The sequence below is a fragment of the Mytilus californianus genome, unplaced genomic scaffold (assembly GCF_021869535.1).
Source record: "Mytilus californianus isolate M0D057914Y unplaced genomic scaffold, xbMytCali1.0.p SCAF_6, whole genome shotgun sequence".
Classification (NCBI taxonomy): Eukaryota; Metazoa; Mollusca; class Bivalvia; order Mytilida; family Mytilidae; genus Mytilus; species Mytilus californianus.
In genome coordinates, this window is record NW_026262712.1 from 74,349,480 (window position 1) to 74,421,568 (window position 72,089).

Below are 72,089 nucleotides of genomic sequence, written 5' to 3' on the forward strand. Positions count from 1 at the left end.
ATATATAAATCTATTGATATTATCTTAACAATACATCTTTTTATTAGGAAGCAATTTTTTTTTTAAATATACAAATATAAGATAAAGAGTAAAGCAGTCTGAACACCAGAGAGAGAGAGAAAGAGAGTGAGAGAAAATAGTGTGGTGAGTTTTCAATACAATTCATCTAGACATTGAATTCTATTTTAGTATAGTAAATACAGCATTTTCATTTATAACATGTATAATATTAAATTTAAAGTGTATACATTTTTGTACTTAACTAAGTAATCTATCAAAAATGTTCCATTCTCTATGAAACTGATGTTCACATTTGTTTTTCATAGCAATATTTTTGTCAATTGCATACACATATTTCATCTTCTCTTTTACTGAGTTTATTGACAGTTTTTTTTTAAAACATCTGGTATTATAAACATATTGCTTTATGGTAAGAAAAAGAGTATTTTCTGCATTGCCTTTTGATATTTTTGCAATGTTACCAAACAAAAAAACTTCTTTTGTAAAAAATACACTAACTCCATTGGTCAGAAACCAATTTTCAATCTGTTCTAATAATATCTGTGTATGTTCACAATCCCAAAATAAATGTTCTAATGTTTCAATTTCTCTATTACAAAATGTACAATTTGGATTATCATAAATCCTAATTTAATGAAGAAATTTGTTTGTAGCTAAGATTCGATGATTGAATCTATACTGCAGCCACTGTAACTTAGTATTATTTGTGACTACAAATGGCATTTTATAAATTTTTTTCCAATGATTTTGATCAAAGCCAAAAATTTCAGTCAATCTTAACTGACTAGTGGGAACACTTTTATTTTTATTTAAAACAATATACATATCTTTAGATCCTTTTGAACTTTTAACAAGTCTTTTAATAGCAGATGGAATTAAAGGTAGTTCTAATTTGTGATTTTTTCCCACAAATGATTTTGATGCTTGATGTATAGCAGATATAATACTATTATATCTCATGAAATTCACATTTATCTGATACATTTCTTCTAATTCTTGATGAGAGAAAAAAGTCCCATCTTCATTTACAATATCATTTATAAATCTTATACCATTTTCAAACCAATCTTTATAAAAATAGGTTTATTTGCTACCTTTATATTATTGTTAAGCCAGATTGGACTAGCAAGAAAGCATTCCCAACTGTCATATTCATCTTTTTCTCTGAGAAGTTGCCATGCTTTCAGAACATCTTGCCAAAATTTATTTTTTATATTTTGTTGTAATTTTTGTATATAAACACTTCCACAACCATAGAATTTTTCAAGTTCTACATGAACATTTGACAAAAAAACATTCTGCCATTTGTTGTCTGTTTTAAATAATCTCCTTATCCATGTACACTTCAGTGCTAAAATAAATGCACTAAGATTTATCATTTTGAGTCCACCATCTTCAATATCATTTTGTAAAACATCTCTCTTTATTCTATCAATTGGTGAACTCCATATAAAATTGTACATAAGTTCAATAACATTTTTTAAAATATCATCACTTGGATTTGGTAAGGATATAAACAAATGATTTAAAATAGGCAATATCAATGTCTTTACAACAGTAATTCTACCAATAACAGTAAGATTTCGTTTTGACCATTGTTTAATTACACATTTTATTTGTACAATTTTTTCATCATAATTAATTTTTGTCGAGCCTGCGACTTTTGTCGCAGAAAGCTCGACATAGGGATAGCGATCCGGCGGCGGCAGCGGCGGCGGCGGCGGCGGCGTTAGCTAACTTCTTAAAAGCTTTATATTTTAGAAGGTGGAAGGTCTGGATGCTTCATACTTTGTATATGGATGCCTCATGTTACGAAGTTTCCGTCAGTCACATGTCCAATGTCCTTGACCTCATTTTCATGGTTCAGTGACTACTTGAAAAAAAAGTTCAGATTTTTTGTAATGTTAGATTCTCTCTTATTATAAGTAATAAGATAACTATATTTGGTATGTGCGTACCTTGCAAGGTCCTCATGCCCGTCAGACAGTTTTCACTTGACCTCGACCTCATTTCATGGATCAGTGAACAAGGTTAAGTTTTGGTGGTCAAGTCCATATCTCAGATACTATAAGCAATAGGTCTAGTATATTCGGTGTATGGAAGGACTGTAAGGTGTACATGTCCAACTGGCAGGTGTCATCTGACCTTGGCCTCATTTTCATGGTTCAGTGGTTATAGTTAAGTTTTTGTGTTTTGGTCTGTATTTCTTATACTGTATGCCATAGGTCTACTATATTTGGTGTATGGAATGATTGTAAGGTGTACATGTCTAGCGGGCAGGTGTCATCTGACCTTGACCTCATTTTCATGGTTCAGTGGTCAAAGTTAAGTTTTTGAGTTTTGGTCTTTTTTTCTAATACTATGTGCAATAGTTCAACTATATTTGGTATGTGCGTACCTTGCAAGGTCCTCATGCCCGTCAGACAGTTTTCACTTGACCTCGACCTCATTTCATGGATCAATGAACAAGGTTAAGTTTTGGTGGCCAAGTCCATATCTCAGATACTATAAGCAATAGGTCTAGTATATTCGGTGTATGGAAGGACTGTAAGGTGTACATGTCCAACTGGCAGGTGTCATCTGACCTTGACCTCATTTTCATGGTTCAGTGGTTATAGTTAAGTTTTTGTGTTTTGGTCTGTTTTTCTTATACTGTATGCCATAGGTCTACTATATTTGGTGTATGGAATGATTGTAAGGTGTACATGTCTAGCGGGCAGGTGTCATCTGACCTTGACCTTATTTTCATGGTTCAGTGGTCAAAGTTAAGTTTTTGAGTTTTGGTCTTTTTTTCTAATACTATGTGCAATAGTTCAACTATATTTGGTATGTGCGTACCTTGCAAGGTCCTCATGCCCTTCAGACAGTTTTCACTTGACCTCGACCTCATTTCATGGATCAATGAACAAGGTTAAGTTTTGGTGGTCAAGTCCATATCTCAGATACTATAAGCAATAGGTCTAGTATATTTGGTGTATGGAAGGACTGTAAGGTGTACATGTCCAACTGGCAGGTGTCATCTGACCTTGACCTCATTTTCATGGTTCAGTGGTTATAGTTAAGTTTTTGTGTTTTGGTCTGTTTTTCTTATACTATATGCAATAGTTCAACTATATTTGGTGTATGGAAATATTTTATGATCTATTTGGCAGTCACGCAGGTTTTATTTGACCTTGACCTCATTTTCAAGGTTCATTGCTCAGTGTTAAGTTTTTGTGTTTTGGTCTGTTTTTCTTAAACTATAAGCAATAGGTCAACTCTATTTGTTGTTTGGAAGAATTGTTAGCTGTACATGCCTGCCTAGCATGGTTCATCTGACCTTGACCTCATTTTCATGGTTCATTGGTCAATGTTTAGTTTACTTGGTTAATGTTAAGTTTATGTGACAGTTGTAATAAAGCTTTATATTTAGGACTATCAACATAATATCAATGATTAGTAAAGAAGGCGAGACATTTCAGCGTGTGCACTCTTGTTACAATTCTATCAAGATTAACATCAAAGCTTATACCTAATAACTTAAAACATGTTTCTCCCCATGTAAGGTTTCTATTTTGGCATAATACCTCATTACTATACTTTTTATTTCCTATCCAAATAACTTGTGTTTTAGAAAAATTAATATTTAAACCAGATATATTTCCAAACCAATCTAATTCATTTAATGCTTCATTCAAAGATTCTTCTTTACCATCTAAAATAAGAGATGTGTCATCAGCAAATTGTGAAAGTTTGTGCTCAGCTTGAGCAACTGTAATGCCATTTATTTTATCATTATTTCGTATTTTTAGTGCTAATATTTCAGCACAGAGAATAAAAATATAAGGCGACAAGGGATCACCTTGTCTACAGCCTCGTTCTATAGAAAAAAATTCTGATAGATGTCCTCCCTGATTAACAGCTGATTTAATATTGTTATAAAAAACTTTAACCCAATTAATTATTGATTCTCCAAAATTGAACAACTTCAAGACACTGGTTAAAAATTCCCAAGAAATTGAATCAAATGCCTTTTCGAAATCTATGAGCAATAAAAGTCCTGGAATGTCTTTTTCCTCAGTAAATTGCATAATATCATAAATTAAACGAAGATTTTCTCCAATATATCTCCCACTAATAAATCCAATTTGATCGAAATCTATCAGTTTATCTAAAACTGTTTTAAAGCGTTTTGCTATAACTCCAGAGCCAATTTTATAAACTGTATTTAATAAAGATATAGGTCGCCAATTTTTTAAGAAATGTCTAGGTTTTATTTTCTTTTGGCAGGCATGTAATGATTCCTTGTTTTTGCGTAACAGATAGTTCACCAATCTCAGTACTGTAGTTCAAGGAGTCTACAACAAAAATTTTTAAATCTTTCCAAAAAAATTTAAAGAACTCTGTGGAGAAACCATCAGATCCTGGTGTTTTATTATTTTTCATATTTTTCAATATCAAACCAGCTTCTTCAATTGTTATTTTACCTTCAAGATTATTTTTCTCATCATCAGTTAATTTTTTAAACTTTATATCTTTCAATCCTTCTTCGAGTTTACTGAATTTATCTCCCTTTGACTGATCTTTATTCTTATATAAATTTTCATAAAAAGATTTCACTTCTTTCAAAATATCTTTTTGTTTTGAAATTACATCTCCATTTTCTTTTTCTACTTTTGGTATTATCATTTGTAAAATTTTTTGATTCTAGCCCACAAAAATAGCTAGTAGGTTTTTCACCCTCTTCTACCCATTGTATTCTTGATCGAATTATTTTCCCTTTAATTTTTTCTTTTCTTATATTTTCTAATTCATATTTTTTATTTTCCAAAATCTTTATTGAACCTTCATCTACCTTTTCTTCCAAAATTAGGATTTCATTTCTAATATCTTTCTCTTGTTTTTCTTTTACTTTTTTCTTGTAACTTGAATAAGATATAGTTTTGCCTCTAATTTCCATCAACATTGTCTCAAGAAATAAGTGACTGTTAATATTAAAATGGAGATCTTCATTATTTATGTCTTCAATTCTATCTATATCATAAACAGGTGTTACATATTGTTTTTTAACTTCTACTATTTTTTCCTTAACAATCTTTATATATTCTGGATCATACAACAATGAATTATTAAATTTCCACAATCCTCTACCTCGATCAAATGGATTAAATTCTAGATTTAATATAACCATAGAATGATCAGAGCGATAGCTAGGCTCAATATTACAATTATTCAAACAGTATAGTAAATTTTCAGACAAAAGAAAAAAATCTAGCCTTGCTTGTTTAAAGGGGGTTCTTTTTCTCCATGTGAAACGTTTCAAATCTGGGTAAAATTTTTGGAAAGGGTCAATGAGACACCTTTCCTCAATGATTTCTAAAACTTTTCCCCGAGCATTTGGGTTATTTACATGTAAATAGTTAAAATAATCTATATCAGGGTTGAGAACAAGATTAAAATCACCACATATCATATAGCTATCATTACCAAAATCATCTAAAATTGACATAATTTGATCATAAAAAATTGGATTATCTATATTTGGTCCATAAATAGTTACAAGTGTAAAATGTAAAGTATCAACAACTAAGTCTAATACTAAATAATTGCCACCAACATCTTTTTTTTCTTATAGGACCTTAAACTCAAAGTTGTTATTAAACATAACTGCTACACCTCTTGAATTTGAACTATATGATGAAAAAAAACTATCATATCCCCACATAGCTCTTATATTATTTTCATTTTCACATAAGAAATGAGTATCTTGTAAACAGTAAATATTATAATTCTTTGTTCTTAAATAGTTAAAAACATCTCTTCTTTTAACTTTATCTCCCAAACCTTGGCAATTAACAGTTAATACCTTCAGGGCACACATGATATGATGTCGATAAATACACTAGCACATAACATGACCGTAAAAAATTGTAATAGTAATATCTGATTATTCTCCATATGTATAAAAAATACTAAAGAAAAACATTTCACCAACATATAGAAGCATAAAAAATGATAAGTAGGAAACTCACCATAAACTAAACCAAAACAAAATGTAATGGAATGATATTGCAGAAATGCAATAATTAATAAAAAGAATAAAGGACTGGAAAGAAAAAGATAGAGATAAAAACAAAAATTAAGCATCAAGATGGCAGACATTTTTTATTAAATTAATGTCAAAACAATAGTTTTTATCAGTATAATTGTTCTTTCAATTTTATATATCCTGTATATGATTTATCAGTTATGACATAGTCAACTATTTTACAAAGTGGAGACAACTTTTATAGTATTAAGATTTGTCCCATGAAAATAAGAAAAACACTTTAAAAAAAAAAATTAAAATTCATCAAGACATAATGTACATGTAACAATGAAAGTCATGTACTAAGTTAACTACTTATTTCCTTTGTGTCAATCTAAGAAAAATGTCATCAAAAATATTGAACTTCAGCTGTAGACCATCAGATATCCTTCCATATACACCACAGTTGAATCAATGTTTCTTTTGGAAATGTCATCATAAAATCTTACATGGTCTTGTAAATTCTTCTTTTCTCGCATCACTCTTCGTTTAACATCGCTACTAAATAATCTCACAATTAGAGGCTTTGGTCCTAATTTGTCAGATGGAATTCTATGGATGGCGACAACATCTCTTTCCTCAAGTTATACATTCATGTCCCTTTTCACTTTACTTATAAAGTCCGCATGCAGATCTTGTCGCTCTCGCCATGGAAAGTTTATAACTCTTATGTTGTTTTTGCGAGAATATTGTTCATTATAGTTGCTGCTGGTAATCGCTTCTCTTGTCAGTCTTTCATTTTGGTGTAATTCTTTCTTTGTTGCAGATAGGCTTTTCATAGCTACCTCAGCTTTCTCCCTCAAGTTCTCATTTTCAATTGATAATGCATCTATTTTCTCTTGCATTTCCCCTATAACTTCTGATACTTTTTCATCAATTTTTGTCTCTAATGATGAAGTAAATTCTTTAAATAAATTCTTCACAATAAATGTTACAATGACTTCCAGATCACTTGACTTAACAAGATCTTTTGTTGCATTTTCAAGGTCTATCTTTTTTAATCCACCCTCAAGGTTTTGTTTAATTTCTTCTAAGTCCCTTTGTATACTAATTATACCAGTCAGATCAACACTTGTATTTGATTCATTTGACACTTCAGTAATAGTTATATACCAAGGGATAGGTGTGTCTGGATAAGAAACCCCGTCGGCCGGAGGGCGGAGGGGTTTCTTATCCAGACACGCCGTATCCCGAGGCGTATAACTAACTTACACCCCATTCTAAACCCTATATTTGTTAACATTGATTATTAAATGAAAAAAAAAAAAGATAGCATATTTATTGACAATATCAAACCATGATTTATAAGAACATTTTTTTATTACATGAAACCCCACTAGTAACCTTTCTTTGGTTATCTTCTTTCAAACTTTGACAAGTGAGTATATTTTACAAATGTAAAGTTGTTTTGCATATTACCGTTAAATCCATGTGCTAATATGGATCAGCAGGTCAAGGTTGAGTGTTACGTGTATTCTTATTACAAACAAAAAATACATCATGCTCCTGGTATACAGTTGTCAATATGGACGGGTATAAGACGGACGACATTTTGTGGCAAGCGTTGGATTTGGTAGAAGAGACTAAAGATAAAGGCAATATTATAACCCAAAGTACTTACCTGTATCAGTTTAATAAAGGTAATCATAACTGTATTTTATATCTTACGATTTTATCAAAAACAACCCCCCACCCACCTCTTCTCGAGAATAAACAAACATTCATATTCGAACATACCAAGGGATGTGTGTGTCTGCATTAGAAACCCGACTACCAGACACGCTCAACATACAATATTTAATATTGAGGAACTCCCTTTTGGAGGGGGGGGGAGCAATCAGGGGCTGATCAAGCCAGGGGTTCCCAACTCAAGAGAAAAAGGGGGGTCCAACCATTCAAATGCATTGATCTTTTAAATAAAAGTCGGGTCCAACCCTGGATCGGCCACTGGGTAACTGGGGGGGGGGGGGGGGGGGGGGGGGGTACGGGAGTTAGAATCCCCATTTTTTTAAAGATCAATGCTTTAGAATAGAGACATATGGCTGGGATAAAAAAAATTACCTTCAAGCAAAATTAAGAGTATTTAAAGGATTATTTTTTGAATTCCATATATAGATGCTTATTGGAATTTCCTAAAATGTGTTTTTTTTAATATCATGAAACAATTTGTAGTGAACACTATTAGTTATTTCTTATGTTCATGCTATTTAAAAAATAATCAATTTCTGTTGTTACGAATAACAATGGACTTTGTTTGCGGGATGTAGAAGCAGGGGTTTCCAGAAACCCAGCTCGTCACACCCTGTGGTAAAAATCCATTGTTATTCGTAACAATAGATCTATTCAATTTACACTTGTTTCAGAAATAGAAACTATGAAGTATAACAATAGAACTGGGGTGTAAGAGTGAGTTCTTTTTGGTTGTTTATTAGGTTTTTCTGTTTTTTCTTTGTCAACTTTATCTACTTTGGCAGCTAGTAAAGTCTGAACAGTGTTTCCACATTTTCCACTTTTATTCACAGATCTGTTACTTGTAAGGCTATTGCCTCCAGGCATGTTGTATTAAATCCTTTGTGATCAAGTAAATATAATCAATAAATAGGTGAACACTTAAATCCCAAAAATGATTTTCTGTAAATATCACAAAAGTTCCACCAAATTTTTAAATAATAAAAATTAAAAAAATTAAAAGAAAAAAAACGGTATTTTAGGTACGGCTGTAATTTTACGGCCCCCACATGATTTTTGAAATATTTTTCTTTTAAAGTTAAATATGCTATCCTAAATGATAAATGTGACTGCATTTTCTTTAAAACTAATATACAGTCGAACCTCGTTGTGTCGAACTCGGTTGTGTCAAAAACTCGGACGAGTCGAAGTAATTTCTCGGTCCCGGTAAAATTCCCGTTTGATCAATGCATAGTTACCTCTGATGAGTCGAACTCGGTTGATTTGAATACTCGGTTAAGTCGAGTAAATTTTATAGTCCCGTCGATGTAAAATTCATGTAAATTGACCCCGATGACTCGAAGTTTGAAAGTAAGAATTTTCAAGACAAAAGATGCAGACCTAATGATAAAAATTCAAATCGGATGTATTTCTTATGTAACCTAATCATTTTCCAAAGAGATTAAAGCTGAGTAAACATACTTGTTTGTATAACAGTTAAAATGACATGTTTATGGTGACCGGTAATTAACACCTTTGGTTGATCGTTCAAGCGGAATGTTAGTGTGTTGAACATTTTTCACATCAGATAAAAACAAAACGAACTTAAATGACCCTAGCCGAGATTAAATGAATCGTTAGATTTAAAACTCATTAATTACAATAAATAAAAGGATTAGGACAATTATGATAAATTCATGATAATTTAATGTAAAGCAGACGACCTCTGGCTCATCAGAGACCGTTCATAACTTAATTCGTTCTGCGAGTGATTTCATAATTTATAGTGACTGTCCTTTGTAAATATTTGTGTAGACTATTGATTTTATTTGTGCATGATTTGTATCTGTACTTGTGCGTTTAATTATTATGAAGGACAAAAAATGGAGATTGAATACACAATCATAAAGTGTCATATCGAAAAAAAGGCACACTGTTCATTGTATCTAGTTTACACAAATCATATCGTATGTCATGCATTCCAATTTATGACGACACACTCGACCTCGGATGAGTCGAACCTCGGATGTGTCGAATACTTTGGTCCAGTCCCTTCGACTTCGACAAAACGAGGTTCGACTGTAGAAGAAAGCATTGTATGAAAACATGATGATTTGATTGACATGTATTCGAGTCTAGATACAAATATTGAAGTAAACCTTGAAAGAAAACGGGGATCCAATTCAAAGTTATATTTAAAGTCAATATTCAATAAAGTTAAACTACTTAAACACAAGCTCTAGTGAGTACAAATGGACTGAATAACAAAATATATACACACATACATATATATAAGACACGAAAACAACACAATTTTAATGAGACAGATTATATATACTTTTATGCACTGTTAATATGTACTGTAAACATGGTAAATGTAATAATCAGTTTTTCGATTGATGGATAGTTGCAAAAAAAAAAATTATATTGTGTCTAAATTGTAATGTCATTTCCTATTTTTTGAGACCCTTTATGAATGTGGAAAAATTATACTTTAAGACAACAGTATTTATAGTTGGATAAAATTGAAGCTGATTTCCAGAGCTAGTTTGAATTAGAATCTTTCAGCCAAGGATTTAACAAAGAGTAAGAATTAACCACAAGATAAGTTACAGAAAATAAACGCATGTAAAATTTTAAACCATTGTTACAATTCTATATTTACCCCATGGTTTTAGTTTAACTGTAAGATCATGAAGATGGAGAACCAGTAGGTTCTTTGCAAAAGTTGTCCTTGACATTTGGTTTAAACAGTTTCTCTATTTTATTGCCATTAAATATGTTTGCCTTTCTGTCATTAGCATGTCTAATTTAAATAGTTTTTGGAAATCTAAAAGTTAAGTTCTTTCAGTGATGGTTGTTTGTTGCCGTATATCATATTTGTTTTTCATTAATTATTTTGTAATAATTGGGTAGTTAGTTATCTCATTTGAATTATTTTCCATTTTGTCATATGTCATTTTCTCAAAGCTTTTTGATCCTTTTTGTTTTGCTCCTTGTTAGATGCTTTATGGTGACTTATAGTTGCTTTTAAGTGTCATTAATATTGACCCTTGTAACTATGTACGTGTTGGATAAAATTTACAGACAGATATCATTTGTGTTTTACCATAGATAAATTCATGTTTTTGTACAGGGCCAACGAGTATGTCTTAGTGGGGAAATAGCAACATGGCTTAAGAGTTTCATTGGTAAAGTTATAAAGTCTAAACCAAACATCGGAGTTAAAGGTCAGCCAGGAGAGACAGGAAGATTTGGAATACCTAGAATTTTGGAAAGTACCAGGGATGCAGGTGAAGGAAGAAATACAGTTCTGTCAGGATTACATGGACAAATGGTAAGAATAAGGTCGGAAAGTAAAATGCAGTCAGGAGCCTGTAAATCAGTGGTTGTCTTTGGTTAATGTCTGTCATAATTGTTTTTTGTAATTTGTTTTATCATAAATTAGGCCGTTAGTTTTCTCAATTGGATTGTTTCATAATTTTCATGTCAGGGCCTTCATAGCCGACCATACAGTAAGGGTTTTTCTAATTGTTGATGGCTGTACAGTTGTGGATGGAATTACAGAAATGGTTTATTTATGGACAGATATCATTTGTGTTTTACAATAGATAAATTCATGTTTTTGTACAGGGCCAACTAGTATGTCTTAGTGGGAAAATAGCAACATGGCTTAAGAGTTTCATTGGTAAAGTTATAAAGTCTAAACCAAACATCGGAATTAAAGGTCAGCCAGGAGAGACAGGAAGATTTGGAATACCTAGAATGTACAGAAGTCCAGATGACACTAGTGAAAGAGAAGATATTGGTCTGTCAGAATTACCTGGACAAGAGGTATATATAAAACATAGGCTTTCAAATGTTTTCAGAATAAGAAGGTAAAAATAAGATCAAGAAATAAATAGGTCTTCTTCCATGATTCTATAAAAAAAGGGTCAAAGAGGTTATACCACATCTTTTGAAAATGTAAGAATGGAGAAAGAGACGGTAGAGCCTATCATAATTTCTGGGACATTATGTAAAAAATTGGATCATAGAAGCTAATGGGTTATAAAAAGGAAACTAACATCTACCAGAATTGACCTCATCATCTTTAAAAGTTCAGAAAGGAAAAAAAAACAGGTCCCAATGGTTAAGAACAAACAGCAGAAATGATCCAGAGTGGATGCATCTGTTTCTTTATGCATGAATTCCATAAAATATATATATTTAAGACTATAAAAATATTTTTCCATTTTCAAAGGCCAATTAATGGCTCTTGTTATCCATACCTCTTTAAAAATTTGTAAACCTATGTTGATACTTTTTTTTAACTCTTGATATCAGTAAATTTACTAAACAGAATTTCTGAATTGTATAGGATGAAGTAGGAGTTTCACTCCCAAGAGAAAATGGATTCCCAGGGCCTAAACGATTACCAGGATCTGATTACACAGCTGGTTTGAAAGGACAAAAAGGTACATTCTGGTTGTGGCTAAGAGTAAAAACATATGAATGCTATATAAATTTCAATGCTGTTTTTCCTTCCACTTTCCTAAATCTTTTTTTCTGGCAGTGTTCTCCCCAGAAATTTTTTAAGGCGCAAAATTTTAAGGGTGCGTAACTCTATTTTAGAGTGAACTATTATGACCTGAAGCAATGGGTCATAAATCATTACATGCAATAATGCACAGTATTAATATACATGATAAAGAATAAGAATATATACATGAAATAAATTCATTTTAAACACAAAAAGCAATTATATCACAGTCAATTAAATTAAGTCAAAATGTATATATAGTTCAAGAAAAATTCTCATGTTTTTCTGGGCCTTCCAATGCTGAACAGCTTCAGAAATATTTGTTTCTTTACTCTCTGTTCCTTCTAGATATAGTAACAAGACAGTTTGTTATTTTGTTGGACAGCCTGTTCCTCAATCTTTATCCTCTTTAGGGTTGAAAACATCATCTGCCTTTTGCTTAACCCATTTCTTCTTTGCAAAGAACATGTTGATTCAGCTTTAAAATTGATCATGTGTAAGATGTTTGGATACAACGTTTTAAAACAAAAAAATTGTAATGAACCAGCTGACCAGTGTCCGTAGTTTGACATTACACTTCTGTATGTATAATTGTCAAAACGTTTCTTTGGAAGGTAGATATAAATGAAACTTGACAAATTCGTCAAAGTTAAAACCAGTGAAATTCTTTACTAGTGACATTACACCAATGCTGCAGCGATTCCGTACATATATTTCCTGATGGACGAATTAACGATCGATGTTAAAAAATTATTTCATTTCTAATACGTGACAGTTGACAGACGAATTTTACTTGCAAGCAACAATTTTTCATTTTCTAATAAAATAAATCACTCTTCGTTATCTTTTATAAAAGTTTATTTTACTTTTTTGACGTACAAATACTCTCATTCATAAATTTCATCGTAAATTTCTTTAGTAATGTGTATTCAAATTTATCACGTGTATTCATCATGTTCATTGGTCGTGTTTAAATAGATTCTTCTTCTCGACCAATGAAAAAATTTGTTACTTAAATGGCCAAGTATGGCACACAGACGATGCATAAATACAATGTATTTGCGATCTATTTCTTCAATTTTTGCACTGAAGTTTTTAAAAACTTTTATTTTCTACTAAAAATATATATCTTCTTGATGATCGTTTACATTATAACCTGATTACATGGTCTGATAAGGATGGAACAGGTAAATCAGAGACTTTTGCTAGTTATCAGTTATTGCGCAACATTGACCGACCTCTCAGGATCTCTCAGCGGTAATCAGCAACTTGACAATTTTAACCAACATTTAAAATTAAAATGTGAAAATTAACACACTGCGGGATCAAGTATTAAGGGACAGCGGCCAATTAAGGCGCTGCGGGATCAACGAAAATATTTTCATGGCGCTGCGGGACTGCAGCGTCATATCGGCCTGGGGAGAACACTGTCTGGTTATAATTATTTGTTAATGATTCTGAAAATAAACAAATAATTTGGAGGAACTTTTCATTAGCTGAATTTTACACATTGAGGATAAAGATGGAAAGGCTTTTAAAACACATCTCATTTCCATGGAGATTAATTTGCTCCCCCCTCAGTCATGGTCTATTTGCTGAATATTTTGCATAGTTTATATGTTAAAAATTGTGATTATATCAGTTTAAGACAAAACACTAATATTAAGTCAATGATAGTTGGTATGCAGTTATATAAGCATTTACAATTCTCAATTCCATTGAGATTATATGACTGGCCCTTTCATCAGGGTTCAATGAATTTAAAACTTTTGCATATTCCAATGTTGTTTGTAAAATTGAGAATGGAAATGGGGAATATGTCAAAGAGACAATAACCCGACCAAAGAGTAGATAACAGCCGAAGGGTCACTCATGGGTCTTCAACGCAGCGAGAAAATCCCACACCTGGAGGCGGGCCTCAGCCCTCCCCCCCCCCCAAAATGTGCACTAGTTTAGTGAAAATGGATGTCATACTAGACTCCAAAACATATAACAACCAAAATTAAAAAGCATTCAAGACTAACAAAGGCCAGAGGCTCCTGACTTTGGACAGGCACAAAAATGCAGCGGGGTTAAACATGTTTTGTGAGATCTCAACCCTCCCCCTATACCTCTAGCCAATGTAGAATAAAGAAACAGCAATACGCACAGTAAAACTCAGTTAAAAAGAAGTCTGAGTCCGATGTCAGAATGGGTAACAAAAGAAACTAAGCAAAATGACAATGATACATAAATTATCAAAGGACTACTAGCAGTTACTGACATGCCAGCTCCAGACCTCAATTAAACTGAGTATAGATTAGTTTTAAGGGACAGTCCACTAATGAGAAGTCAACGGTGTTTGGAATGCAGTTTTATTAGAATTAGCATTTCTTAATCCATGGAGGTTATTGGCCTTGCAACTTCAGTCATGCATGGTTCATTGACTTTGAATGTTTTACCTAGTTTACATATTTAAGTATTGACATTTATTTTCAACATTTGCATTTCGCTATCAAAATTACTGAAAGTGAGACATATCTTTGTGTCAAAAGTTTACTATCAGTTATATATCTGGTTTCTGTTTTTTTTCTGCTTGAAATAGATATAAGAAGATGTGGTATGAGTGCCAATGAGACAACTCTCCATCCAAGTAAAAATTTATAAAAGTAAACCATTGTAGGTCACAGTACGGTCTTCAACGCATGGAAAGAGCTGTTAGATAATGAAAAGGGGGTATAGAATAGGTTTTAAATAAATCTTCATGGTTTTCAGTTATTTTTATATAATTTCAATGCAAGAACATCCCTGTTTACACCAAGTAATTTTTGAAAATGCAAAAACAGCCTTAAACTTTTTTTATTGCTCTCAACTGACTTTTGACTTCTTTCATTACTTCCATACTTTTTTTTCACAAGATTCATTAAATTTTCTGTGCAAATTCCTCACAAGATTTCATTAATTTGACATATTAAATCAGATGGTAGATAAAAAGTTTCTCTTTTCATCTCCCTATCGAAAGAAGTTATCTTTGAGCCTTTTTAATTGTTCATAATATCAATATAACCTTCAATTGAGTCTATTCCTAATTAAGAAAAAAACATGATGCAACATAACATGGGCTAGCTGATTGACTTTTTAATACGAAGATACCTCCAAATTAATTAATAAATGCCAACTTACTAATAGAATTTTCTATTGAAATATTCTTTGATGAAAGAATGGAATCTGTTCTAACCAAACACAATTCTAATTTTCTGCAGGTATACAAGGAGAGCCATCCAAGCCTTTGAATACCCTTCCTATAGACGTACATAAAGAAAGAAGGGAACAAGGAATAGTAGTTGGTCTCACAAGAATCCCTGGTCTAAAAGGTAACATTTTGTTTATTAAAAAAAATCTGAATTATATCCTGCATTTAGCCATATAAGTCATGTAAGTTGCCTTTTATAGAGCTAGCTATATAGGCTGATGGGGAAAGACCGGATGTTTGCATTGATATTTGGTCCATCTATCAGTTTGTGAGTCATGCAATCACATTTAAGTATATCCTATTTTATTAGCTCACCTGGCCTTGGTATTCGATACTCAATACTACCAAGAGATAATTGAGTATTCAAGTACTCGTTGACATCCTTATAAGATTTAGGTGCTTGGTGAGCACAATAAAAACTCCTTGGATCCTCTAGTTTTGGTTTCCCATAGCAAATCATGTACTTTACCTTCTCAATACAAATGGGAGTCTGCATTTGTTAGTTTTGCTGAGTTTTTTTTTTTTGTTTCTTAGCCAGACATTAGACAACTGCATTTCCACTTTTGTGCTTTATTTAAAGTTGGATATTTTGTAACATTCAATCTTGCTTAAATTCATAGTGTTTTAACTGTTAAGAAAGAAAATGAATTGGGGTCAGTATGTTGTCTGAATTGGCAAAATTCAAGTTAACACAAGGGAAGGTTTCCTCTGATTACTGTGTTAAATAAGTAACAAAAAAGCATGAGCGCAAAATTGTTTTAGAAGATTTTCATGTTTTTAACATACAACTATGAAAGAACTTTTATATTTTGATTCATCTTTTAAGAGTTTACTTTTTAAGAAATTAAGACATACAGATAGCAGGCTGATCACACATTTTATTAATAAGCATTTTATGAGTAACATTAAATTGTTTTTCTGATTACAGGTCTTTTAGTTCTGGTAACCCTAAGTTGTGTATTTATCACATCTTCAGCAAAGTGTATTTGTAAGTAAATATTAAAGTTTTATGAGGTTTGTTACGGAGTTACAATTAGCATTAGCATCATATCTATGTCTTTCTTGCTCAAAATTAGCCTAACCTCAAAGTGCTTAACTAATGGTCTTACAATTTTAATATGTTGTTACTGATGACAAAATAGCAGTCAGTTATGGTGTTTGATAGATTGGAAATATGCACACAATGTGACCAGTCAACTAAGCCTGATATAGCCTAAAAATGCAGAAAACCTGGTTTTGCCAATTTGATAGGTCATATGTTCATTGATCTGGTTAACCGGATTTTCGAAGTAAAAATCAGTTATTGATTTGGTGATATACGGCGGGCGGGCGGCTGCCAAACAGTGTCCGTTCATTTACATGAAAACGCTTTGAAGAAATTTTTTCAAATTTAGATATGTTGTTTCCTGTGACTAAATGAAAGGCAAGTTCAATTTTCACAATTTTAGCTTTTCTCGTTGTTCAGTTATAGCCCTTTCCCAAGAATTCAATTTTTGATGAATTAATCCATTTCTGTACAAAGGGAAATAACTCATTTTTTAAAAGATTTTTGAAAGAAAATTGTATTAATGATAAATGATATTTTGGATTTTTTTCTTTTCTTTGGTAAATTGTTTGAAGAATTTTGTGGTAGGTTTGTTTGTTATCCTGTTTGGGGTTCCAGATTTGCAAATTCATTAGATAATAATCTTTTTTTATTAAAGGATATATTTCATTACATTACATTACATTGTGTAGATAAATGATAGATAAGTTGCAGATCTATATTAGTTTGTTACAAATGAAAGAAAAAATATTGGAAACTATTAACTATATATATAAAGTTTGATTACACTAAGTGTTTTTAAACAATTTTCACCTTTTATCAAGATAACACACCATCTGGTTATTGTCAATCACCCAATTATAATATTTGATTATAATTTGAAAATAAATATAACATCATATCTAATTACATTGTATCTAATTTTAGAGAACTATGGTTAAATCATATTTAATTTTAGATTTACATTATTGGTTCATGGAAATAAAGTCTGGGTTATTTCCCTTTGAACAGAAATAGTTAAACTAAGCAGTATTTCATCAAAAATTGAATTCTTGGGGTTCTTTGATATGCTGATTCTAGCAATGTACTTAGATTTTGGATATTGGGCCATAATAGGTAAATGTCCAATTTCAATTTTTTCAGTTCTTTGACCACATTTCTTTTTGTGTCACAAACCTATGCTGTATCAAATATTCAATCACAATCCAAATTCAGAGCTGTTTTAAGCTTAAATGTTGTTTCCATACTTGCTCAACTGTTCAGTGTTGACCTCTGCAGGAAAATCCCGTTTGCTGTCTCTCTGACAGCCTCTTCTTTTTTACCTGACATCATTTTTGAATATGTGTTTCATAAAATTGACTGAAGAGAGTTCTCTGGTGATATAATAAAAAGAAAAATATAAAATACGTTCAGAAAATAGTAATTTACATTTTTTGGTTAAAAAAATAACAAAATCTTATGAAAATACATCATGCAAAATAATGGGCTTTGATGTCTAAAAGATTGTTCATATTTTATCTCAAATAACTGAGTTTTAGTAATGTTGTCATAGGTCTAGTCGATATATATTTCTTCAATTTAAATATGAAATTCAATGTAGCACCATCTACACAATAAAACAGTCCAAGCTGCCTGTACGGTCACCTCATTTCAGCAGTCACCTACTTCACTGTATCATTGACATTTCTCCTTGGATATTAAATATTTTGATTGTTTTCTTCGAATTTAGAGCGCCGAAATCCGCCAATTTTTATTTGTCTGCTTGCACGAAAGAATAACTCTACAGCTTGAAAACATTAAGACAATTTACCCTGATCCTAGGTCAGAATCAGATTTTTTTCGATGTATATAGATATAAGAAGATGTGGTATGAGTGCCAATGAGACAACTCTCCATCCAAGTCAAAATTTATAAAAGTAAACCATTATAGGTCACAGTACGGTCTTCAACACGGAGCCTTGGCTCACACCGAACAGTAAACTATAAAGGGCCCCAAAAAATTACCGTGTAAAACCATTCAAAGGGGAAAACCAACGGTCTAATCTATATAAAAAACGAGAAACAAGAAACACTTATGAACCACATCAACAAACGACTACTACTGAACATCAGATTCCTGACTTAGGACAGGTGCAAACAAATGCAGCGGGTTTAAACGTTTTAATGGTACCAAACCTTCACCCTTTTTCTGAAACAATAGTGTAACATCACAACATAGAAAGACACACTATAAAATATCAACTGAAATAGCTTAACTCAATCAAAGGACATATTAACACCATTGAACATACACTGAACAAATAAATTTGACCTATGACCACTGTAAATACAAAATAAATAAACTAAGGGAAGAATAATAAAAGTAACATGTTATATCGGTAAGAAATGTTAAACAATTAAAGAAAAACAATATGCTCGAACAAAAATACCATCCATTTGCAATAACTTTAAACACAGGTAAATGAAAATAATTTTGTTGTTAGGTATACGTGTACAGTACCAATAGAGAAAGGAAATATTTTTACAAAATAAATAATTTTGATGTTCATAGTACGAAGTGAAAATTTATAGTTATACCAAAGACTTATCAAAGCTGGTATAGAGACCAGATATAACCCTGAATAACATTAAATAACAAAAAAGCAATACAATTAGTATCAACAGGTCAAATAAACAAGAAAGTACGATTTGAGAGTACTCGCAGTTACTGACAGGTAGTTAAAAGCCAAAACAATTAATAATAAAAAATCATGCATCAGAGACTAAAATCAACTAAAACACATGTATACATGTTACTAGGTGATGATGTGTTTCCATCAAATACAATAAATGCATGGTCATTTCTAAGTTTTATGTAATCTACATACTGTTGACAGATCCCTTCAAAAGTCGTTCCTTGTTTTGAATGGATATGTTGAATCAATGAACCTCCATCAGTGACATAATGTAGTTCAGAGTCCAGTTTTTTGTTAACAGCACAGTCACCAATGTTCCATAAGTTATCAGCTAGTGTTGCCTTTTGTGCTTTGTGTGGTTAGTCATGATGGTTCAAATAATGCAGCTAGAGTACTCGAAAGTTCAGACTTAAAAATTTCTGAAATACCTGGGAAAATGTTGTTTGCCGCAGCACCTGAGGTTAAACAGCCCATTCTTCTCTAACAATCTTTTATAATTGTTTTACAGGCTAAAGTTACCACCTGTTTGCTCTTCTTGAAAACAAAACCATTTTGATATTCCATAGATTTTTGATGTCTTTTCTTATTTTAGCTGATTTGTCCAAGTTTAATTTTTGATCTCCAATGGTTCCAGCTTCAATATTCCTATGTTCTCAACTGAAGTGAAAGGATTCCTTTCCCCCAAAAAACGACTTAAAATTTGAACATCATATTTGTCTTGTTCTATCCTACATTTCCGAAGTTGTTCACTTGTATTAAAATTCACACCAGAAAGCTTCTGCATTGCTTCATTCATTTTTAACTGGATTTTCGAAGTAAAAATAGGTTATTGATTTGAGGATGTACGGCAGATGGGCGGACGGGCGGCTGCCAAACAGTGTCTCTTCAATAACATGGGAACCCTTTGACAAAATTTTTCAAATTTAGATATGTTGTTTCCTGCGACTAAATGAAGGTCAAGTTCAATTTTCACGATTCTAGCTTTTCTTGTTTGTGAGTTATCACCCTTTTTGATATCCATAAGTGGTATTTTTTTGTGATTGAGTTATTTTCCTTTGAACAGAAATTGTTAATTATATACATAAAGTTTGATTACACTAAGCCTCTATAGATAATTTTCACCTGTTTATATGTCCTGTTACCAGTTTACTAAACATATGCATGGTTAATATGTCTTATCTTGAGTGACAGATTTATTTGAAAATTTTCTGTTTTGTAAGTGTAGATGATTAAAAGCTATATAGGAGTAAATATAGTTAGAAATTTACTGTTTATTATTAGACATTTTGAAGATAATTACAGATAAGTTTTATAGATTTTTAATTTTTTCTTTTCTTTGGTAAATTGTTTGTTATTCTGTAAAAACTAATTTTCTGAATGCTATATATATTTTTTTGATTAGGTGAACCTCTTTTAAAACTTAGCTTATATTGTCTATTAATAAACATATATTTAGATTTCTGATTTTGGGCCCAGTTTTCAAGTTGGTCCAAATCGGGGTCCAAAATTAAACTGTGTTTGATTTCAACATAAATTGAATATATATTGGGGTCTTAAATGCTGAATCTAAACCTGTATTTATTTTCATTATTAGTTAGATAATACCACATCGAGGTACAAAGGGTCCTAAATTAAACTTTTGTTTAATCAACAATTGAATTCTTGGGTTCTTTGATATGCTGATTTTAACAATTTTTGCGTGTTAAATCATATTTAATTTTAGAGAACTTAGTCATTACTGGTTGTTGTTATTATATTATTAATTATAATTTGAAAAATTACATCATAGCTAATTTTATAGAACTTAGTCATCACTTCACTGGTTTATTGATTATAATCATATCTGTTTATCCAGTTTGAGTTATTTCCCTTTGCACAGAAAATATATGGATAAAATTAAATTGTGTTTCATTTCAACTTAAATTAAATATATATAGGGTTCTTTTAAATGCTGAATCTAAACCTGTATTTAAATATTAGATTTTTGGGCCCAGTTTTCAAGTTGGTCCAAATCAGGGTCCAAAATTAAACTGTTTGATTCACAAAAAATTGAATTTATGTGGTTCCTTGAAATGCTGAATCTTACCATGTATTGAGAGATTCTGGATTGTGAACTCCTTTATCAAATTGGTCCACATTGTGGTCCAAAGGGTCCTAAATTAAACTTTTGTTTGATTTCATCAAAAATTGAATTTTTTGAGTTCTTTGATATGCTGATTCTGACAATGTACTTAGATTTTGGATATTGGACCATAATAGGTAAATGTCCAATTTCAAATATTTCAGTTCTTTGACCACATTCATTTTGTGTCACAAACCTATGCTGTGTCAAATATTCAACCACAATCCAAATTCAGAGCAGTTTTAAGCTTAAATGTAGTGTCCATACTTGCTCAACTGTTCAGGGTTCGACCTCTGCAGGAAAATCCGGTTTGCTGTCACTCTGACAGCCTCTTGTTGAACATAATGTGGCATTGATAACAAGGATTGTCAGTATCAGTTTCCGATGTATTTTGTGGGAATCATAGATGTAATGAGTAGAGTCAAAAAGTAAGCTTGTTTTATAGTAAAACTTAATCATTCAAGTATATAAAACATATGCAACTTTTTTAAGATTTGAAGTTTCGTATGACTTAAAAGTCTCTAGTTCTATGATAAATTTCAAAGTTTTAATCAAATGTTTTACTCATTGATTTACTTTATAAGTATGATTAAAGCAATATTCTTATACCAAATAATTTTGTTTTATTGAAAGTTCCTAATCTGAAAAAAATTTGGTCTTTAAAATATTATTATATCAAGACCATGAAAACAGCTCACTTTGCATTTCATTTTACCATAATTTATTTAACATTCCAACTGCACACTGGAAAAATTCATGTTATTTTTATCAATAGACAAGGAATGAAAGGTTTATTTTCCAGTTTTTATTATTTCACAAAATTTTTGTAATACAGAGAATATTTACAATATTGAAATAGCGTATTCTTCAGAAATTTTAAAGTCTTTGCAGTCCTTCAAACAAGTTATTAATTGAAGAAAAATATTGAAATATATCTTACAAATGTCTACATGTAAGGTAAATATTTTGGTTGTTTTATCAAAACATAGCATTGTTCATACTTTCAACATGTTCATTGTTTAATATTATATTGTTATCATTCCAATTTGACCTAAACAAAAGCAGTGAGTAAATCAAGTCAAAATATGAACAATCAGATTTTTTATCATAAAAAGTCAATTTTTATTGATCATTTTAAGGATGGATTTGTCTGCCTAACAAAATCCTGTCAGGCATTATAATATCCAGTTATAAAAACCTTTCACTGAAAACGACCACATAGCTGATGGGGCATTAGATTTTACCCTTGTCTGTCTGTTATTCCGTACGTCCCAAAGTTGGTTTCCATTCTCTAATTTTAGTTTGCCTCAATCAAATGTTATAAAACTTATTACACAACGCTTATTACCACAAAACACAGATCAAGTTTGAATTTTGGTGGCGTCACTTTAACTCTTATAGAGTTATGCCCCTTTACAAATAGAAAAATTGCTGAATTTTTCGTTTCCATTCTCTAACATTAGTTTGCCTCAACTAAATGTTATGAAACTCACACACAATGCTAATTACCACAAAATACAGATTAAGTTTGAATTTTGGTGGTGCCACTTTTACTATTCGAGTTATGCCCCTTTACAAATGGAAAAATTGCTGAATTTTTCCTTTCTATCTCTTAAGTTTGCCTCAACCAAATGTTATGAAACTTATACACAATACTTATTACCACAATACTCAGATCTAGTACAAATTTGAGTAGTGTCACTTTTACCGTTCTTCAGTTATGTCCCTTTATAACTTTATATGATATGCAAGTGGGGGCATCATCTGTGTCCCATGGACACATTCCCCATTTATTTTCGTCTAAGTTATATTAATAAAGAACAGAGTTCCAATGTCCCCTGCGTTGCACTTAGTAAATATTTCCAAGGGGCATAACTCTTTAAAAAAAGTTGATCGTCCACCATTTTAGAACTTGTCCGAGATATTGCTGATATTAAACTATAGTATAAGTTTTATAAAAATCTGGCAAGAATTGTAGCCGTAAGAGCGCTAACGAGGCCATTTTCCATGAATTTAATATTTCCAAGGGTCAAAACTCTTTAAAAAAAGTCGATCATCCACCATTTTAGAACTTGTCAGAGATATTGCTGATGTCAACCTATAGTATAAGTTTTTTAAAAACCTGGCAAGAATTGTACACGTGAGAGCGCTAACGAGGCCATTTTCCATAGATTTAATATTTCTAAGGGACAGAACTCTTTAAAAAAAAAGAGGATTGTCCACCATTTTATAACTTGTCCGAGATATTGCTAATATTAACCTAAAGTATAAGTTTTATAAATATCTGGCAAGAATTGTACCTGTGAGAGCGCTAACAAGGCCATTTTTCATAGATTTAATATTTCTAAGGGACAGAACTCTTTAAAAAAAGTGGATTGTCCGACATATTGCTAATATTAACCTTAAGTATAAGTTTTATAAATATCTGGCAAGAATTGTACCTGTGAGAGCGCTAACAAAAGGCCATTTTCCATAAATTTAATATTTCCAAGGGACAAAACTCTTTTAAAATAAGTCGATCGTCCACCATTTTAGAACTTGTCAGAGATATTGCTGATGTCAATCTTTAGTTTAAGTTTTTCAAAACCTGGCAAGAATTGTACCTGGAGGCCATTTTCCATAGATTTAATATTTCTAAGGGACAGAACTCTTTAAAAAAAAGTGGATTGTCCACCATTTTATAACTTGTCCAAGATATTGCTAATATTTACCTAAAGTATAAGCTTTATAAATATCTGGCAAGAATTGTACCCGTGAGAGCGCTAACAAGGCCATTTTCCATAAATTTAATATTTCCAAGGGGCATAACTCTTTAAAAAAAAGTTGATTGTCCACCATTTGAGAACTTGTTCAAGATATACGGACTGACACACGGAAAGACGAACGGACAGTTTTTCCATGCATAGGCAAGGGAAAAATTAACTTTATTTACTATATATATAATAAAATATTAATTTTCGCGAACCATTTAGGTCACAGAAATTCCAAAAAATGGCATCAGTAAGGAGAGTTGTACAAATGATGTGAATACACAGAACCCGGATCCAATTTATCTTTTACTAAAAGTATTCATCATTTTCTGTTTTGTATGTACTAACAACATTTCATTTTTCTACAATTTCGATTAAAATATTATAAAACCTGCAGTTCAATAGGTCACATGCCCCAAATAAACATTTCCCGATTGGTCGAACTACTGTGGCCTCGGTGTAAAGCAACGCAAGCCTCGATGTAAAGATCACGCTTCCAAAATTAGAGGTATGTCCCAACTTAACATTCCCCGATTGGTTGAATTGCTGCTCGATGTAAAGCAACGGAAGCCTTGATGCAATGAAGAAAAGGGGTTGACAGGATAAACGTAATCGTTATAAATTTTAACTTCATGGTTCTTATGCAAGCAAATTTAATAAACAATGATTTTATACAGTTGTGTTATTGTTTTCACCTTACATAGGACTTTATTTCTGATCTTATTTCTGTGTACACAATTCTGAATCTACATATTTCACCTATATCAATATTAGGTAATCCGTTTGGACGATTCCATATACTATTACCTTACCTTACCTCTGTATCTTTAACCCCCTTTGTAGAGGAACCATACGCTAGTATGTAGAACTTGTGATCCGCAATTTCTATGTACAGTGATGCCTCCACCAATATGTTGCAGTGCTCTATATTTACAGTGAAATCCTACCCACACACACTTATGTTAAAAATCCTTTGTTTTATAATTAAATGTTTCTGTGCCTATCATACAGTGGTTAAAAGTCAGTCACTATATAATATAAAATTCCTTTCTTTCTTTATATATATATACACGCATGTTACACATTTGTTTTCGGTTCCCCTAACCGTTTTGTGTACGTAGCTAGATATGCTTTAAAAGTATAACTCATTTCTGTAAGATATCAATAACATTATTCCATAAAATCATTTGTTTTCCTATCACGGTAAGATGATAAAAGAATGAGTGCCTCTTCCTCATGATTTAAAAGATATATAGTAAAGTATTGTCTAAAAGTTATATTCGGTTCTTCTAAAAAGTCCTTTATATAATCCATATATTGCTTAAAATTCTGTTGGCTATATATAATTTAAGATAATTTCGATATAAGATCGCACACTTTAGTAAAGTGTCACCACTAGTAGGAATGAAAAAAACCAGAAGAATCCAAATTGAAAAAAAATAATCAGGAAAAGCATGCTGTTATCATGGTTATGTTTAATAGTTTAAGTAAAAACAAAACGAATAGTTTGTTAGCATGAAGGACTTTTGAGGCTCTTCACATTTCATAATTAACTTTAACAATACCAGCTGTTCAATTTAAAGTGTCAATTTTACATGTTTGAGCAATACATATAGCTGGGTAAAGGACTAAAGATATAGTTAATTCGCGGTAATACTACCATATTCTATGGTTATCAATGTAATCTGAGATTGACAAATAAAAATAGTATAATTATGAAATCATTGAAATGAATGCTTAAAATTTAGAATTCCAATGTCTAAAATCAAGACAAATTATAATCAGGACAGGATGAAAAGATGTGAGATTGTCACAGATGCATTAAAACAGATATTTAAAATGTTCAAATGTCACATTGCATAATCATAATAGATTGAAAAAGGCAACATCATTTTCTAGGAATTTAAAATAATTAGATAACAATATTTATCTTTCAGTGACAAAAAAAGTTACAGGATCTGATCAATGTATTTCAATACAAGTCTGTCACAGTACCGAATGTTATGGAACTGAACGATGGGACAGATTCAAAGAACACAAACTAGAGCATGTATATATTGAAGGTGCTTTAGGTGGATCAAAAATGTCAGAAAGATACACGTTGGAAAGAGATAATAATTGTTCAATATTGTCCATTGAAAATGTTACTAAAGAAGACATCTTTGACGCAACTTACCAATTTGTAATAGGAACATCTGACAAGACTAAAATTCAGCTAAAGCATGAACCGAGTAAGTTTAATATAGATCATTTAGATAATATGCAATGATCATTCTTAAAGAGGTGTCACACTGTTATGAAAAACCATACAGTATGAAAAAATCAATATAGTTATAAAGTTAAACCATTACATGTTTCAAATCTAGTTCAAATTTTGCTTCATTCAGATGATTTATTTGCAGAGTTGTGGTCCTTGGACTTAGAAAATACATGCAAGTTATCATTTTTCTGTTTTTTTTGTAGTTTTTTCCAGTACAATTAATTTTTTAAAGCCTTTATAGACGGTCTGAGATTACTTATTAGTTGGTCCAAGATGACTGAGTCCAATTTGTCCTGCATTCAAACTGGGTTGATTTGAATCTGTTAAGTCAAGTCAATTTTATAGTCCCTTCAATTTAGAATTAATGTAAATTGACCCTTACGTTCAAAAGTAAGAAATTCTAAAAATGAAGATCGTATTTTTGTAAGTGATGAAAGCTATATATGTTAACTTACTTGTTTGTATAACAGTTAAAATGACCGGTAATTAGCTCCTTTGTTAATAGTTCAAGTAGAATTTTAAAAACAAATTGACGTTTTATGTGACCCCTAGGGATTTATCAGGGGTCCAAAAGCCAAAAATTGTCCCAAAACTCCCCTTACATCATTTGAGGTAGGATCATGAAAATTATTGTGTAATTTTTTGTACTGAAGGTATCAGAATTGTGATATTTGCCTTGAAGATAGAAGTGTTTGGCAAAAATGTATTGACAGTTATCCAACCAAAAGTGAAATCTTGTGAATTCTCAGCAATGGAGGTTAAAATTTGAATCAGATTTTACAAATAAACATATTAGCCAATTTTTCATGTATGAGCTGCATTGGATAGAAATCGACCTTATGCAAATGAATATCAGTACATCTGTCTCACCTGTAAACCTATTTTCAGTTGAACAAATCTCTATGGAAAGTCTGTAACTGTTTGGAAATTGAGTTGTTATATAAAAAAAAATCTACAAAATAGACCAATATTAATCTTTTATTTTGTATATAAATGTTCCAAAATCCATCGAAGCCTTTAACATTTACATGTATATGTGCACTTGCATAAGGTCGTTTCTATCCGAAGCAGCTCATATAGAATGCATGATGTTTTAAAAGAATTATTCTAGATGGAAGTACACCATCACTATATTATTATCTTATGGTTGTTTATTCATTTTTGTCTGATTTTGGGACTGAAATTTGAGAAAATTTTAACTTAATAATGAGAAACATATTCACAGATATTTAAAGAAAAGTTTTATTTTCAAAACAGGAATAATGTTTTTTTTACAGTTCTATATAAGACCAATGATGGTGATCCAATAAAGTGTAATGGAGATTTTGCCAGGTTGACAATAAATATGACAGTGATGCATATTAGGAAGCATCCTTCCTTCAAATATTATACTGAAGTGAGTAGCAATTCATTTGTGTTCAGTGTTCAATTACATACTCCCCATCCTTTGGAAAAGTATGCTTAAACATTCTATAGAAATTTAAATATTTGAGATGACAAATCTATGTCCAGCCTCAAATCTATGTCCTTTCCGCAAATCTATGTCCTTTTTAATATTGCATCATAGATGTTCCAAATTCATGTCCTTTATTGTCTCAAATCTATGTCTTTTATTGTCTCAAATCTATGTCCTGTATTGTCTCAAATCTATGTCTTTTATTAACTCAAATCTATGGCCATTTTTGTCTCAAATCTATGTCCTTTATCGAAATGTGGTGATGTAAGACATAGCAAGACACAATAAACACAATAAATTATACCCTAAACATATTTATGTGGTACCTATACATTAAAACATTGAACAAAACCTTTGTAAATAGGTGTATGTGTTTATATCTTACGATACAGAATAGGTTTTACATGTTTAATTCATTATTGAAGGCTGTACATTATCTCTATTTGCTTGTATACAGATGTCATTTTGTCTCAGGTTGTTTATTAACTTATATTTCGTATTTGTTATCAAGACGTAATAAGTAAAGTAAAATAGTAAATCATGCAATAATTACACATGCATGTAAAATTTTTAAGCACACATGGAGAACACATCCAAACTTAACATTGAATTATGGCAAATGACTTAATAAAACAAAAATCCTATAAGGCCGTACTTATTAGACGGGCATAAATTTGCGCATGTCGAAACAACCTGGAAAAAGATTTAAGAAAAGGACACAGTTTTGAGGCCGTATCTTTTTTAATGGACATAGATTTGCGAATGACGTCACAATGGTGTACAGATTTTATAAATAGTCGTGTCCATGAACCAATCCCAGCAAAACTTACTAATACCATTGTCTATAGGAGATTTTATTTCTTGTCTGTATCGAGTTTCTATAATGATTTTCCATGTATCGCTGTGTATACTTTATATGCAATTTTATATGCATTTACATGTTTGTCTTCAATTACAGTTTTATTCTGTTATTGTTCTGTTTATGCATGATTTGGTGATTCATATATATAGCATGTTTCGCTTATATATATTTACTTTAATTATATATATTATCTTTAACTGTTAAAACCTGATTTGACCTTTTCTCGGTAGATTGCTCTGTGGTTAATTATAAACTTTTACACATCTATTTATTTGAAAGGATTTTCCCAACGTAAATGATCTGTGGTAATCAACTGGTCGTCTATGAATTTCTTTAATTTGATGATATTACACCTGGTGTTTCGGATATCATTTAGGTCAAGTTCGACCAAGGCCGTTCATCCTCGTCAGGTGCCCTGGCCTAATTTATTTTTATTTACTATAACATTTGATTTTAATTACTTTTTTAATTGTTATCAATATGTTTCTATCGTGTAACGTATCAAATGCAGTTACATTTTGGGGCACTACACCTGGTGAATCTGTAATACACTTATAGTTTAATGTCCATTCTTTATCTAATTACATTATAATTTTGCCGAGGTCAAGTACTCCTTCACATTCTTGTGTTTACGATAAGCAATGATAGGCGGTCTGGGAAATAGATGTTGAGCGGTCTCGTCGTCTTCAATCAAATGCCAGTGTTTTCTTATTCGTCTTCCCAACTGCTTAAATAAAGGATTAAATTTCGTTGCTATGACTAGTGGTGGACTTTTCTGTTTGTTTTTTGTTTTATAACATAATGTGTTTTGCCTACTTTTTCGTAGTGCTTTATTAACTAGTGGATTAATTTCATTTTCCTTGTGTCCCCTGAGTATAAGCTTGTGTTTAAATAGTTTGATCTGTGTGTCGAGGTCATCTTTGTTATTACACGATCAAATGAACCGTGTAACTTCGCCAATTATAAATCCCTTAAATACAGAGGCAGGATGAGCTGATGATTTATCTAAATATTGGAAGTTATCCGTAGGTTTGCGATATAATTTGATATCTAATATTTGTTCCGTTTTAAATCTATCTCCTTTAAATATTGTTACGTCCAAAAATTGTATTTGACTATTAGAAATTTCATATGTGAATTTTAACAATGGATGAATACTATTTGCAATCTGGTAAAATTCAATAAGCACTTGTTCATTTCCTTTGAATAATAAAAAACCGTCATCTCTGTAGATAGATAGAAGAGAAATTTCGGACGATTGTGAGAACCGTTTCAATATTTCAGAAACGATTTCATATATTCTAATATCAGTTAAACTAGGAGACATTGGTGACCCCATCGGTACTCCAACTTTCTGTTTAAAAATCTGCCCGTTGAATTCAAATTCATTGTTTCCAAGGGCAATTTTCAGTAATTCTAACATATCCTTTTTGGGAGGCACAGGGATGTCAAATTTACATTGCATTATTAGCGGCCATGCTCTGTCGATTGCGTTTATAATTTCCGTATGATGTAGATTGGTATACATACTAGAAATGTCAAATGAACTCATTAATATATCAGGAGAGGCTCTTATTTTTTCCAATTTGTTTATAAAAGAAGTTGTATCTTGTGTGTATGTCCAAAATTGGTTGACAACTGGTTTAATAAAATAATCGATATATTGTGCAATTCTTTCTAAGGGGCTATTACATAAAGATACAATGGGTCTTCCTGGAACGTCTATATTCAGTAAACAATTCTTATCAACTTTGATCTTTTCTCTATTATTTTGATTAATTTTATGAAGTTTTGGGAGGAAGTATAGTCTACCCAATCTTTTTTCATCGTCATTTTTTAGGAACTTTAGTGTGACATCATCAATGTAAGAGTTCTTGTGTAAACGAGAAATGATTGTGTTGATACTGTTCACGATCTCCGTTGTGTGAGATTCATTAATTGTTTCATAGTGTATATTGTCATTTAGCTGATTCATTGCCATTTTTATATAGAGGTCTTTGTCAAGAACAACTGTTGATGAATTTTTATCTGCCTTCTTTACTATAGTACGATCATTTTTACGTAAGGATTGCAGTGCCATTCTTTCATTTTTTGATAGGTTGTCCTTAAATGTATTTAATTGAATTTTCTCAAGTTCAATTCTTGTTGAAAATAAGTAGTTTTCAATTGCATTATTTGCCCAGCTTGGTTTATACCCACTTTTTAAAAGAAATGGATGACGATTGTATGTGTTAGACCCGTCATCAAAGTGATATTTACATCTCTTTTTACGGGCTAGTTCGTTGAAGTCATTTATGAGAGTTTTCTTTGCATTTTGAAGTCTTGGACTAGGAATGAATTTAAGTCCTTTCGCTAGAACTAGTATTTCAGCATTACATAGTTTTTCTTTTGTAAAAATTTCAACATATTTTATAGCCTTTTGTACCTTTTCCGCGTTTTTATATTGTCGTCTTCTATGTTGTCTGCATATATTGTATCGTTTTCTTTTTTCTTTATTGTTAGCAATTTTGCGTTTCTTATCCCTAGCTTTGAACCGTCTATTCTTTTTATTAGACATGTGTCTGGAAGTTAGTTTAGTGCGTGTGTTGGTGTATTTCTTTGTTAACTTATAGTTGAATAATTCCAGTGTTCGTATAAATTTTAAAACACCGCCTAATTAGTTTTCCGGCGATACAGACAAGAAATAAAATCTCCTATAGACAATGGTATTAGTAAGTTTTGCTGGGATTGGTTCATGGACACGACTATTTATAAAAAGTCGAAACAACCTGGAAAAAGATTTAAGAAAAGGACACAGTTTTGAGGCCGTATCTTTTTTAATGGACATAGATTTGCGAATGACGTCACAATTGAAAACAAATTTGAAAATAGGACACAGATTTGAGGCCGTATCTTTTTTTAACGGACATAGATTAGCCATTGACGTCACGATGGTGTACAGATTTGAGAAACGGACACAGATTTGAGGCTGTACACAGATCTGAGGTTTACATATATATATCTGAAGATGCTTATTCTGTATATTTAGGTAATGCTAACCTCTTAAGTCCTCTCCCATAAAAGTGACATCTTTCCAAAATGAGTTGTACATTGAAAATTTTAAAAGGATAACTGTTATGATTTAAAAAAAGCATTACACTTATAATAATTGAAGAATATAGTGTTTGATGTTGAGTTTTACTAATTACATGTACATGTTGCCAGTAAAACAGATTTATTAAAGTCGCTCAATTGGGTCTCCTATTTCATCATGGAAAGCGAGATATAGGTTTTGTTTTTCAGGCGAAGGCTGCAACTGTGGATCAACAATTGTAAAGTTTTCTGCTTAAGTTAGTTTGAAAGAAAGTACTTGTGAAAGATCATTGATATTTAATATAAAGTTGTATTACTATTAGTACATTAGTTTGACAACTATTTTGAGGCCCTGCCCCCTATGTCATGGTCCAGTGACATTGAATTAATTAAGCAATATTCCATTTTCTGTTTAAGATAGTTTGATAGGATCTACTTGTGATAGATCAATGATATTTTGCATGAAGTCTCATTACTTTCAGTACATATGCGTATGATGACTATTTTGAGGCCCTGACCGCTAGGTCACAGTCCAGTGATTTACAGTATTTATTTGCTTGTCTTTATATTAATTATCTCTGGTTGGTAAGGAATTGATGGATGATGCAGTTAAGAAGACAAGTAATGCTATCACTATTTATTTATTTCAGAGAGAAGATTTTAACGAAAATCTAACGGTGTCTCAAAGTTCGGAAAAGATGGGTCTATGGTTCGTCACAACTATCTTCTCTGTCATTAATATCAGGAAGAATAATTTCAATGAGACATTTTACCTTGTATACAAAGACACTAAAGATGTTATCATATTTGATGAATCTGTCATCTGTAATGGTAAGTTTTTAAATACATTTTTATACGACCGCAAACAATTTTTTGGGATCGTATAATGGTCATGATGGTATGATGTCGTCGTTGTCCGAAGACACATTGGTTTCCGGACAATAACTTTAGTTTTAGCGAATGGATCTCTATGAAATTTTTTAAGAAGGTTCAATACCACAAAAGGAAGGTTGGGATTGATTTTGGGGATGATGGTTCCTACCGTTTAGGAATTAGGGGCCGAAAGGGGGCCCAAAACAAGCATTTTTCTAGTTGCAGGATAATAACTTGTGTATAAGTATTTCAATTGGTCTCAAATGTACCACAATGTTTAATACCACAAGTAAAAGGTTGGGATTCATTTTAGGGGTTATGGGGCCAACAGTTTAGGAATTAAGGGCAAAAAGGGGCCAAAAACAAGCATTTTTCTAGTTTCCAGACAATAACTTGTGTGTAAGTGTATGGATCTCTCTGACATTGTACCACAAGGTTCCATATAACAAAGGGAAGGCTGGGATTGAGTTTGGGGTTAATTGCCCCAAACATGTAGGAATTAGGGGCCAAAAAAGGGCCAAACACAAGCATTTTTCTAGTTTCCAGACAATAACTTGTGTGTAAGTGTATGGATCTCTCTTAAATTGTACTACAAGGTTCCATACTACAAAGGAAAGGCTGGGATTGAGTTTTGGGGTTATTGGTCCAAGGGGGGATTTCAAAAAGTGGGGGGGGGGGGGGGGATTTTTTTCCCAATTTTTTAAGGGATTCATATTTTTTTTCAAAATTTTTAGAATTTCAAATTTTTGAAAAGTTTCAAGAAGAAATCTTTAATTGCACAGTATTGCGCAATGGATTTATAAGATCTTTGACCACATTTATTTTGTGTCAGAAACCTATATTATGTCAAAAATTTGATCACAATCCAAATTCAGACAGTATCAAGCGTGAATATTGTGTCCAAATTTGCCCCAACTGTTCAGGGTTCAACCTCTGCCTGTCGTATCAGGCTGCGCTCAGCGAAGCATTTTATTAGCTAGTGGCATCATTTGGCATCCATAGTTGTCTTCGTTGTCATAAATTTTTCTCTGAACTTAGTGGAAAATTTCAACCAAATTTAAGGAGAATAATGCTCACGGTATCTAGTATTAATTGTGTGTTTTTTATTCTGGTTGGGTCCTCAGTGGCTGAGTGTTCTAAGTAGTCCAACGACTGTATCACTTTCCAGTCAACACAGGTTTTCAGTGTAAATCCTGCACGGGTAAGGTGCACTTGACTCCAATCTTAATTGACTAGGATTGTCAGTTTTCCTAGGGAAGGTCTGTGGTTCTCTCCGGGTCTACTGTCCATGTCCATTTACATCAAAACTTTATGATTGATTAAGGTGCACAAACACATACGTGAGTGACACCAGTACTTTAGAGCCTTTTAGTCATTGCATGCAAATATAGATATAATTATATCATTAGGACCCTGCATGAAAGATGTGGGATCCAAACCCTATAGTTATACCCCCCCTTTAAAAAAGTGGGGGTATACTGTTTTATCTCTGTCTGTCCGTCTATCAGTCCGTCCCATGAATATTATTTTTCGTCCCATCTTTCTCAGGAACTGCATCACAAAGATTTCTGAAATTTGGTTTCAGGGTTTATATAAGTCAGCTATACTGTGTGATGCTTTTTCAGATTCATCATTCAACAACTTCCTGTTTACCGAACACTTACATATTTTTACACTATTAAAATTATCCAGTTGCGGCGGGGGTATCATCAGTGAGCAGAAGCTCGCAGTTTCACTTGTTTTCACTTTATCTGTGCATCTGACCATCAACATTTTTTATACGACCGCAAAAAATTTGCGTTCGTGTAATGGTACCATCACATGATCATGTCGCTGTCATTATGTCATCGTCCGAAGACACATTTGGTTTACGGACAATAACTTTAGTATAAGTCAATGGATCTCTATGACATTTAAGCAGAAGGTTCAATACCACAAAAGGAAGGTTGGGATTGATTTTAGGGGCTATGGTACCAACAGTTCAGGAATATGGGGCAAAAAAGATGCCAAAAACAAACATTTTTGTAGTTTAATGACATTAACTTGTGTGTAAGTGTATGGATCTCTCTGAAATTGTACCACAAGGTTCCATATCTTAAGGGAAGGCTGGGATTGAGTTTGGGGGTAATTGCCCCAAACGTTCAGCAATGAGGGGCAAAAAAGGGGCCAAAAACAAGCATTTTTCTAGTTTCCAGACAATAACCATGATAACTTGTGTTTAAATTTTTTGGGGGGATTTTTTTGTTTTTTTTTTCTCAAAAATTTTCCATTTTAACATTGATTATATCTGATTTATATATACAAGCAACAAATACTGATATGGCAGGAGATACACACCAAACAGGGCTTGTAAGTTATTAAGTCTCCCAAACGAAGTTTGGGAAGACTTATTGTTTTTGCTCAGCTATTATTGTATGCCCGTTTACGGGACTTATTATGGTATACCTCTGTCCGTCTGTCTGTCTGTCCGTCTGTCCCTCTGTCCGTCCGTCCGTCGTCAACATGTCGGACATTTACTCAAAAAAGCTTTAACCAATATGTATGAAACTTTGGTGAATTGTTTATATCTATTGACGTGAGCTCCCTTTTGTTTTTTTTATAAATTTCAGATTTACCGTTTCCGAGTTTTGGGGTTTTATTCATTAAAAAAGGGGGGATTTTCCAGTTTTCCGACAATAACTCAAGAATGCTTTCACCAACTTGCAAGGAATTTTGGTGAATTGTTTATATCTATTGACATGAGCTCCCTTTCAATTTTTATAAAATTTAGATTTTACGTTTCCGAGTTACCGGGTTTTATTCATAAAAAAAGGGGGATTTTCCAGTTTTCGGACAATAACTAAAAAATGCTTTCAGCAGTTCTCATGAAACTTTGGTGAATTGTTTATATCTGTTGATGTAAGCTCCCTTTAGAATTTTATAAATTTTAGATTTTACATTTCTGAGTTATGGGGTTTTATTCATTAAAAAAGGGGGGATTTTCCAGTTTTTGGTCAATAACTCAAAAATGTTTTCAGCAGTCCTCATGAAACTTTGGTGAATTATTTATAGCTATTGATGTAATTCTCCCTATTGATTTTCATAAATTTCAAATATGACATTGAGAAGAAATTGAACTTTATTTGTTTATAGTCTGACAACAGATTTACTAAGTATTGCACAACAGCAAGAAATCTTTAATTGAAGATAAATTCAATTCATATAACCAATTTCAAGTTCTTTGACTACATTTACTCAGAAACTTATAATATGTCAAATATTTAATTACAATCCAAATTCAGACCTGTATCAAGCTTGAATATTGTGTCCATTTTTGCCCCAACTGTTCAGGGTTGGACCTCTGCGGGCGTATCCAGCTGCACTCAGTGAAGCAGTTTATTATTAGGGCCCTGCTGAATGGCGGACGCCCTATAGTGATCAGTCTGTCCGTCTGTCCGTCCGTCCGTCCGTCCGTCCGTCCATCCGTCCGTCCATAGCAAATTGTGTCCGCTCTATATCTAGAGAACCATTATGATTTCAAAGTTTATACTTGACATGTATATTAACCAACACCAGAGGGTGTGTCATAATGTATGTACAACTTCCTAGGTCAAAGGTCAAGGTCAAAAACTTTGGTTTTAGTTTACAACCCCATGTCCAATGGTAAAGATCGTATCCACTCTATTAAATATCTTGAGAACCGTTATGATTTCAAAGTTTATACTTGACATGTATATAAACCAACACTAGAGGGTGTGTCATAATTTATGTACAACTCCCTAGGTCAAAGGTCAAGGTTAAAAAAACTTTGGTTTTAGTTGACAACCCCATGTCCTATGGTAAAGATTGTGTCCGCTCTATATCTTGAGAACCGTTATGATTTCAAAGTGTATACTTGACATGTATATAAACTAGGGATGTCAACTCGGTGAAGATTTATTAATCGAGTACTCGTTAGATTTACCGAGCGATACTCGTGTACTTGCTCGGATCAACATCTACAAAATGGAAACACAAATTATACCCATTTTACGTATTGCGGGTCATTGTCTTATGGCCGTAAAACCCTCAACATAATTACCTATGACTAGATAATAGTTCCAGGAATTTTATACCATAATTGATAATAAATAATGATAAAATATATTTTATTTGGGTGTCACACATTGATTGATACAGTACATTTAGACATATATACAAATAAAAAGTAATATCTTTAAAATGCAATCAATGCCCAGCCAAACAGTTGACTTATGAGACACTTAAAAAAGCATACATGTACATATATACAATAAACTGCATGTTAATTTGCAAAATATTTCTAGGGTTCTTATTAATTTAATTTAGAAATTGCTTTCAAAAATACTATTAAATATAAAATGTTATTAAAAATCATATAAAATACTCTATTAGAAATTCTTAAAATTAATAGCTCATTTACTACATGTGTACATGCACTAATTATGTAAACTGGCAATAATCTAATCAATTAATTAATAAACATCTATAGAAAAATGTTTACTCAAACAATAGTATTTGTGATTCGTACAAAAACACATTTAATGACCAACAAAGGAGTGATGATTAGTATAGAACTTACTGATACCTTTAACCATTCTCTGAGGGTTGACAAAGGGTGCAACGAATCTGTTCTTATTTAGAAATATTATCTTTTCAACTTTTTCTGGGATGAGTCAATTTCTCAACTTTGTTACGTAACCTACAGTCCTCCTGATGAAAATATTTGCTCTGACGGCACAGAGGTGTTGGAATGACTAAGAGACGATAAGCTAAAAGTGTAAGCCTTGGAAAGGTGCTCTTGTTCATAGCCTACATCTGTTCGAGGGAATTTTAAATGACAATTAAACGCAAACATTCGAAGCGTTTTTTTAATTTTGATTACTATTTAATTTCCTGGGAGGCGCTCTTTTTACTATTTTTTTCTTTAAGAAGGCAACAACATTCTAACAGAAACCGATTAGTCGAGTATTATTTTGGTATTCAATACTCAGTACTACCGAGCGATACTCGAGTACTCGTTGACATCCCTAATATAAACCAACACAAGAGGGTGTGTCATAATTTATGTACAACTTCCTAGGTTAAAGGTCAAGGTCAAAAACTTTGGTTTCAGTTGACAACCCCATGTCCAATAATAAAGATACAAATTTCTTACCACACATTATTCAAAGCGGGGCCCACAGAGATGGCTCCCATCTCAATGATATCTAGTTATTATTATTCCTCTTCCTCTTCCCTTTCCTCTTCCCCCACTTTTTAGCTCACCTGGCCTGAAGGGCCAAGTGAGCTTTTCTCATCACTTGGCGTCCGTATTCGTCGTTAACTTTTTACATTTTGAACTTCTTCTAGAGAACCTCTGAATGGAATGAAACCAAACATAGCAGGAATGTTCCTTATGAGGTGCTGACAAAGTGTTGTTACTTTGTAGCTGATCCATCATCCAAGATGGCCATCAGCGGGGGACTTCATTTAACATAGGACCCTATGGACAATATATACAAATGTCTTCTTTTAGAGAACAACTGAATGGAATGAAACCAAACATGGCATGAATGTTCCTTATGAGGTGCTGACCAAGTGTTGTTACTTTTGTAGCTGATTTGTCATTGTCCTTATAAAGTCATTTTCTACAATTTCAATGAATTTATTGGTAATTTCTGTAAACTTTACAATAGGGTTCTGCTTTTGATTAAATTACGGGGTCAATATTAAACCAAATTTGGCCTCAATCATTATTAGGGTATCTGTTATGATTTTAATCTATTTTTACATGATTTCCAAAACCAAAGTAGAATCAGTTGAGCGACACAGGCTCTTGGGAGCCTCTAATTTAAATGAACTTGTCCCCACCCGTTCTCCAAAAACGCTAGTCATATTTAAGGTTTCACAATATGTTAGACTAACTTGTCTAGTGGTGCAATCAGGGTTTCATTTGTACATTGGGGTCTAAAAAGGGGTACTTTGAGGGGCCAAAAGAAGGGAGGGGTTTACTATAGAACCCTATGGGATTTTATTTTATTTTATTTTCAAATGATAATAACTTGAAAACCGTTAGTGATAGACACAATCTTTATAATTGAAAATGTTCTACATGATAAAGCACATCAAATGAAATAAAGGGTTAGTCCCCAGGGGTCACCCCCACCCCCTACCATTTGGCAAAGTTCTAATATCTTGTAAATGGTCAAGATCCCCACCCCTAAACCATATATAATATTCTTGTTTGTCATGATACAGTCCATCAAATGAAATAAAGGATTAGTCCCCAGGTATCACCCACACCCCTGCCATTTGAGAAAGTTCTAATATCTTGTTAATGGTCGAGATCCCTACCCCTAAACCATATATATTCTGGTTTGTCATGATACAGCACATTAAATGAAGTAAAGTATTAGTCCCCAGGGATCACCCCCACCCCCTGCCATTTGAAAAAGTTCTAATATCTTGTAAATGGTTGAGATCCCCACCCCTAAACCTTTATATTTCTGTTCATCATGTCACAAAGATTCAAAAGATATATAGGGTCAGTCCCCAGGGGTCCCCCCCACCCCCAATGGTCTATTATCTTGTAAATGGTTGAGATCCCCACCCCTAAACCATATATATTCTGGTTTGTCATGCCAATATGATTTGAATGATATACAGGGTCAGTCCCCTGGCATCACTTATGCATATAATTTTACTGGACCAAATCAATTTTCGTTGGACTTTGCCCAATGTCAGGCGACCCTGGGGATGACGAATTATGGGAGCTTCGTTTGGGAGACTTCGTAACAGCATCCTGTTACAATCATTTCTTGTTATATATAAAAGATTAACTAGGTATTGTGCAACAGCACAGTATTGCGCAATAACACAGTAATGCGCAACAGCACAGTATTGTGCAATATCACAGTATTGTGCAATAGCAAGAACTCTTCAATTGAAAATAAATACAAATCTTTTAACCAATTTCAATTGGATTAATTTAAAGTCTTAAATTTTTGGGAGTTCTAACCTTTTATTACTATTTTGTATATTGGGGCCCCATTTTTAAATTGGTCTACATTGAGGTCCAAAATTAAACTTTGTTTGATTTCATCAAAAACTGAATTAATGCGGCTCTATGATATGCTGAATCTTATTGTGCATTTAGATTTTTTTTTATTTTGGGCCCTGTTTTCAAATTGTCCATATTAAGGTTTGAAGGGTTCAAAATTAGACTTTGTTTGATTTCAACTAAAATAAAATTTTTGGTGTATTTTTACATGCTGAATCTTACCATGTTAGATTTTGAATATCAGACCATATTATTAAGATCTTTGACCACATTTATTTTGTGTCTGGAAACTATATTATGTCACAAATATGATCACAATCCAAATTCAAACTGTATCAAGCTTGAATATCACATGAATATTGTGTCCAAACTTGCCCCATCTGTTCAGGGTTCGACCTCTGTGGTCGTATCAGGCTGCGCTTGCGAAGCATTTTATTGTTAAATCAAAACCTGCAAAAATTTAGGTAGGAGGCCAATGAAATCTTGCACAGTTGTGCATAATATTAAGGTACGCTGAATATATTTTGGCTAATTTGTCTCATTAATCTAAGGAAAAAAGCTTTGTTTTTGTTAGAAAAATAAATTTTAAATTAAGAAATGTCGAAAATAGATATATTACCACAAATTATAGCATACACCAGCATACAACTGGAAACATTCCACAGTTTCACCAAATTACTAGTCAATTATTTCCTTGAATTCCATGGCTAAAAAGAGTGAGCTGATTATACATGAATATGAATTTTATTGCTTCACTCTTTTTAAAAATATCATAGATGTTGAGACTTAACGCGAAAGCGTCCACTTCCATTTTTGACAAAAACCATCTGAAAAGTGATGTTTTATGGCATATTTGGTAGATTTTTCATATTTAAGCTTAAATTTGAGCGTCTTTAATGACCAAATTATTTCAAATCTTAAACAAACAAATTGAATAGACTGAAGTAGACACTTAAGTGTTTAAAAAATGTCAAAAATCATTCATCAAATTGTACTTTGAAATGTAGGCCAAAATTAGACCTCCCTGGACCTTCTCCTTTTACCAATTTCTTGCATTTGCCTTTTATCTTCATCACTATAAAAGATAAATAGACACTTTATATAGCAAAAATTATAATCTAGACAAGATCTATAGATATGTTAAATTTTATGAAATGGTTAGTAAACTCTTTACCATTGTTTACGGAAGTGTTTGACCTTAAATGACTTTAATTTTACCTTTTTTGTGTGTTGGGCAAAAACTAAAGAAGTAAAAGGGAAAACTGAAAAAAAAAACATTAGCAATACAAGATCATCAAAAAAGAGATTTCTGTCATGAATTTTATTCTAGTGTACAATGTTTGAGAGGACATGACAGATGAAAATTGAATAGTTTTATTGACACAATCAGTTATTTCTAATTGTTGATTCAAAATAGTTTTAAGTATCTTCAAGAGAATATATATTTCATTTAACATGTGTTCTATTTCAGTTAGGTAATATGTTCCTTACATTTCATTTTTTCAGAAAGTATTAGTAAAGTCACAGTAGGATCCATTTCTAAAGGCAACAAGACACCTGTTGTAGTACCAACTGTAATTGTACTTGCTGTAATTGTTGCTTTGTTTGTCTTGTTTGGATGGTATTTTAGAAAGAAGATAATTCAGTGTTGTAGGGGAGGTATGCATATTCAAGATACATGTCTTTTCTTTATCCATGCAAAATAAACTATGGATTTACAGGGAGAATTGCAAGACGTTTGTTAAATACTCATTAGTCCTAAAGGAATTTTTTTTTTAAGATTATTTATATTAACATTCTTCTGTTATACCCAGTTCGGTTGGACACATTATTGAGTAGATCCATATTACATGTATTATACTGGAAAACAGGGATAGGTTTATTATTTGTTACTACATATTTAGGTGCATATTTACAGTTAAATGCATGACTAGACAAAATTTAACAATTAATCAACCATCCAGTTGAATAAATATAAAATATATTTCTTATATATAAGACTATTAGTATTTTAATGAAAAACATTGTCATTGTGATTGTTGACAGCTCTCACAGTATAAGGTCAAATTTGACTGAATAAAATATTTGTTCAACAAAAAACCAATCTATGTCTACCTAACAAAGAAATGTTATAATGACTTTTATATTAAGGCCACATCTAGTTAATCTACAGAATCGTCAGCCTGTAACATAAACTGATTTTGTGGAGATTTTATTTTGATTTTGCTTATTCATTATCTCACCTGCTTCTAAAGTCGCAGAATGCTAGAAATAAAGATTACAATCCAGCCGCGTAAATTATTTGTATAAAGCATTATACTTCACAGGGTAGAAGACTTGGATGATCAAACTTGGTATACTGATGTCTTATTTCAAGAAGTTTGAGTCTGTCATATGTCTATTGTCCTTGACCTCATTTTCATTGAGCAGCAACTTCTTAAAAATGTATATTTTTTTCATGTGCTTTTCTCACTAATTAACTGTATTTAGTAAATGGATTCCTGTCTACATGTCGATCAGAAAGAGTTCTGGTGACCTTGATCTCATTTCATGGATCAGTGATCGAGGTTTAATTTAGATGATAAGGTTGGTTTCTAAGATAAGCAGTAGGTCAGCTTTATGTGGTGTATGGAATGATTGTAAGGTGTACATATCAGTTTGAAGGTTTTCATCTGCCCTTGACCTCATTTTCATTGGTCAATTTCCAGTTTTTGTGTACACGTAATGGTCTGTTTTTTATATATTATATTTGGTGTATGCAATGATTGTAAGATGTAGATGTCTATCTGGGAGGTATCAAAAAGTAAAATAAATAAGGTATAAATAATGGAACAGGTACAAGTATGCCTTGTTAGGGACATATATGGAGCAATCTGATTGAGCTACAGTGACTGCTGATCTGGATAAATCAAATACTTTTCCAGCAAGGGTTCAATTTGTTTAACAACTAAAATTCATTATTGAGAAGTAACTATCTGTCAAGACAAAATTGTGTGGTATAAACCTTTAGTTAACTGTAGTTTAGTTTAAACATTTTTTATTGTTCAAAATGACAAATGGATCAGACACAAGTTTTACAACTTAGTAACGTCTTCTCCAAAACAACAAAAAATATACACATTAATTAATGAACACATCAAATATTTCATACAAACAAATAATTTAAGCATAAAGACATGAAAACAAAAGGAAACTTGTTGAAGCGAATCAATGGATTTTAATCGAGTGCATCTTTTTACAGTATAAATAAAACACAAACACACCGAATTGTTTGTGTGGAATTATCTATGCGCAAATCATTTCTTGTGTAGAAATAACTTTAAGTGTTAATAAGTGTGTGTGTGTGTTTGTCATTATAATGCGTGTGATCTAAATATAATATGCAAGTTTAAGGAAAGGATGTAAACTACACTATGGTAAGTAGATTTGAAATTTAATTTTATATTCTTTAGTTAAAATTCATTGAATCGTTATTGATACCATAACATAACAGTAGTTATTCATCAAGATCATTCGATTATTGCCATTACATGTATATAGAAATATCTTTAATCAAATGTGTTGTTAACAGAATTAAGGTTGTCAATGCAGAGAAAAACGTTTGGTATTTTTTATATACTTTTGAACAGATAAACAAATATTATCATTTTCTTCAGTACTTAATGCATCATCACCAAATAATAATAAATCGATAGTTATATTGACATTAAAGACATTAATTTCATTTAACATCAGATTTCTATGAGTTGAAAAATTAATACAATATAGTTAATAGTGTTCAACATTTTCATTGTTAAAACCACATGAACAATTGGCATTTATATCAAATTTGCTTTGAACAAGTCAGCATACAGAGCGCTACATCTGTTATGCAGCCTTGTGTGTAAAACAGAATACAAACGATCTCCTGAGGAACCATATCTCAGAGATTTATTATTGCTATAGTATAGTTTATGCAAATTTAATTTAAAACAGGAAAATGTAGGAATCTGTCTAATACCTAAGTCTAAAGAATTCCACAATGCAATAGATGACGGAAAATAAGACTGTCGATAAGCTGATATACGATTTACGGGAATAGTAATATTCTGACTGTTACGCAAATTATAATTACTAATATCTGATACAAAATCCGGAACCAAATCGTGTAAATAATCTGGTGCTTGGTTATTAATAATCTTATAAGACATAGCTAATTTTTTAACCTCCCGTCTGACACTTGATTTTTCCCATCCCGTCTCTAAATAGATACTGTTCCGGCTAGCAGAACTTGGTAATCCCGTAACTATTCGAGCCGCCTCGATTTGAATATATTCCAACCGATCAGAATTTACTTGTCCACAGTTATCGCAGACTTCTGATGAATACTCCAAAATTGGCCGAATAAAAGTCATATAGATTTTTTCCAAATATTCCATCTTTAGTCTAAATTTTAGTTTTCGTAAAACATTTAGCTGCTAAGAAGTTTTTTCTATCAGCTTATCAACATGATCACTCCATTTACAATCATTACTAAATATGACACCAAGATGTTTATGTGTATGAACTGGCTCTAAGGTAACGCGATCAAAATCAAAAGAAAAATTACTTTGTATAGTTTTCATACTGAATATCATAACATCTGTTTTATTTGGGCTAAACTTCACTAGCCATCTTTTTGACCACTCACTTAAATAAACAAGATCTGTGCTGATTAAATTTCTTAAAATGGATTCATTAGGGGCAGTATGACCTATTGAGGTGTCATCTGCAAAAAGCCTTCCAAATCCAGAAAAACCATCAGCTATATCATTTATATATATCAAAAACAATAACGGTCCTAATACCGAACCCTGAGGCACGCCGGCGTTTAATTTTCCAAATTTTGAAAGTGAATCTTTAAAGACAACTTTCTGAGATCGTCTACACATGTAGCTTTTTAACCAACACAGCAAATCTCCTTTATACCATATTTTTCAAGTTTGTATAGTAAAGCCTTAATCCAAACAGTATCAAAAGCTTTACTTATATCAGCAAATGTAATGCTAGTTACTAGCTTATTATTTAGCGCCAATAAAATTTTGTTGTAAAGTTCAATCATTGATGCCTAGTGGAATATCCTGGAATAAATCCAGATTGATACTTATACAACAGTTTATTTTCATGTAAATGGTTAAAAATATTTTTGAAAACATTTTTTTCTAATACTTTACTCACACATGATAATAAGGAGACAGGCCTATAGTTGGAAGGTAATGATTTGTCACCACTTTTGAATAAGGGAATAACATGTGCAATTTTCCATTGATCGGGAAATATTCTATCATGAAGTGATTTATTAAAAAGTAAACATAATGGTTTGAAAATTTCATTTCTAACAGCAAGTAACATTCTGTTGCTAACAATATCTGGTCCCACAGCTTTATTTGCATCGAGCATAGAAACAATATCAAGTACATCTTGTTCACGAACAATTAATTGTTAAAGGAAATCATGACAGCGATCATCAATTTCGATAAATCTTTATTAGCATCATCTAAATTAGAAATGGAACAAAAAAATTTATTTAAAATTTCAGACTTTTCTGTTCCTTCATACGCAAGGTTAAAGTTCTGATCCGGGTCTCTTAGCGGAGGAATATCATGAGTTGGTCTGTTGCTTTTTATTAGCATATTGATGGTCTTCCAATACTGTTTACTGTTTGCCATTTTCAGTTCATCCAGATTCTCGTTTATAGTTGCATAAAATGCTGTTTAGCCTGCTTTTTTAAATTATTAACTTTGTTCCTTTGCTGCTTATATTTATGTTCAGCAGATTTACTACTAGAACGAATAAAAAATGTTCGAAGTCTGTCCTGTTTATTCGTTTCCCATCGCAAATTTGAATCAAACCAAACTTTATCATCACATCCTATAGTTACTTCCCTTGTAGGTATACACGCAGATGCTATGTTAATAAAAGTGTTAGTGAAATTTGTAGCAGCAACATGAACAGTTAACTGTATTAATTGTTACCATGCAGATATAGAAGTTTAGTCCAGATAAATTAAATATATAAGAATCTTTCATTCTGATTTTCAGCATCATTTCATCATTCAAAAGCTAACGGAGATAATACAGTTAATGGTGAAGGCAGAAATCTCATGAACACAACGGGACTACAGAATGACAGTGGGGTAGCAGAAAATCAAAACAAAAGTGAAGCTAATGGTAAAATTTTGGATGAAGCAAAGTCCCCACCCACAGAGCAAGTCAATTTGCAGGATATTTAAAATAATTCATTTATGTAACATGAATAATTTTTTTCTGATATGCCTCTGATTATAAGTGAGGGGGGTACTGTTTACTTTTGATTTAGTATTAAAGTTTATACCACATCTAGATCACTTGGACTGAGAAAGGGATTTTTTTGGTGAAGCTGGATTGCCTCAACTAATCAATCTTATATTATTTTTGACAACCAGCAGCCAGTTGTACGAAAGTGTCATTAGCTTAATGAGTCATTAAGGCTTAATGATTCATTTAGTTCTTAATAGGACATTAGTTAATGAGTCCATTAAAATGTGTTGCACAAAGCACAATTTTGTTTTCTCATAATTAACTAATGGACATTTAATGAAGGATGCGTCATTAAACTATCATTAAATATTGGTTTTCCCCTAAATATTTCCCACAATTCCATAAGTTGTAAACATCCGTTGTATGCAAGGTTACCATCAACAACTATAGAGATGTCTGCTAGTGCTTCTAAAACGCACAGAAATAGATCCAAAAATTTTGAATCAACAGAAATAACCTTGATCACGGAACTGGTACAGCAAAACATCACATTATTAAATGACAAATTTAAGTCTAGTCACCGTACCAGTTCATTGACAAGTGAAAAGAAGGGTTTGGTCTGGGAGCACATTAAAGAAAAGGGTAAACTCTTTAGGTGTGTGCCCCAGATCAACAAAATCAAAAATTTTTTTTTTTTTTTTTGAGGAGGGTTTGGGGGGGGGGGGGGGGGGGTCAATTCACAACAGCATAGTGTATTGCACAAAAGCAAAAAAACTGAATATAAATTCAAATCATATAACCAATTCTAAGTTCTTTGACTACAGTTATTCTGTGTCAGAAACCTATTATGCGTCAAATATTTAATTACAATCCAAATTCAGATCTGTATCAAGTGCGAATATTGTGTCCATTTTTGTTCCAACTGTTCAGGGTTGGACCTCTACGGTCATATCCAGCTGCACTTGGCGAAGCAATTTATTCTGCTTGCATTTCATGTAATTAACTGTATGTCATCTATAGATATTTATATCTTAATACAAGGCACGGTAATTCCATGTAAAAGTTGTGAGTCTAAAGTTTTATTTTTTTTTCTTATTTCTTATAAGATTACTATAAATCGGCATCTTTTTGTATTGTGTACCAACTTTTCGCCAGGTTCATATTTTGATTATTCTTCTTCAGGCATACATCATTCATAATTTATAAAATTTCCCTAGCATGTGCTTTCTTATAATCTTAAACATATTGAAGTCAAGAAGCATTATGTAGATGTATCGTATTCCATCGACACCTGATAACATATTGTTCCACCACTCAAAGTAGTACCCCTTCATCAGGACCTGTGGGAATGAGAAAGTGAGAGAGGTATATCACTAGGGTAGAATTTGAGAAGAAAATTTAAATACAAACTTTTGAATTTCCCCTACAAAAAAACAACAATATATATACGAATCCAACAAGATTTCAACAGCCATAAAGTCGAGACCTGTTCCTTTTTAGAACAGTCAATGGAACTGTGGACAAGGGACTCCTTGATACATAAATGTAAATACCTATAGTACTACTAGTTCAGCTGTACACTTCATACAAAATGTTTATGATTTATCATTGTTATTTAAGATGTATATACATGTATTATTTGTTAATTTTGGTCAAGGAATACAAATTATACGAACATTTGGACAAAACAGACACACAATGACAAACAGTTAAGAAATCAAAACACAAACCATATGAGTTGTATATATATTTTTTTCCCATTTGTGTTCACATATTTTATCCCACAGATGATAAGACTGACATCATTACATAATATCTCTGTTGATATGTATGTGAATATAAAATTTAAGGCCAATGATCAAGGTTCTATTTTTATACCATATTTTATTTAAGATGATATTAATGTTAAATTTTACCTACTTGCATGTTTCATCTAATGAGTGAAAATCAAACATCACTTCATTATAGGTTCATGAAATCCACAATAAATCTATTATATCCTTGCATAAAAGCGCCTACACTATTTCATAAGGTTCCTAACTTCTCGAAATCTAACAAAGTCCAGAAAATGTGTTTGGTCCAGTAAAGTGTTAAGCAAGAACCAGATGGAGGTACATCATAAGAAAGTTTTATTTATTCTTTTAAATCTTATGCGCGAAAAGTCAATTTTATAACTATACATTTTTTGTTTCACCGGCCTTTGACAATGTTGATATTTAGAATCGGAACACAGGAGTTAATATGGCTGGTATTCCAGCATTCGCCAGATATATGATGAATTTTGTAGTAATTCAGACATGAGTCATAAGTGGTGGCCATTAATTATTACAACTCCCTGATATACGTGGTTAAAGCAGTGTCCAATGTTGGGAGATGAATACCCCCCCCCCAAAAAAATTTTGTTTGCTTAGTCCGAGACAATAGCAGAGGGGTATTATGTTTTCTGGTCTGTTCATTCGTCCCTCCGTAAACAGATTTAGGTTTTTGTCAGGGCAGTTTTTGTCTCGCCTGACTTCTGTCGCAGAAAGCGAGACTTAGGGATAGTGATCCGGCGGGTGCGGCTGCTCTTGACAAACGCTGAATATTTCAGAAGGTAAAATATCTGGATGCTTCATAATTTTTACATAGATGCCTTGTGTTAAGAACTTTCCATATGTCATATGACCACTGTTCTTTACTTTAGTTTTATGATTCTGTGACTACTAGAAAAAAAAGTCTTTTTGGTATGTTAATTTTCTCTTATTATAAGTAATAGGATTACAATATGTGGTATGTGTGTTCCTTGTATATAAGGTCCTCATGCCTCTGATTTGGTCATTTTTTCATATGCTATAGTGTATGGAATAATTGTGAGGTGTGTATGTCTGTCTGGCAAGTGTTATTTGACCTTGACCTTATTTCATGGATCATCGGTCAAAGTTCAAATTTTTTATGAGGTTTGTTTCTGAGAAATTTTTCATGTGGTGTAAGAAATGATTGTACAGACTACATGTCAGTCTGAAAGAGTTTATCTCACCTTGACCTTGACTAATGTACATTGATCATTTAAATATTAATTCAATGGAAATGACTGTGGTATAAACTTCTTTTTTTATACTTTTAATATAAATTCAATTATGAACACTAGAACAGGCGAGACATTTAAGTGTGTCCACAATTGCTGATGAAGTAAAAATCACTGACTTAAAATTTAGTACACAAGTTCCTTATGATAAGGCCTTTCTATTTTGTATGCTGAATTCAGATTTTGACCCCAATTTTTCGGTGCTGTGATTCCTTCATTTGATTTGCATTTCATTTTGATGGCATTATTTTAACAGCTATTTAAAATTATGGAACAAATAAATATTTATTAATTTGGATGAATATAATAATAATGAAGAAAAATGATTTGGCTAATATTTCTTTACCTAATAGAATAAGCATTATATTTTCCACGATTTTGACATTCATAAGGCATAATATTAAAGTTTGATTATATCTGTCTCAAGTTGGAAAGAATATTTAGATAAAGACTTTAGATTTTTTGTATATAGGATATGAATAATTTTATTGTATGAAATGAATACAGAAACTGAAAATTGACCCAAATATTAAGCATTGTAAATGGTGATTAATTAGCATTTAATTGCTCATGTTAAGTGACTACTCTGAGATGGCCATGAGTATATAGTAAATGTATTTAGTATTGTTAGTTAAAGTTGACAAATTAACCATGAAGATAATGTCAAATGTAAGATCATGTATACTTTGCAGTTCCTCTGTAGGGCATATTTAATAGTATTACTTTTCTTTTCATGCTAGGTTTATTAGGAAATAAATAATTTTTGTGATTCATAAACAGGTTTTCTTGTAACTGTAACATAAAGTTACTAATTAAAACATCTCCAGGAAATGATATATTCAGTTATCAAGTAAAAATTGAATAAAACATACCCCTTTCAATGGGTATACTGGTTTACCTCAGTTTGCCCATATTTCGTGTTTCTGTCCGAGGAAATTTTCCTCATATTTATCTTAGGAACTACAAATCAAAGCTTCCTGAAATTTGATGTCAAGCTTCATGTGACATGTTATATGGTATGATGGGTTATCAGATCTCCATGACTTCCTGTTAACTGATTAATAATAGGGAGTAACATTAGTGAGCAAAAGGCCACAATGCACAGGAATAATTTTATTTTTTGAATGTTACATTATTTAAAAGCCTAGCCTTAAGATCCTGTTTTTAAAAACAATTAAGATTTTTGTAGAATTTACTCATAAAGAAATGGTATTGTAAATTTTGAATTATAAGTAGGTATAAGAGTTTTTTTTTTGTTTTTATTATATAGGCATGTTTCTTTAAAATAAATCCTTAGCTTCCTCTGAATGCAAAAAATAAATTGAATCACAACACCAAGATTTTGCAATTTTTTTATGAAACCAGAAACTAGTTAAATCAGTTGATCATGATATTGTATAATATTTACTTTACAATTAAGTCAGTTTAAAAGATAAATTTAGTTTGGTATTGGTGAGTGTTTTGGTTTTTTCTGTAAGGATGCTAATTTTATATCGACAAATCAAGAAGTGTTTTGATTTTTTCTGTAAGGATGCTAATTGTATATCAACAAAACCTAGATGTTTTTTTATGTTGTTCTGTAAGGATGCTATTTGTAAATCAACAAATCCTAGAAGTATTTTGATTTTTTCTGTAAGAATGTTAATTATATATAAACATGATCTTTTAGAATGCTTCTTTAATAAAATGATCTTGAACAAAAAAGTAATATTTTAACTCATTGATATTGTAAGCCCAGACCAAAGACTCACTTTTGTAATACATTATTGTCTTGCTTACCTGTTATAGTATGATGTCTGATTTGTGCATGATATTTTTGTTGCATTTGGTACAATACAGAGTAAAATAACAAAAATACTGAACTCCGAGGAAAATTGACAAAATCAAAAGCTCAAACACATCAAACGAATGAATAACAACTGTCATATTCCTGACTTGGTACAGGCATTTTCTTATGTAAAAAATGGTGGATTAAACCTGGTTTTATAGCTAGCTAAACCTCTCACTTGTATAACAGTCCCATAAAATTCCTTTATATTGACAACGATGTGTGAACAAAACAAACTCTTTGGTTGGGTTGTTGTCTCTTTGACATATACCCCATTTCCATTCTCAATTTTAGACATAATAGGTAAAATTGTCAAAAATAGGGGTACAGCAGTCAACATTGTGTTATAATCTTAATCACTATAATAACAAACAAATATGTCAACAAAAGAAAAACAAAAAGGCATATAGACAAGCACATTAGCAAAAAAGAAAGACAAGAATACAAAAATTTACTATAGCACAATAACACAATGACGGGATGTATAAGTACCGAGCTACGTCAAATGGATATTACCAAAAATGGGCTAAACAGTAAAAAAGTAATAATTTACAAAGACAAATAAAAGAATACTATAACATGTTATTAAGATGATAAATGACGTCAGTACCTAGAATCTATACTTCAAGACCATTATTTGTGAAGTTGATACAGAATATTTATCAACAAGGTCTTGGTATCTTCCGATGAACTTTTTTAGAAAAAGGATGAGAAGTATATAAATCCGGAATATATATTTTGTATGTAAAACGTTTAATATAGCAGCAAAATTCATTTAATGCATGACATACATTAAATCTACTTTGCTTTAATTTGAATAATACACAGCTATTGAGGGCATTAACTAGCTCAAATATACTGCACTGTTTAAATATTTAGTCAAAGTTACATTATTGTCCTAAACAACTTGGAAGTAGGACACAATCGGTAAAATTACAGATTAGACAACAATTTCTCATGGTAACTGTTAAACTTATGCAGTGTCCATTCCATTTGCACTTTCTCATAACTGTTGGGGCAATTTTTGTTCAAGGAGCATACCCCTTTATGGTGTCTTATAAAGTGTGAACAAGCACCAGCGTAACGTATTAATCGACATATATCATGTATATAAACTCCATATTATACTGGTATGCTACTGCTGAAAAATGTGTTAGGGGTTGGAGAAAAAGGCTCCTACCTCTGACTGGGAACACTTTTTTAGCTTACCTAGGCTAGAAGGCCATATGAGCTTTTCAAATCACTTAACATCTGCCGTTGTCCGTCCATTGTTGTAAATGTTAAAAAAAATCTTTTCTCTTTTAAATTAATTGTACAAATGTTACCAAACTTGACATGAATGTTCCTAAGGGAATATTGTTTAACAATTGTATTGGGCGATTAGATCCATTTGAATAATCAATTTCTAGAAAGATTCAGCTTTTGGCTTATATCTCAAAAAAATGAAACTGTTAAAACATGGCTAAAATGACTTGACAGGTTAAGGTGTCTGCTATGGAATTTGCAGAAAATCTGACAACCTGTTTTGGAGTTATTCCCCTGAAATGTCAATTATTTGCAAATGTTGAAGTTTTTGATTATCTTAAATTTCAACGGAGAGGAGCAAAATGACCAGAACAATAAAAATAAGTAAGTTGGAAGAAATCGCTTATTTGTAAGCCAGACGTGAGTTAAAATGTCAAATCAAGAATAATGTTGAAGGGCATTGAGGACCCAAAACTCCTAAAGTTTTTGCCAATTACATCTAAGGTAATCTATTCCTAGGGAAGAAAATCCTTAGAATTTTGAACAATTCAAAGAGAAGTAAGCAGTTAATTTATAATTAGATATTGACTTTGAATAATGATAATTGCCCTTTTATTGTTTTTTTGTGAAAACCACAATAGAATATTTCAAAAGTAAAAAATGTTTCAGCATAAAGATCTACAAAAATTCAACATTAGATAAAATTGTCAATTGACCCCTTAGAGGAGATAATGCCCTTGAAAGTTGTTTTTTTACTCTTTTGCCTTTTTGCAGACATTATAATAGATTGAGAGAAATTTTTGAAAGTAAAAATGTTCAGAATAAATCACAATCAATAACCCTTATGTTGTCTATGAACATAGTTCTCTGTAGTTATATATAGTGTGCATTTTCTTTATTTTTTTTCTTTCCCTGAGTTGAAATAAATTTTGGATGTTTAATTTAACTGTTCAGTTGCTCAAGAAGAAGTGATTAGGTCAGATTCAGAAAGGTAATATTTTTAGATAGTTTGTATGTGTATTGGCAAAATGTATGATAATGAACTCAATCAATTGTTCAAAATGTACTAAAATATTTTGGGACTTTTACTATACAATACAAATACAAAACATTTTGCCCCAAAAAAGCAGGTGATTTTTTAAAATCTGACAAAACGTTATAAAGAACTAATGATATAGGGGAACTAAGTGTTGACTATGGCCAATAGCGCACAGTTCATCTTGTTTAAATGTTAATGGGATTAGTAAAGGCTCAATATGTTTTTTATTTCTAAACACCTGTTCTTCTGCTTTAACTCATGAACCGTTTAAAAAATGCTGATGATGAATGGAGGTCTGGTTTGATATTGACAATTTTTACTAACATTCAATAATTAACTAATTATGTTCCTTGATTGATTGGAAAATATGCATTTTCAGTGGTTTTCGTGCAATTAGATAAGAACTGTTCCAACAAAGCTGTTCAAAATATAATGTGTTGTTACTAATGACAAATTGAAGTCAAGTTTGATATTGACGATTTTAACTTTCGCCATTCAGAAGTTAACAGTTCTTGATTGATTAGAAAATGCCCCTTTATGCCCTTTTCGTGCAATAACTTAAGAATTGTTTAACCATTGTATTTCAGATTTGCATAGGTTGTTACTGATGACAAACTTGAGATCAAATTTGAAATTGACGAGTGTTGCTTATGCCTTTCTGGAGTAATGGTCCTTGATTCTTCTTCTTCTTCTTCTCCCGAATACGGGAGTAGACTCCTAGGTAGGAGTGTAAAACTTCCCGGAACTTGTGTGCTATGTACATATGGACTTAATTTAAAAATAATATGACAAAGAAAAATCATTAACAATAACATATATACATTATGTACAGTGGCTTTGTAGTTTAATAAGTTGTTGTGGATCCTTCAAATGTTAGAGTGGATATGCCACTTTTGAAGGATTCCAGGGTGTCAGACATACCTATTGCTTCAGGTAGTGAGTTCCAGTCCGAAATAGTGCGAGGATAAAAAGAAAATTTATAGAAATCTTTATTTGTTGATATTTGCCTAAATTTATGTTTCCCCTAGTACGTCCATCAGATATTGTTAAATTGTCCTTAGGAACTTCCACTAACCCCCAATTTATTTTATATAGCATAGTTAATCTAGCTTTTTTCCTTCTTATTTCTAAATTTTCCCATTCCAATGATTTAATTAAATTTGAAACTGCTCCAGGTGATCTGTCTTTATAATCATTGAAGACAAACCTGGCTGCCTTACGCTGTACCTGCTCAACCTGAGTGATGTGTTGCTTTTTGTACGGATCCCATACAGGGGAAGAGTATTCGACGACTGGACGGACAAGTGATGTGTACGTAAGGTTTATTTATATGATTATGATTAATTGGAAAAAGACATGTTTGTGCATAAAGTTGAGAACTGTTCAACCTATGCAATTCAAACTTTAATATGTTGGTGATAAAATTGTGGGCAATTTTGATTTTGATGATTTCAATTGTGCCGTTAAGAGTTATGATCTTTTAATGCTTCAAAATGACACTTGTGTATACTACTAAAGGAAGAGACCGTTTTCATTGAGCCGCATCTCCTCCGAACCATACAAAGTCGGAAATATTTGTGATATGACGTATAAATGTTAGGTTTTGTACTTCCTAAATTTGTCTTTGAAAAAATCTTTTTTCCACAGAAAGCGCCAATTTTTGAGAAAATAACCCAATTCGGAGACCGTTATCGATCCGTTTCTTATACGCTTTCGGGCATGCTCAGTTGACATACTGCCCGCGATGTTTGAAAACTCTTTGTTTCAACACTTGCCCAATTGTACTGCGATTTCGCGGGCATCTTTTAGTGAATACAAGTAATAGCTTTTCTAAAAAGCTTGCTGTATTTTAGCTGCTTATATCGAGATCGGTGGTTTGTGGGTATAGGTTTTTTATTGGATTCTTGCACTCCAAGCACTATGAATATATAGTGTCTTTTTTCTTCTGGTTTTTGATTTTAGTAGTAGTATTGGTGGATCAGGGTTATCAAACACTTTTTTCTTTGTTTTGTGGAATATGATTGTTTACTCTTTATAACAATGCAAGTAGTTTTGACATGCATACTGTGTCTTGTCAGTTATGTTATAGTTTGCAAGGTTATAATCAAGTTGATAAGAAAAAAGTATTATTTACTTTAGAGGATTATGTATATGTATATGATCAACCAAAGTTTTCTCACAATAGGGAAGGGGGGGGGGGGGGGGGGTCCCCAGAAAAACTCTCTAAATCTGGCTCTGACTACTATAGTTGGCCGTTCAAATATTTTTGCCGGTCGACTGATATGTATATTGAGACCCCCCCCATCACTAATTTCCAGATGTAGTATTACTGTAAGAAGATGTTTTGTGGTAATGGATTTGGAATTAAATATTAATTGCAAATAATTTTCTAGAATATGTACATGTTGTCAGCTGGCTTCTTATATTTTTTAATATTTTGTTGTGATTTGTAATCTTGACAGTTTTTTTGTAAGTTCTATAGATGAGAGCTTTATATTGATATTAGCATTTATTGCTTTATATTTAGTTGCATGTGTAAGCATATGCTTTTGTTAGTTGGAATATTTATATTTTCATTTCTGATAGCAACCAGTTCATGTAATACATATAGTCAGGATTATTAGTAAGCGATAGTTGTTAGTTTATTTGTTTATGTTTATTGTCATGATTGATATGGACTATATAGATTGCTGTTTGGTGTGAACCAAGTCTTCATGTTGAAGACCGTACTTCAACCTATAATGGTTTACGTTTACAAATTGTGACTTGGATGGAGAGTTGTCTTTGGTACTGATATGACATTCTGCTATATCTATCGACAAGATTGAGAACACATTTTTTTTGTAATAAAACATATTTAGTTCTATAATATCATATATAACAATTTATCGGTAATTTGTGCATTTTTCCTTTGATGTGTACTCTCTGATAATGTCAGTATCACTTGACTGGTCGTGATATATAAATTATTGGGTCAGTTGGCAATTAACATGCACGGGTGCCCTGTGTCAGGATCTTCTTTCCCCATTCATTCACAAAATCATGCATGATGTTTTGGCAGAACTGCAAGTGTTTTGGTGAATGAAACACTTCTCATATTGTTTGAAAGTTTCAGTATAGTTAGTTTTGCCTTTTCGACAGATTGTGTGAAAATTCGAACAGAATATGAATGAAAACCCCAATTAACTTTTAAAAAATGCACTATTATTAATAGCTTTCCTTGCATATTCACAAGGATGTATAAAGTATATCATCCATGCTATTCCGATCTGAGTTTTTATTCATACATAGTCTGGTGCTGTTCAAAGTATTCTTCTTTTTCTGTTTCTTGAGAAGTATTTGTTTTACCTGTTCAGTCACTATAAAGTGTTACAATTAATATTTAGACGCAACACAGAATAGTGACCAAAAAGGTACTGCTATCATATGAGAGGAGCTAGAAAAAAAATTAAATGTACACATTTTCAACATTTCTGTGGAACCATGAAGATGTGGTTTCATTGTCAAAATATAGACAGATATTCATAGACCAAAGAACAAATAAGAAACACATTCAAAAGTAGATGTAGGATGAATTATGGAAAGAAGGGGTGCCCGGGGGCCCCAAACTTGACAAGGTTTGGTGTGGAACAAGTAAAATGTCTGCATTAACATTAAATGTAGGTTTTAAAAGGGGGACCCAGGTCGCCTTTCCCTAAATCCGTTTCTGAAATTAAAGGTAACCGCACATTTCTGGGCGCGGTTGAAAAATGAATGAACATGACTTTGAAAAAGCAAGAATATTAAGCTAATAGAAATAGACCAAATTTGGGTGACATCTATTAAAATGTTTGAAATAATTTATGAAATTGACAAGAAATGAACTTGTTCAGATAATAAACAGTCAGCCTACAGACAATGACAGACTTGTTGCCTCCTGAAATGTCTGCTTACAGTGCTTTCTAAAATGATTTATAATGTGATTGTTTTCATGCTGAATGCTGAGCAAACATAGATTACGCCGTTGGTTTTCTCGTTTGAATTGTTTTACATTGTTATTTCGGGGCCTTTTATAGCTGACTATGCGGTATGGGCTTTGTTCAATTGTTGGAGGCTGTAAGGTGACCTATAGTTGTTTATTTCCCGTGTCATTTTGGTCTTTTTTAGAGAGTTGTCTCATTGGCAATCATACCACATCTTGTTTTTATATGTATAATGACAAGATACATTTGTAAATGTTATGTTGTCCACCCAACTAAGTAAAATATATAACTGCTCGTTGAACTTCTAAAACAACTATAAATTTGCTGATTCAAATCGTATCATTCAATGTTGTCAGATGCTATGTGAAAAATAAAGAAATTTAACTTAATGTATGCATGCATTATATTCGGCATTGTTATTCAGTTATGTCAAAAGCAGAACTTATGAAACGCATGCAATAATTTATTGAGTGCTTTGAATCCTACTTATTGCTATTTGTCTGCCATTACTTGCCATCACAAAGGTTCACGTAAAAAGTTGACGTCATGATACAAAATATATGACGCCACAATGGAAAAGTGATTGTTGTATGATGTCAATGGTCGAAGCGGGAGATTCTCAGGTCAGCTGGGACAGAATTCCATAAAGCGATTAGGTGTATGGTAATTATATATCGGTACTATGTTCAGGAGGACGAATTCTAATATATATAAGTAAAATACATGTTCGGTTTTGGAATAACATCCTGGATCTGGATTTCCTTATCAACCACCCTCATAGTTAACGCATCCAAGTCATAAACTAGAGCCTTTACATAGTCAGTTCCATCTGCCAATATCACATATTACAAATACTTATACAAATACAGCCGATAGATTAAACTCAGCACCATTGTATATTGATTAAATATACATATAGTATCAGCTCATTCAGATTTGAAAATGTTGCACTATCTGAAAATGGGAAACCTTGATTATCTCGAGCATGTGAATCAAACAAATAGTAATTATCATCACGGCGAAATATACTTATTGTAAGACCTGATACATTGTAATGTTGTAACGTGCCGGGGGTCCGTATCCGAGTTGATTCTCGAGATCTGAGACTTAATGTATTGTTTTTTCTGTTTACAATGCCTTTTCAATTCTCTCGGCTCATTAAAGCTCCTCCGGCTCAATTAAATATTTAGCCCAACTGGCTTATTAATTCTACAGTTCAAATAAATAGCAAGTTCCACTTGCTCACTAGCTCTGTAGCTCTTAGCTTAACAGACTCACTAGCGCTGTAGCTCCACTGGCTCACAATATTTCTATCCCAAATAGTTACCTGAACAGGCTCGCAATATTGTTGCTCTTTCTGCTATATCGTTAGCGTAGTAAAAGAAGCTCTCTTGATATAATCTTAAACGGTCCTCTCCATAAACTAGATAATTTTGACGTTGTACCAGTTTTCACATTTGGGAAAAATACAAAAACTTAATCCCCTTGTTTAAAGGTTTGCCATTATAACTTTTGATCATGATATTTCTTTTGTCTCATCATATCTCTCTGATACTTTCTCTTACTTCCAAATGAGCCTCTTCCATTCTCTCTTTTATCTCCCAAGCCCATTTATTCTGGGGATAGTTGTAATATTTCTTGGCATTGCATACTGAATATCTAAGGGCGTTGTCACCTCCCTGCCTAACATAAAATAATTTGGGGTATTGCCTGTAGTCTTATGTTCTGAAGATCTGTACGCCATGAGAACATAAGGCAAATGTTCTTCCCAATCATTTTGATATTTGTTAACATATGAGCTGAGCATAGTAACTAACGTTTTGTTAAATCTTTCAACCATCCCATCCGATTTTGGATGGTAAGGAGTGGTTCGTGTTTTATTGATTTGTAAGAGCTTACAGAGCTCTTGAAAAAGGGCACTTTCAAATTATTGTACTCCTTGATAAGAGTGTATTGAATATGGTGTACCGAATCGGGCAATTACTTTCTCAACAAGAATTTTGGCTACAGTTTGTGCATCCATGTTTGGCATTGGAAACGCTTCAGTCCATTTCGTATAATAATCAGAAATAACCAAAATATGTTTGTTTCCACTCCTGGTCATTGGTAACTCACAAAGAATGTCCATTGCAATACGTTCCATCGGAAAACTTGACTCCAATATCTGCATAGGTGCTCGTTTCTTAGGATTTGGAGCCTTTCGTTTTGAGCATTGAGTACAACCGATGATGTATTGCTTCACATCGGTCTGAATTCCTGGCCAATAATATCTATCTCTAATTTTTGCTAGAGTTACAACTGCTTGTAATACAGTTCTCGGTTCTTTCTTTTGACGACAAAGTATATCATTGTGTATGACTAAAGATTCAAATAGAGCCCAAAGTGTCTTCACGATCATTGACTCAGCACCTATTTTCCTGAAGTCTGGTTTCTTTTTTCAATTCTACCCAGTCCCGAACCATCTTTAAATCATCGTCTTGTTTTTGCTTTTCCACAAAACTGGTATCACTAGGCTAACCAGCTCAATAACCTTTTCATCTTCTTGGGGACTTGTATGAAATCCGCATTGTTTACATGGGATACGACTCAATGCGTCCGCGTTTGTATGTTGCTTCCCCGGCCTATGTATTATTTTCATATCGTATGAACATAGAATCTGTAGCCATCTGGCTATTTGTCCCTCTGGCTCCTTGAAATTAAGAAGCCAGGTAAGAGAACTGTGGTCTGTACGGACAATAACCTGTTTACCATACAAGTAATGTTTGAAATGTTTTGTAAAATTAACAACTGCGAGTAGTTCCTTTCGGGTAACACAGTATCTGCGTTCTTGTTTTGTTTAAGTGCGACTCGCGAAACCAATTGGTCTTTCTTTCCCATCTATCCCTTGTGAAAGCACTGCTCCCATAGCCTCATTACTTGCATCTGTATCAAGTATAAAGGTTTGAGTAAAGTCAGGGTGAGCCAATACTGGTGAGAAGACTAACTGTGTTTTCAAACATTCAAAGGCTTCTTGACAATCTTCATTCCATTCATATTTTCTGCCTTTTTCTGTCAATCTATGCAAGGGTTTTGCAATACCTGAAAAGTTCCGTATAAATTTTCTGTAATAGCCACGAAACCCTAAGAATGAGCGCAGCTCCTTAACATGTTTCGGTACAGGCCATGTTTCGATTGTTTCTGTTTTCTCTGGATCAGTAGCGATCCCTACTGGAGAGATAACATGTCCTAAATAGATAACTTGTTTTGAGAACAGTTCACACTTTTTCGCCTTCAATTTTAGTCCAGCTGCATAAAGTCGATCAAATACCTTTCGAAAATTTGTTACCATGCCATCGAATGATCTCCCAAGAACTATTATGTCATCGAGGTATATGAGACAAATATCCCATTGCAAACCAAGCAGAACGGTCTCCATTAACCGTTCAAACGTTGCCGGAGCACCCTTGAATCCAAAAGGGATTACTTTAAACTCGTATAATCCAGATCTGGTTGCAAAGGCTGTTTTCGATTGATCTTTTGGCTCACATTCTACCTGCCAATATCCAGACGAAAGATCTAATGTTGAATACCAGGTGAATCCAGACAAGTGGTCAAACGAGTCATCTATTCGGGGTAAAGGATATGCGTCATTAACCGTGACTGCGTTCAATTTCCTGTAACCTACACAAAATCGCATTGTCCCGTCCTTCTTTCGCACAAGAATAACTGGAGCTGACCAAGGACTCATTGATGGAGTGATCAATTCATTTTTAAACAATCCGTCAACTTGATCATCCACCTCTTTCGCTAGAGTATTTGGGAGTCTTCGTGGCGCTTGTTTAATCGGCGAAGCTTTACCTGTATTTATTTTATGTTTTACTACATTCGTTTTACCCAAGTCTGAATCTGAAGCAGAAAACAGCGTTTCGTATTCTTTTAATAAATTTTCAACTACGGCATTTTCTTTAGAATTCAAGTGTTTATGTGACCTACTTATTAAATTCTTCAAATCTGATCTTAGATATGTCTTGTCAAATTGATTCTGTTCGTTCATTTTTACTACTTGCACAGGACTTACCTGAGCAATAGCAGTTCCAGGATATATGATCTGCAGATGTATTCATCAAACGAACTAAAACTTCTCCGCCTGATTTAGCTTATGAGCGTCCCACTAAACCTTTTCCACTTTGCAAAAACTTTTCTGAAGCTTCAACCATGAGGTCTGAATCGAGAATAGATTCCTTGTTTGGAATATTCACAGCTCCTGTGATAATCATCTCGCTTTTAGCGGGCACGACCACTTTCTCTTTGGCAATAACTCTGAAAAAAAAACCGAAAATTCCTTCATATTTCAACATAACCCGAGTACCATCAATTTCAAAACTATTCTTCTCAAGATCAATCTTACCTTTGATTGTCTTCATAAAATCAAGACCAAGGATACCATCAATTGTGATGTGAGCCACAATAGCCTCGACAACAGCAAATTTTCCGTGTTGGAAAACAAGATGAAAACTACCTTTACCTACAATCTAAAGTTGATCACCACTGGCAGTGAACACTTGCTGATTTGAACTCATCAAATCTGGTTGTCTTGCCCTAGGTATCCTATTACATGTTTTCTCGGAAATAATAGTTACAGTGGCTCCTGTATCTACCAGCAAACTAGCTGATAATCCATATAGGTCAGTGTCAACATACATGCCAGCTTCATGAGCTGCTGTCGAGACACCTATGTTACCATGCAAGCCATTTTTATGGTTCTGTGAACTTCTTCTCATGCGTGTTGTACCTCTACCTCTACTATTATTGAAAGAATTATAATCCTTGTCCGTTATAAGAATTGTCTCTCTGCCAATTTGTGTTACCTGAAAATCCACGTCCATTATTATTATAACGACCTCCTCTTTGTCGAAATCCACCTCTGTTAAATCATCCACGTCCGTAATTATTTTGTGTCTGACGACTATTACTGTCGTTCTTTATCTCACGGATGTCATTTTGCAGCTCTTGAAGTTTTTGTTCCATCTTTGACATTAACTCGGTTAATGCAGTGTGATCAGAATTTTCATTTCTGTCAATATGACTCTCCTTTTCATCAGTCTGTGATGTTTGTCTTAAATAGAAACGGCCGTCTATAAGTTGTTTTTCTGCCCTGTTATACGTTTCGAGTTCAACTGCTACGCTGAGTGCATCATTTAAACCATGAGACCTGGACTGTTTAATACGGATTCTCATTTCTGAGTCTGCTAAAGCCTCAATAAAATATTGTTTTGCAAGTGTATCTCGTACATCCTCTGGTACCGTTGGTTAGTCTTTTATCGTCTTATTGATTGTCCTAACTCTGGCAGGCTCTCTGATGCCTTTTGTCTCCTCTCTGTAAGCTGTACTCGATAAAGCTCTGTTTGATTCGGTGGAGCAAACCTTTGCTCCAGAGCATTTACCAACGCTTTATAGTTTTGTTGTTTATCAATCGGTCAATCCCCCAAAATGCCTTGAGCTTGCCCTCTTAATGCGACTGCTAAATATAGTCCTTTATCCTGTTCAGACCAATTATTAATACTTGAGCAAGCCTCAAAATGGGACATAAAATCTAACCATGATGAGGTACCTTCATATGTTGCAGGTTTAACTCGCATTGATGTAGAGTGGTTTTGTCTCAAGTTTTTATTATCTGTCTTCATAATGGGTTCATTATTTCTCTTAGTATCTGTAGAGCGTTTTGATCTTACAGTTACCCCTGATGGTACATAATCTTTATTATCATCAAATAACTTTGGATACAATCTGTCCTCAGTTTGTTCCTTAAAGGATTGCAATTGCTCGCACCCGAGTTGATTCTCGAGACCTGAGACTTAATGTATAGTTTTTTTCTGTTTACAATGCCTTTTCAACTCTCTCGGCTCATTAAAGCTCCTCTGGCTCAATTAAATATTCAGCTTACTGATTCTACAGGTCAAATAAATAGCAAGTTCCACTTGCTCACTAGCTCTGTAGCTCTTAGCTCAACAGACTCACTAGCGCTATAGCTCGACTGGCTCACAATATTTCTATCCCAAATAGTTAGTTCAACAGGCTCGCAATATTGTTGCTCTTTCTGCTATATCGTTAGCTTAATAAAAGAAGCTCTCTTAGCTCTATAGCTCTTCTGCTTTTTTCGATGCAGCTCATTAACAGCTTAAGACAATTCTTCTGCTAAGTTTCAGTTATTGGAAAGACTTGAGCAGTCAATCCAATGTTTGGAACAATAAGCAGGTATTTATCTTATCACTTATACGTGTGATCTGATCGTAATACCGACCCTGACTGGCTGCTGACGGCTGTTTATATACCCCTGGATGATTGGGAAATACCACTATTGGACAATACCATTACCCTGTATTGCCTAGTAACAAGGGTGATTCAACCCTGGACGAGCCCACCTTTATTGGACTGTGCCATATAGAGCATATCATAGTAACAAGGGATGTCAATTAATCAAACGATGATATCTTATCTCAAGGAAGAAATTATGGTACCCGATGACCATAAACATACCAATTATATTGTAATTGCATCACACGCCGAGCATTCTTCATACAATTTCTCTCTTTCGCCAGTTTATAAAATAGTCAGAGATATGCATAACCACTTGAATTGGAAAGTAGAATATAGTCCAAAATAATGCAAGTTATCAAATGATTAACTTCACTGTAACTTTAACAAAATGTAACTTATTAATACCATGAAGTTTAAGGTAAGTATTAAATCAGATAAGGAAATTGTTACTGTACCTTTAAATTCCAATGTTTCTCTGTTTTGAGTTCAAATACGAAAGGGGACAGACACTAATGACTTCGCCCTTTATAATGCATGGTCGTCCCAAAGCCATTCGTCACAATGTGAACAAAATTAGAATTTGATTTATATATATCAAATGCAGTTCTCAGTGCTGTTGATATATCAATTAACAATGACTGCAGAGAGCCACTGTGTACAGTGGCGGATCCAGAACTTTTCATAAAAGGGGGGGGGGGTCTAAATAATCAACCGTACGTCCCAAAATTAGTTTCCGTTCTCTAACTTCAGTTTGCCTCAACCAAATGTTATGAAAGTTATATATAATGCTTATTACCACAAAACACAGATTAAGTTTGAATTTTGGTGGCGTCACTTTAACCGTTCTAAAGTTATGGCCCTTTATAAATGGAAAAATATCAAGTAATTTTTAAAATTGGAGTTATCTTTCTTTGTCCGTGATTAAAGTTGAATCAATCAATGCTTTATACAATGCAATGTTTAATTTTGCCTTCCACAGATCAAGTTGAATTTGGGTAGTGTCACTTTAACCATTATTGAGTTATGCCCCTTTATAAATCGAAAGATTGCAAAATGTTTAGTTTCCATTCTGTAACTTAAGTTTGCCCCAACCAAACATTATGAAACCTATACACAATATTCATTACCACAAAACTAAGATCAAGTACAAATTTTTTATTTCAGTTTTCTTACTTTTGTTTGCCTCAACCAAATGTTATTAAACTTATACACAATGCTTATTACTACATAAAACAGATCAAGTACGAAATGTGGTGAGAACACTTTTGCCATTCTTGAGTTATGCCCCTTTATAAACATAAAAATTGCTGAATGTTTCGTTTCCGTTCTCTAACTTTAGTTTGTCTCAACCAAATGTTATAAAACTTATACACAACCGTTCTCGAGTTATCCGTCTTAACAAATAGAAAAATTGCTGAATTTTTAGTTTCTGTTCTCTACTTAAGTTGCCTCAATCAAATGTTATAAGACATACACACAATGCTTATTACCACAAAACTCAGATCAAGTTAAAATTTGGGTAGCGTCACTTTTACCGTTCTTCAGTTATGTCCCTTTTTAACTATATGCTATGCAAGCGGTGGCATCATCTGTGTCCACATGTGGACACTATCCACATTTATTTAAAAATTATGACTGTATACACAGGATGTTGCTCTTGTGAATTTTTGGTTAATATTTTAGTAATTGTGAAATATAAAACATCCAAGCTGGCATATATGTATAGTTTATGAATGTATTACAAGTTTTACTTATAAGTGACATAATTATGCATATCAATGAGGCCTATTATGATAATATCGTAATAAAAATATGTCGGTGTTTATCTTATTTCATGATCCGTTCATTTTTTTAACATTACATTTTCAATCAGTGTTCAAATCGCTCGAAATTTTGAACACCCCGTGTTAAAAAAATATACCATTTAGATACCAAATACCAGAAACAGATATCGGCTGGCGATTTATGTGGTTAAACGAAGAATGGATACACATAAAGAAGAGAACTGGAGAAGGGACTTCTATCCCACATGAAAACGAAAGAAGGGAGTTTATTGTTTTCTGATTGATATTAAATTTATATTTAAGATCCATTTTGTTACACCTGTTGATCAATTTATTTGGCAATCGTCAATGGCAGTAGGCAGAGTTTAAGAATATCTGTTGTTCGACCTGTTAGTCAAATGCGTTTTGTTAAAATATACTTTTTCACTTTTTGGTCTTTTGGAAACTGTTATTTGTGCTGTATTTAGACCCATCTACCAAGACCTTTGTTTTAAATGCACACGTATAAAAATTTCGGTTTTTATCCAACGCAATCATAGGTTTGAACGTTGATTTCAATTTAGATTTGTTCATATTTTTTCTTTTGGGCTTGTATTATATTTACCTTCTGGTTAATATGATCCGTTCATCCTAGTTCGACTCTTCAAAATTCAAGAGTCTATCCTAAATTAAGGTAAATTATATGGCCTTCCAAATACTGTTTCGATTCCTAACATCACTGAAGAGACATTAATTGTTGAAATCCGGATATGGTGTACTAATTTTTGCACCTTTTGTTTGCGGTATACCATCTTTTCCGCAAGTTTATTGTTTGTTTTCTGTTTGGTATTAAATTAATAATAAAGATCCATTTAGTTACATCTGTAATCCGTTTATTTGGCAATCGCTAATGGTAGTCATCAGGATTTAAGAACATCCGTTGTTCGACCTGCTAGTCAATTGCGTTTTGTTAAAATATGCTTTTGCACTTTTATGGTCTTTTGAAAAATGTTGTTTGTGCTATATTTATAGGCCCCTCTACCAAAATATTTGTTCTGCATGCTCACGTATAAAAATTGCGGTTTTTATCCAATGCAATCATAGGCTTGAACGTTGTTTTCAATTTAGACTTATTTATATTTTTTCGTTTGGGCTTGTATTATATTTGCCTTCGGGTTTATATGATCCGTTCATCCTATTTCTACTCTTCAAAATTCAAGAGTCTATCTTAAATTGAGTTAAATTATATGGCCTTCCAAATACTGTTCCGATTCCTAACATCACTGAAGAGACACTAATTGCAATACTCATAGAAGAAGACCCTAAAATAATACTGAACGAATAACAATGAGATGTAGAACAACGATCAAAAGTTGTTGTATTTTCTTAACTATGTTGAAGTCCTTCCGTTAATCACAAAGTGATTAAACATTGTTATAGAGTTGTCTTTCTTTGTCTGTTGTTTATTGTAATTCACAAATACTAAGATTAAAATACTACAGACTTTCTGTATTTTATACTCATTTGTGTAGAGGTTCCATCCTCTGTTTTTCATTTATAACCTTTTACCACTTATACAAAAACAATCATCCTAATTAAACATACATTTTATTACACCAACTTGTATTTACATTTTCAAGACTAGAATATACATTTTTACTTTGTGGCATTACTTTGGTTGCAGAGTATTCTATAATATTTTGTTGAGGCGCCAGGGTGACTACCGATTACCTATACACAATGGCTATCAGCTGATCTATGTTGACATAGTGTCATAAAAACCCCTGGGAGTGAAACATGGTTACACCACCACCTACCATGGGGAGTTACCTGGGAAAACACTCGTATTACCAATGCTCCAGTTATTAGTGCCCACCTATTGGCAGGTGTAGGCCTCCCTCTATAAGATGAGATGGAGGGAGGAGGTCCAAGAGTTACCATATGTAGACCCCACCGTTACCACTAACCACATTTTCCAAACCTGCAAATTGTAGAACTTGTCAGGCCCAGAGCATTAGGGCCGAGTGAAATAATCCCCCAATCACTACCAATCTCCCTGGACCTCCCCCTATCAAGATTGACTCTGCGCCTAAGGATGGTATGAGAAAATAATTTCTTTAAAATTCCTCGTTTTCTTCCTAATTAATAAAATTGTTAATTAATATAAAATGTAATTCTTTCTGGTTGCTTAATCATAATAGTCTATATGTAATTAAAGTGCTTAATAAAGGAAATGTCCAAATCAAAGAAACGCAAATTTACTCCAAACTATCCTGTATTGGTCCAATACCATGGAGGAACTGCTTGGATACCGGTGACCATAATATTGCAACCAAATACAGCAAACTAGTGCCTGAAAATATAAAACAAAAGTAGCAGCAACTATTCTCATATGGGAGGGTGGTTGGGTTTTAAATACTGTAAAAGTACTTTTATTCGTGGGGAACAAATTTTCGTGGTTTTCGTGGATGACTTTATCCACGAATTTAAGTGTCCAACGAAATATAACAACTATTGTCCAAATTAAGACATGAAAAGATTCCCATGTAGGTTTGACTACCGATATGATCTAGAGAATACATTGAATATCGGCAAATCTGAGACGACTATAATAGTAGTCTCAGGGCAAATTCTCTATGAACTACAACTGCAGACAGGAGTATACCCATTTAATCTTTAAAAACATAAACTGTACAACTTCTGATCGTTTAATTCTCATAAAAAATATTTTGATTGATGAAAGTCCGATTTCCGGTGATGATATGCTATAATAAAGTGTTCATTTTATATCCTCATAATTCTTGTACGGGAAATAACAATTCCATGCTGGGTTTGCCTTTGATAAGAATTAATTTTACAATTCAATGTACATTTATGGCATTTGTTTATGTAACTGATTTCTTTAAGAGACATGTTTATGACCTAATTAACACATTTGAAGGTCTTTAATCTGTTGATCACTCGATCTCAGGTTAATTAGTGTCATCACTACACGGGTGCAATAATTTAAATGTTTACTTTGCAATTTCCTTCAATCGAGACAATTTGTAATCTTCGTTTCTCATGGCTTCAATTTTACACTCTATTTGTTTGGTTTTTTTTTTAGAAAACTAAAATCCACGAAATTAAAAACCCACGAACATGTAACTTTTGCTCTAACCATGAAAATTGATACCCACGAATTAAAGTACTTTTACAGTAATTAAACTATTTTCTGCAGCACCTGCTTTGTTGTCGACAGCAAATTAACAAGTGCCCGATACGGGAATTCCAAAATTCAAATTCCACGTGGGATCGCCATCTATGACCATGCCATGAATGGCAATGAGCTAAAGGCTGCAACACCCACAGAACCCCACAAATAGTTGATTGAATTAAACCAGATTATTGAAAATATAAAATTTTTATAATCTCTATTAATTGCAATACTCATAGAAGAAGACCCTAAAATAATACTGAACGAATAACAATGAGATGAAGAACAACGATCAAGAGTTGTTGTAGTTTCTTAACTATGTTGAAGTCCTTCCTTTAATTACAAAGTGATTAAACATTGTTATAGAGTTGTCTTTCTTTGTCTGTTGTTTATTGTAATTCACAAATACCAAGATTAAAATACTACAGACTTTCTGTATTTTATACTCATTTGTGTAGAGGTTCCATCCTCTGTTTTTCATTTATAACCTTTACCACTTATACAAACAATCATTCTAATTAAACATACATTTTATTACACCAACTTGTATTTACATTTTCATGACTAGAATATACATTTTTACTTGGGGCATTACTTTGGCTACAGAGTATTCTATAATATTTTGTTGAGGCGCCAGGGTGACTACCGATTACCTATACACAATGGCTATCAGCTGACCTATGTTGAAATAGTGTCATAAAAACCCCTGGGTGTTAAACACGGTTACACCACCACCTACCATGGGGAGTGACCTGGGAAAACACTCGTATTACCAATGCTCCAGTTATTAGTGCCCCACCTGTTGGCAGGTGTAGGCCTCCCCTCTATAAGATGAGGTGGAGGGAGGAGGTCCAAGAGTTACCCATCTGTAGACCCCAGCGTTACCACTAACCACATTTTCCAAACCTGCAAATTGTAGAACTTGTCAGGCCCAGAGCAAGGGCCGATTGAAATAATCCCCCAATCACTACCAGTCTTCCTGAACCGTCACATGAGAGCTCAAGTCAGCTACCAAATTTGACTTGAGTTCTCACCTCCACAAAATTTTCATTATTGAAGCATTGGAAAAGTTGATTTTGTTGTGCCCTCTTGTGTATTATTTAAGAAAACCTGATTTCCAGTTTGTGATAAATGAGTTCCATCTGTTTTGTATAAAGACACTTCACTTGCCCTAATATTCTCATGTAAAATAGCTTTTCCCCCATTTTCTATTACAAAGTTTTTGACCACTGAATTCACTCTTTTTCTCATCTGTTCGATTATTGGACCTGTATGTAACATGTGTAAGGGTGCAAAATGCCAGTATCTGCGCTGTAGCATTGAAGACCATATTATAATAACACTTTTGAATAAAGCCTGGTAACGTAGGATAGAACATTTTACATTTTCAATTAAACCCTTCCCTGTCAATTCTAAATCTGTCAAATCATTAGCCCCACAGTGAATAATATTAATATGAGAAGGTAACAATTTTCTGTTTGCATCCAGTAGGGAGTCCAAATCTTTGAACTGTAAACCTGGTTGCCCAATCCAGTATGCTGAGACTCCTTTGGACTCCAGTCCAAGGTTGGTTCTACCATATTTCTTTGCCTCTACATTGGCCCAATGAACAAGGGAACTTCCAACAATCCATAAAACCTTGCGACCTGTGAAAACTTGTAGCTTGTTAGCCTTTTGTAACTAGAAAAATTGCAACCTAATATAGCGAGAATAAGCATGCATTTCCATCTGCCTAATATCATAATTACCTCCTCTAAGACCCCCTGCCTGGCCAGTTGAGTGGCTCCACCAAATCTAAAATTATGTGAACTAAAATGACCTTTACTGATATGAAGAAAACGTAAAGCCTTTTCCAGTATACTGCTGAATTGGTATCTAGTTAAAGGCATTGTTATGTTACCATCGTAAGAGGCCAATTGAGTTAATCCATATAATTAATACATGTTTATTGTAAGACTACATGATATAGAACTGCACATGATATAAAACCCCAGAGTGTTATATATAGATAAAGTCAATGAACTTTAAGCACGTGTAACTGTTAATATTGTCAATCAAGATAAAATAGGCGGAGTCTCTATAAATGTAAACAGATCGATAAAATGATATAGCAATATCATTACAACCCCCCTCTTGAGACAAGCAATTAAATTTAACACAGTTCATGAAGTCACATTGAAAGTCTAGCCAGTTTGTGTTGTATGTTGAATCTAATTAACTACGATAAATATTTACAGACAAGCATGAAATTTAACGATCATACGAAATTACTTTAGAAAATCACATGTTGATCAATAAAGAAAATAGATAAAATGTTTTCGCCAATGAATAGAAAACGTATACTAAATTAAATAATTTTGACGGACAAGTTTTAATAAATTGTGATTATCTATTTAAATAATTTCGTACAAACGTAAGGCCAGGATAGACTATCCTGCCTTTTCCTGCTCGCAAAATCTGAGCAAGGGCATTATTCTGTCCCTTACGGCACTACTCAGATTTCCTTTTGAATTTAACACTCCTCTATTAATCGAGTAGGTTTTTTGACGGATCTCTCACTTCTTCTAACAAACGATGGTTCTAAAGATTGTTCATCATTTATATTGTCAAAATCGTTGTGATTGTTTTCATTTGCTTCTTGAGATGTTTGTTCGATTTTGTCTTCTTTTGTTTTCAATAAATGTTTTCTTTTTCGTTTGAAAATTTGTCCTTCTGGTGTTTCAATGACGTATGAGTTCGGAGTGTTATTATTTCTTACGACAGTTCCTTGGTCCCATTTTCCTTTAGGATTGTGCTGGAATCGTATAGTGTCATTAGGTTGTAGTTCCGGTAATGGTTTTGAACTTTTATCGTAATATTGTTTTTGATTTATTTTTTGCTGTTTCATTTTCCTTTGCGTGTTCTTCAAATTACCGCATTTTGGTTTCAAACGGTTCTTTATTGTTGGAATAGTTGTCCTCAGTCTTCTATTCATTAAGAGTTGAGCTGGTGAGTCAAGATTTTCCAACGGCGTATTTCTGTATTTTAACATAGCAATATACGGATCTTTTCCGTCCTGTTTAGATTTGCTTAGCATTTTCTTGACGCTTTGAACGAATCTTTCGGCTAGTCCATTGGATTGTTGATAGTGTGGACTAGACACTGTGTGTGTGAATCCCCATGATTCTGCAAATTGTCGAAATTCAGCTGATACGTATTGTGATCCTGAATCACTTCGGACTTTTGACGGTATGCCGTGTCTCGCAAAAACGGATTTCATGTGTGTTATAACGCATGACGCACGTATGTTCTCTAATTTCGCAATTTCAAAATATCTTGAGTAATAATCGACAATGATTAGGTAATTGTTATTGTTCCAATAAAAAATATCAGTACCAACTGTCATCCACGGTAGTTCTGGAGTTTCACTTTCTGCCATTGGCTCTTTTGTGTTTGATCTTCTGCTTTCTAAGCACACACTACATTTAGAAATAAAGTCAGTAATCTGTGCATTGATTCCTGGCCAAAATATAGAGTCTCTTGCTAATTTTCGGGTTTTTTCTATTCCCAAATGTCCTTCGTGTAGTTTGTTGAGCATATTCTTTCTCATACTCGCTGGAATAATTATTTTTTCTCCTTTTAGAATAATTCCATTTACGTTGGATAATTCATCCCGGAAATTCCAGTATTCAAAAACCTCCTTTGGAACCTCATTTTTATCATCTGGCCAGCCATCTATTATTAGCCTGGTCAGTGTTTGTAAAGTACCATCCTTTGAAGTTTCTTCCGTTATTT

The 72,089-nt window shown here is 32.8% G+C and overlaps 1 protein-coding gene and 1 long non-coding RNA gene across 3 annotated transcripts; one reads left to right on the top strand and one right to left on the bottom strand.

Moving 5' to 3' along the window:
* Positions 1-1,597: 1,597 nt before the first annotated feature.
* LOC127705153 (uncharacterized) lies at positions 1,598-3,498 on the bottom strand. Of its 2 annotated transcripts, none has more exons than XR_007983715.1 (2): positions 3,053-3,498; positions 1,598-2,172 (listed from the first exon to the last, which is right to left on the bottom strand). It is a non-coding gene; the product is annotated as an uncharacterized LOC127705153 (long non-coding RNA). The 2 variants fall into 2 exon arrangements; XR_007983714.1 differs by lacking the exon at positions 3,053-3,498 and adding an exon at positions 2,613-2,746.
* Positions 3,499-11,521: 8,023 nt separating this feature from the next.
* On the top strand, positions 11,522-46,542 carry LOC127706612 (uncharacterized). The gene is made up of 6 exons (XM_052211267.1): positions 11,522-11,590; positions 12,117-12,213; positions 27,640-27,758; positions 32,403-32,583; positions 41,171-41,323; positions 45,724-46,542. The coding sequence occupies exons 1-6, from the start codon at positions 11,522-11,524 to the stop codon at positions 45,912-45,914; spliced, it is 810 nt and encodes a 269-aa protein (XP_052067227.1). The 3' UTR covers positions 45,915-46,542.
* The last annotated feature ends 25,547 nt before the right edge of the window (positions 46,543-72,089 follow it).

Bases quoted from the DNA above. Each gene is read 5' to 3' on its own strand.
- LOC127706612 (XM_052211267.1), top strand. From the start codon at position 11,522: ATGTACAGAAGTCCAGATGACACTAGTGAAAGAGAAGATATTGGTCTG. The intron at 11,591-12,116 runs GTATATATAAAA...TGAATTGTATAG, and splicing joins CAGAATTACCTGGACAAGAG to GATGAAGTAGGAGTTTCACT. The intron at 41,324-45,723 runs GTATGCATATTC...TCTGATTTTCAG, and splicing joins AATTCAGTGTTGTAGGGGAG to CATCATTTCATCATTCAAAA.